A 72,089-nucleotide genomic window follows, 5' to 3' on the forward strand; every position below is an offset into this window, starting at 1 on the left:
TATACTCTCCCAGCTCTTCCTCTTCAGAGTCATGCCAAAAAAAAAAACTGTGCAAATGTACTTCTTGATCTTCAAGTCGAACTGGGTTATACATTATATTGACATCTCCCAGGGCAGCAAAGACACCACTCCAGAACTTGAGAAGCACAGCACGGATTGAGTTGAGGACATCTGGACCTTTCAGCAGGAGGTCATTTTCTCTGAACTTCTAACTGCTGTTCCAGGCAAGTCTTACTGTAGTCGTGACAGAATATGGATTTGGAGCAATGAGATGTCTGATGTACCAAACGGGTCCAGACCAAGTAAGTAGAGCTTCTTCGGACAACTTTACTGTGGCCTGGCAACTGGCTATGTCATGAACTTGAACAGGTCTGGCGGCTTTCCATTCCAGTTCTTTTGCAAGCCATCTCTCGGTCCTCAGGAACCTGATATTGTTGTTAGGCAATGTGGCTGGATCTTCTGTCCAGGGATATCTGGCATGCCAGTGGGGCCTCTCACTGTGGTCATCAGCAGCTACATATGTAAGGCCACTCCTCACCAACTCCACCTTGCTTTCTTCAGCATGGGTTCAGCATCTCTTTGCCACCTGGCTGGCAGTTTCCACAATGGCAGCCTCCACATCTTGTGTCACAGGCGGCACCTATGCTATCCCATCTCCACTACGCGAGGAAGTCGGGGTAGTAGCTGGAGAATTAAACTGCTGATGTTTTGTGGTTAATGAGGCTTGCTGACTTAGTGAAGAATGAATAGGGGCCGCACAAGTGAGTTCTTCAAACCACTCGGGATGAGTGCCAGTGACTGTTCATCCCACAGCATGAGGTCTCCAACAGTGCAGACTTTCTGGTGAGCCAGCTGACCTTCCTTGTGACTTATTAGAAGGTGGATATCTCTTATTCTCACCAGTTCACTGATATAAATGTCTGGGAAGTACTTTTGCAATTGTTTGCAAAAATGCTGTCACATACCTCTGGACATCTGCAATGCTGTCCAGACTTTGGAGGTGCCACTTGGAGTGCAGACTCAGATCTTCAGCAGATAACGCTTTGTTTTGACAAGGACTTTTATGCCTCCAACACAATGGACCACGAACATGATGTCTTCACTTTTAAGGTTGAGTCGATCAACTGATGTAATTGGTGTCTGAAGCTAGGTCAATCAGGGTACCAATCTTCTTTCCAGTGTGGGCTGTAATATCCAGGAGCATCATAATGAAAGGCCACTTCGCTTAGCCTTTTTTCGCCAGAAGTTCTGATTGACTTTTTGTGGCATGGGAGGTCCTGGAAACTCTGTTGCAGAAAACATCTTGACATTATTGGGCTAGTTCAGGTAAGAGTTTTCTATGGAGTTCTTCTTGGGCCTCTATATAGTTCCTTCTATCTTCACCTCCCACTATACTGACTTTGCTCCTTCTCTGAACTGTATTGCCTGTGGATGCTTTGGCACTGGGTTACAGGTAATGGTGGTCTGTGGCCTGCTGGTCCTTACACTCTTGCAGTGGTCATCATTATCATGGACTTCCAGACATGTCATGCAGGCTCCAAGTCTTCTTATGCCACCCTTCTTCTCAGTGGACAAGAGCATATGGAACTTTTTGCAAAAGTACAGCTTTTTCTTATGCACTAGTGGGTTCTTTATAGCACTGATCTCACCAAGGTCACTCAGGTATTTCTCAACAGCTTGGATGAGCTGAATTATCTTTTTTGGCTGGCCTGATGGCCTTTAACAACTGGAAGCCTCTGGAGCTCCTCTACTATCTCAATGGCGATGGCAGTTTGGCTTCAAAAGCGGTTCTTCAAAACACAGAAGATATTGTCTGCTGTGTTATATGACATCAAATGAAGATCTCTTTATTTTGTCATCCAGGCTGTTAAGTAGCCTTTTAACCAGACCAGCCCACATCACCCCCTCTGCCCCCTGGCTCTCTGATGCTCTCTGTGAGCATCAGTCTAAACTCAGGACTGCAGAGAGGAAGTGGCGCAAATCTAAAGATCCTACTGATCTTAGCTTATATCAGTCATTCCTTTCTTCTTTCTCTACTAATGTCTCCAATGCTAAAACCTCATACTATCACATTAAAATTAACAATTCAACTGATTCCCGCACACTTTTCAAAACCTTCTCTTCTCTTCTTTGCCCTTCTCCCCTCCCTCCCACATCAGGTCTTACAGCTGATGACTTTGCCACATTCTTCACACATAAAATAACAACCATCAGTGGCCAATTCTCCACACCACACACTGACAATAACATCTTAACGGAAACCACAGAAATTCTCCCCTCCTTCTCCATGCTCTCTGAGGCAGATGTTTCAAAACTCATCCTTTCCAATCACCCTACTACTTGTCCGCTAGACCCTATCCCCACTCATCTTCTTCAGGCCATCTCCTCCTCAATTCTACCTGCACTCACTCACAATATCAATTCTTCCCTTCACACAGCTCCTTCCCACAGCTTTTAAGCAGGCTAGGATTACCCCACTGCTTAAAAAACCCACTCTGAATCCAGCACTTTTAGAAAACTACAGACCAGTATCCCTTCCTCCTTTCATTGCTAAGACACTTGAGAGAGTTGTATTCAACCAACTGTCTACTTATCTCACACAGAACAACCTCCTGACAACCACCAGTCTGGTTTCAAGAGTGGCCACTCTTGAAACCAGGTGTCCAAGTCACATCATCTTGCTACTGGGTTTCCTCAGGGCACTGTGCTTGGACCACTTCTCTTCTCCATCTACATGTCATCACTAGGATTTGTCATTCAGGATCATGGTTTCTCCTATCACTGTTATGCTGAAGACACACCACTCTACCTCTCATTCCATCCAGATGATCCGACGGTTGCTGGTCACATCGCAGCCTGCCTGACAGCCATTTCTGCCTGGATGAAGGACCACCACCTTCAACTCAACCTTGCAAAAACGGAACTGCTTGTGGTCAGTGCCAACCCAACACTTCATTATAACCTTTCAATTCAACTTGGGTCGTCAACCATTAATCCTTCCAGGAAAGCCAGGAACCTTGGAGTGGTGATGGATGATTATTTAAGCTTCACAGATCATGTTGCGTCAACGGCCCGGTCCTGCAGATTTGCCTTGTACAACATCAGGAAGATTAGTCCCTTCCTATCGGAGCATCCCACACAAATTCTTGTCCAAGCTCTTGTTCTTTCCAGACTGGACTATTGTAATGCTCTCTTGGCTGGCCTTCCAGCATGCACTGTCAAGCCTCTACAACTGATCCAGAATGCTGTAACAAGACTGGTCTTCAACGAACCAAAGAGAGTGTACGTCACTCCTTTCTTCATCAGTCTGCATTGGCTGCCAGTAGCTACTTGCATCCAATTCAAGGCTCTGATGTTTGCCTACAGAACAACCGCTGGCTCTGCACCACTATACCTTAACTCACTACTTCAGACTTATGAGCCCTCCAGAAACTTGCATTCTGCAAGTGAACGGTGCCTTGTGGTGCCATCACAAAGGGGCACAAAATCACTTTCATTCTCCGGGTCTGTTCCTGGCTGGTGGAATGACCTGCCACGTTCTATCCGAGCAGCTAAGTCTCTAGCCATTTTCAAAAAAAACACGCATCTCTTTCGTCAGCTCTTGACCCAGTAATAGTAGCACTTACCCTGATTTCTATTCTTCTTCCATCTATTTGTGTATTTATATATATATATATATATATATATATATATATATATATATATAAAAACAATTAAATAATAAAAAATCCTTGCTACGAGCACTTTACTGACATAACTGTGACTTCACACAGCACTTACACACTGTTGTTCTCATGTTGATTTGATTGATTGTAATATTATAATTTGTAAGTCGCTTCTGCTAAATGACTAAATGTAAATGTAAGTAGCTGAAACTTTTTGACTTTTTTTGACCCAGTTGGCTCCCCTTGTTTCTGAAGGGCTTCCCAATCTCTTCTCCAGCTATAAAAGTCAAGCCTGATGCCTGTAAACTTAGGAAGGGAGGTTGGCTTCAGTTTAATGGCTGACGTTGGGTAGCTAAAAGAAGCTGTTGTCAAAGGCTCTTTATTTCCACTGGGTTCAATAGATGAGACACACCAGCTCCAATTCTGCAAAACTGGTCCAAAGTGTCTTTAGGAAGAGTCTTTCCATTGTTCTATTGGCTTTAAGTGACTTTGAATCAGCCATCCTCTATTCCAGCAAGATACAGGTAAAGTGAGTGATGGGTCACACTTCTTTATTCAGTGTCTTGCCAGGTTTCTGACCAGTTGCTGTTCTGGTTTCTCTCCTCCATTCTCCACAGTGCTGCTTTTTCACTGTCAGTTGAATCCTCACTATTTTGCAAGGTTTTTAGTGTGCAGAACTCTCTCACTTGAAAAAGATGGCCCACTACAAGAAGAATTCAACTGAACTTTTTCATCACCCACACTTTTGCTCTCCTTTTCTATTTTTATTTTTGAAAGTTCAAAGCAGTGTTCATTCAGTCAGGTGAAAAACCTTTAAACACAAATACAAACACCACTTTAAAGACGATTTCAGACTGCATGATTTTCATTCAGTCAGGTGAAAAACCTTTAAACACAAATACAAACACCACTTTAAAGACGATTTCAGACTGCATGATTTTCAAAGTAGTCTGATCACTGTTCTTTTCACACTGCATGACTATATTGGCCAGAATTCAGTCACTTCTGTGTTCACACTGCACAATGGATTGGCAGCAGAAGGTTTCACACTGCATGACTTTGCAATAGGAAGAATTGCCGACAACTCTGTCTGGCATGCAAACTATGTTTCACAACCAAACACACGCGGGATGTGATAAGGCAACAACATGATATCACGCGTGCAAGACTGGAGTTCTCACATGAGACTGGGGTTATTATTAAAAATGGTAGCCCGCAAGAAGCTTGCAATATAAAATGCCTGTGCACTGTTTTGCAGCGAAAACAAGAAAAAGAAAAGAAGAACATGGAGGAGGAAATGGTTGGAGAGATGCAAGGAACAAGGATTTTGTGGTCTGCAATGAGAGTGGTCCATAACTCCTCCCCGAACTCCCTGCTGCTCTGTATCTTGCTCTCTTATTGGCTGTCGGTCATTGCCGATGTAATTTTCAGTCAGAGCACTTTTCACACAGCAGGATTTTGAATCGCCGAGAGGTCCAGATATTTAGCATGCCAAATATCTCACGGGTGTAGGCGACTCGTCAGCGTTTCTCTCAGATCACGTCTTTGCTCATTCACACTGCGTGATTGTCACTCGCGTGTACGAGCATCGATTTGCCTGTGATTTTGGGCATTTGTCTGCAATTTCTCCAAACCTGTCAGCGAGCCAAAATCGGGGCTAAAATCGTGCAGTCTGACCTCAACTTAAGAGCTCAAGTAGATGCAGTCAAATACAAAACAGGATTTAGTGCAGACAGGATTTAATGCTTGATTTTGCCACAAAGAAGACCATGTAGGCAGCAGATATTCAAACATTTATACAGTAATTATACTTTTTTTAAAATTGATAATTTAATGGTTTTAAACATTTACCTTAAAAAACTTTTAATCTGAATATATTTTGTATAAAACTTGACCTTCAACTGCAACTCAATAATGTCTAAATATACCCTTAGAATGATATAATGTGCAATCCAATTTCATACAAGAAAAATAAAGTATGAAAGCTCACTGGCTACTTCTTCAATGATTGTATTAAACTTAATTCTTCACAGAAGAGTTTTCCTTCATTGTAAATAATGGCAAGTTTGCAGTGATCACTTTCCAGTCCTGGGGTGCATTTCCCGTACAACGACAACTCGCTGCTTAACTACCATAGTACGATACATTGTTTAACAAATCAACTAGCTAGTCACGACTGTTTCCCGAAACCATATTGTCGTAAACCTGACGTTCATCCATGTTGGTGAATGATGTTATGGATGTGGAGGAGTAATAACTTCTTTAACCTGTTAGCCAGTACCCCCACTTTTGGAAAATCCCAAGAAATGACATACCCAAACTAAAACAGATACAGTTCATGAACCATTTGCACTAAAACTTACAAGTGTAGTGTTTTAAATAACCTTCTGTGATGTGATGTGGCTTTGGATCAAAAATCAGACAGAAAATATATAATTTTATGCTATTCTGAACAATGATAAAAAGCTATCTCAATTAGCATTGCATTATAAATATAATCTATTATTATGAATACCCGACATGGTGTAAGGAACACAGATAAACCACATATCGTCACAATTGTGTATTTATTACTTTCAAAAGTGTCGATCTGCATGTTAGATCGGTGAGTGAGGTTTCAGCGAACTCTGGATGCCTCTGTTAGTTCCTGGACACATGGTATTTTTCTTCATTGTGTCATAATTGTAGATTAAATGTGCACAGAGCACCCTCCGGCTGCAGGTATGAGTTGAAAACACTAGATCAGTGTATTCATTGCTCATATGATGACAACAGTGCATTTTGGGTAAAAATTGAATAAATATTACTCCTCTGTATAGAAAATTGTCATAAATGTATGAGAATCCATCAATAATTCTCAAAAAGTGCATGCTTTTAAGCTAAAAACCCTGAGGGATGTTATTTTTTTTTTTCTCAATGGCTGAGGCTAACGCTCATATTTCAATGAAAAGGTAACAACTCCGTTTTTCATATTCATAACTCCCGATGCATATTAACAAATAATGATCACTATATGTATCATGCACACTCTTCAAAAATGGTGCTTAAATCTCTTGACAAACTAAAATATGTAAATGACATTTGTATATATTTAAAATAAAATATATACATTGTACTTAATGTCAGCTTGCTTATTTTGCTCAAGAAAATGATTTATTAAGTCATAAAAACAAGAAAATATGCTTCCAACCACAGCTCGAGAGTTGTACTTCCAACCAGTTTTGGGCACGTTACTTAAAAAATTATTTAAAAAAAAAGTCAAATAAATTGAATGCCCCCAATATTAAATATAAGTTTAAAAATAAATTATTCTTGAACCGACTTGTGACTCATCATCCGCTCTTTCTTATGAAATTTGTCTGTACTGTACAATAGCCTACGTGTTTGTAACCATTAAAGAAAATGTAGTTTCATATTTATGTTTAAATAGTCCTATGTTATTGTTACGAATGGGAGACTCAGGCAGGGGATCCAAGTGCAGCGTTTTATTTACAGTGAGAATGGTCGTACAGGCAGAGTCAATCAGGAACAAACAGGAACAGCAAGGGACAGGCAGAATCGTAGTGAGGGTACAGGCAGTAGATCAAAGCAGGCAGATATCATTCACAGAACAGCAGACAAGGCAAGGGTCAGGACAGGCAGCAATGGGTCGATAACGGGTAGCAGGCAGGAACAGTAACAACAGACAGACAGGGTATAAATGCTCGGAATTGCTACAACAGTAAATAAGACTTCGCGATTAGATGGTGTGAGTGAGAGTCCTTTTATAGTCCAGGTAACAAGCTGCAGCTGGGTGTGGTGATTAGTGAGTAGTGTGAGCATGGCTGTATGTGGCGACAGGTGATTGGTGTGGAGTGAACATGTGACTGACAGGGAGAATTGTGGGAAGTGTAGTCCAGGGAGTGACAGGAACAGACGGTGATCGTTACATAATGCCCCCCCCTCCCGGAAGGCGCGTCCTCGCGGCGTAGATGACACCAATAGGGGGGTGGGGGGGGGGGAGGGTGCATTGGAGCTCTAGTAGCGGACAGGAACGGAGTCTCCAATGCAGGTTCCAGGGCCACCATGGTGGGTCAGGTGCTACGGGCAGCCATGGTGAGTCCGGAGTGTCAGAAGGCCTCGGGGGATCAGGTGGCCTGGGTAACCTTGGCAGGTCAGGTGACTTGAGCAACCACAGCAGGTCAGGCAGGTCAGGTGGATTGGGCAGCCACAGCAGGTCAGGTGGTTTGGGTAACCACGGCAGGTCAGGTGGTTTAGGTAACCACAGTAGGTCAGGTGGTTCGGGTAACCACGGCAGGTTAGGGTCCATAAACGGCCAATGACGGCAGTGGCCAGGCAGGGTGCCCACCCACAAGCTCCCCACCTGCAAACTCCCCACCCTCAGGTATACTGCCCCCCCCCCCCCCAAAAAAAAAAGTTCTTGGGGATTTCAACGGGGTCTGTTGGGCCCTCGTGGGCAAAGAGTTCGGGTGGTTCCGGCAGGGCCAGGCATTCGGGTGGTGCCGACAGGGCAAGACGCCTGGGTGGCGCTGGCAGAGCAAAGAGTTTGGGCGGCGCTGGCAGGGCCAGGAGCTTGGGTGGTGCTGGCAGGGCTAGGAGCTCAGGTGGCGCTGGCAAGGCAAGGAATTCAGGTGACGCCGGCAGGGCAAGAAGCGCAGGTGGCGCCGGCAGGGCAAGAAGCGTGGGTGGTGTAGGAGACACCTCTGGAGTGGTCTCCAGACCCCTAGCGGTCTCTTGAAAGGCTTCTGAGCCTAGCTGAGTGGAAGAAGCCTTCTTCCTCCTCCTCCTCCTCTTCCGAGGGTGAGGCGACGATTCACCGGTTGGAGCGGGTTCAGGAGCAGACTCACTGGCTGAAGCGGGTTCTGGAGCAGACTCAATGGCTGGATCACCCCTTACATCCTTAAGCAACGAAGGGGCGGCCATCTTGCCCGTTGGGCACTGGCAAAGTAGCCATCTTGTCCGTCGCATCCAGGGTGCTTGAGTGTATTGCAACCGGCAAATTTGAGTGCGTAGCATCTGGCAGGCTTGAGAGCAAAGCGGCAGGCTGGCTTGAGAGCAAAGCGGCCACCGGGCTTGAGGGCGAAGCGGCCACCGGGCTTGAGGGCGAAGCGGCCACCGGGCTTGAGGGCGAAGCGGCCGACTGGTTTGAGAGCGAAGTGGCTGGCGAGGACGTGGGGATGCCAGCTGCTCGGACTGTAGTCAGTGGAGGATCAGTCACACTGGAACGTAGTCCTCTGCGCCCTTGGACAGATCCAGAAACGTGACGTGGCTCTGGGCGATCAGCGGAGACAGGACGTGGCTCTGGGCGATCAGCGGAGACAGGACGTGGCTCTGGGCGATCAACGGAGACAGGACGTGGCTCTGGGCGATCAGTGAAGACGTGATGTGATGTTGTAGTGGCTGCCATTTTGTGAGTGCTCTCCTGAGCGGCAGCCATTACGTGATTCTCCGTGGTGTCAGAATCCTCCGCGACACCCACAGTAAAACGTGAACCACCGTTTAACAGGGCAAAGTCCAGAAGTTCAACGAATGATCTTCGGGGACCGTTGGTGATTAAATAGCCCTTCAGTGGTTCGTTTAACCCATAACAAAAAAAAGTCAATGAGGGCACAGTCCGGCAGATCAGATAAGTTAGCTATATCCAAAAAGTTCTGAATATGATCCTCGAGGTTAGAGTTACCTTGGCGAAGGCTGATGAGACACATTGCAGGGTCCATGTTGAAGCTGGTAATGCTCGGAGAAGCTGCTGGATCTTTGTGTGGCGAAGTCTTCTGTTACGAATGGGAGACTCAGGCAGGGGATCCAAGTGCAGCGTTTTATTTACAGTGAGAATGGTCGTACAGGCAGAGTCAATCAGGAACAAACAGGAACAGCAAGGGACAGGCAGAATCGTAGTGAGGGTACAGGCTGTAGATCAAGGCAGGCAGATATCATTCACAGAACGGCAGACAAGGCAAGGGTCAGGACAGGCAGCAATGGGTCGATAACGGGTAGCAGGCAGGAACAGTAACAACAGACAGACAGGGTATAAATGCTCGGAATTGCTACAACAGTAAACAAGACTTCGCGATTAGATGGTGTGAGTGAGAGTCCTTTTATAGTCCAGGTAACAAGCTGCAGCTGGGTGTGGTGATTAGTGAGTAGTGTGAGCATGGCTGTATGTGGCGACAGGTGATTGGTGTGGAGTGAACATGTGACTGACAGGGAGAATTGTGGGAAGTGTAGTCCGGGGAGTGACAGGAACAGACGGTGATCGTTACAGTTATGTTTTAAATTAATTTACTTGATTATGAGAAGTGAACAGCATGAGTAAGATGCATCATAAGATGCGCAATATATTGGGAGACGTGGAGTGGGTCAGTTTTGTTTTGTAGAAAGCCTTTCTTTAAAGTGAATTTCGTTTTGTAAAAATTGTATCTTAATTTTAATCAATGTTTCATTAACCAATTGCCTGGATTTAATAAATAAGAAGCAAATATAGCAGACAATATAATCATTGCAGGCGCGGGCGCGATCACTGGCGCCTGAACTGGAGCACCTCTTACAGGCTAGAGAACCGAAACTCAGCATATAGGCTGCTTGCCTCGCAGACAAGAGAAATATATCTATAGAAAGCTAGAAACATCTAAAAACAAAAAGAAATATGCTACTCTGATTATGTAGCCAACATTCTCTCTCTAGGCGCGTCCAGTAGGCCTATATGCGGAGATGTTGAGAGTCAGCAATGTCAACTTCATCTTCGCAGCCGACACTGATTAAGAAAACATTACTTTATTAATAAACAATTAAAATCTCCTTGCTGTTTTGGTCACATTCATAATTATTACTTTTGCTGGTTCTTTATGGCAAATGTTATGCGTGCGCTTGAGTGCTATATAGCCTATATTACATAAACGCTCATTATTATGGTTTATTCTCTCCAGTATTTAAGAAATTAAATTAATATAAATGTGATTAGTCAACTAATGGCTTAAATGAATAACTACTAGTCGACTAGAAAAAATAATTTCACATATTTTCGATCCAGCATATCACAAAGGGTATTCGGCTTTGAGCTCGCGCTCAGCTCACATGCTCACAGACACACACAGAGCACCGTTCATTATTATCAGTTTAAAATTAGCCTATATTTGTGTAGGCTATGACTAACCGCAGTACACACCAGAGAAAAATCTTTGCAGGTCCTATATGGCTGAGAGAGAGGGCTACTCAGATGAAAACTGCATCAGTGAGCTCAATTATGGTAACGCGGCATTTTTTTGCCAGTAACGGTAACAGAGTTGTAACGGGAGAAAAAGTAATTCGTTTGATTACTCGTTACTGAAAAAAGTAACGCCGTTTATTTATAACGCCATTATTCCCATCACTGCTTCCAACCACACAAGTTTGCGATGCAGTTTGCGAATGTTCGTTTGAATGACTGTTTTGGTAAACTATGTTATTGATGACGGAACTTGCAATGTTGGCTAATGATGCTTTTGGGAAACACACCCCTGCTTTCTGCTGCTGCTCTGCTCTGAGTCTGTGACTGCATCCGAAAACTGGAAAATGCTGCCTTCTAAGGACACATTTCAAGGTAGGAAGGAAGAAAGGTATCAAGGCACATTCCAATCCAATGTTAGCTTCACTTCCTGTCTACTGAGATACCTTCATCTGATCCATTTTTGAAGGAAGCATAGATGTATCCTTAGCTGCCTTTGATATCCCACAATCATGTGCTTTCCTTTCTGTGACATTTGAGCTAGAAAAAAATAAAGATGGTGTCCAAATGTTGCGTTTGCTGCTCAGTTTGTGTATAAATGTACGATTTTGACCAACATTTCATTTTTGATATCTTTTCTATTGAGAAATTACTACTGTAGTGATTAAACATTTGTTTAGTTCTGACCAAAGCTCATGCTATATTGCTGTAGCTCATTAAACTGTTACGCTGCCTGAGAAGTCTGTCTGAAATCAGTTTTGTGAGGTGCCTACATATCAAGTCAAGTCAATTCACCTTTATTCATATAGAACTTTTTACAATGTAGATTGTGTCAAAGCAGCTATACATTGATAACTGGTACATTATTTTGGCTGCACATCAGCTCTTAAAGAATAGCGTCAATGCAGGCAGATCAAAGCACTGTTGAATATCAAATGTGAAGTCAAATGTCAAGTGTCCCCAACTAAGCAAGCCAAAGGCGACAGCGGCAAGGAACCCAAACTCCAACAGGTCACATCAGGTGGCAAACAAGTGACAAATAGGTGTTAAAATAGAGAAAAAAAAACCTTGGGAGAAGACAGGCTTAGTCGGGGGGCCAGTTCTCCTCTGGCGAACAGTTACTTTGTTAAGTCCGATAGGATTGCAACATTCAAAGTATTTATTTCAGCTCCATCCAGTTAAGGATCGTATTCATCATGCCGGTATGGACGGTTATTGAGGAGCTGCGGTTGTCGTGTTGATGAGGCCTTCACAGTGGATGATCTAGTTGACTCCATCTCTGCTGATACTTCAGGGCTGCGTTGTGGTAGTGTCAAGGCGCAGGTCCTTGGTCTCACCTGGATACGGCCTGGATCCGGTTGACTACGGTAAACCCTGGGATAAGCGGAAAGACTAATATTAGCGTAGATGCCATTCTTCTTCCGATGTAACGAGTACATCTGGTGTTATAGGAAGTGTTCCCAGTTCCGGTTGACCTAATCTATGCAGCCTAATAATCCTTTAACGGATTTGAAAATATAAATTGATAATGTGTTATGTGTATGCCAGGTTAAAGAGATGTGTTTTTAGTCTAGATTTAAACTTACAGAGTGTGTCTGCTTCCTGAACAATGCTAGGAAGATTATTCCAGAGTTTAGGTGCCAAATAGGAGAAGGATCTATCACCTGCGGTTGATTTTGATATTCTAGGTATTCATGCACAAACACTGCCGTACAAGTCATTCTCATATAAGGCAGCGAGGCAGCAAGATAGCTACCTAGGTTTTCAGACGCAGCCTGTGTCTACCCTGCTAATAAGCAGATTAACTTCACCTGGCGCACACCGGTTGGTGCATTCTGTTTGCCACAACAATAACAAAAAAAAAAAAAAAAAAAAAAAAAAAAAAAGAATGTTAATCTTAATTTGAAATCATACATTATTCTTAAAGTTAAACACTTTTCAGAGTACATACATTTTCTGTCCAAGCATGACATATATACTCTAAATCAACCATGACAATTTAATTATTATGTCTTATTTAATGACTCTTTTGTTCCATAAGCAAGCATATTACCTCGTTTGAGTTTTCGTTAACTCAATTACCACAACGGCATACAATTTACAATTTAATGGCGGACACCAGCAAACTCCACGTGTGTAACTCACGTTACACTTAAATGATCTGTTTAACCCTCAAAGTACAAACAATTACAGTATCAAACCAGTGTGCCAGAGGTGAATATATGCAGGTTATAAAGCATTATAGGCTTCTTCTGAGAAAATAAGAATTTTTACAAACTCTTAATAATCGATCTCTCAGCCCTGCACAGTTTTCACTGAACTCGCTGAATTCCACTCGCCCAGGATAAAACCATGGGTCCAGCCACATATACTGAATTTCTGGGCTTTAACTTGAATACAGTTAATTTACATGCCTCACTTCACAAGTAAATCAATAGGATATTTCTGGTTGCCTCCACCTTCCTAGACAGTCCAAACAGGAACTTCTATCTTTGCTCAGCTACTTAAACATCACAATGCTCATAATCCTACAGAATAGAATTAAGCTAGGCCAGTTCATCACTGTAAAACAGTTTTAGAGACTGTTTGGTCTCATGGAAGCAGCATCGTTATACATTTTGGCTTCCTGTACATGAGACCCTTACACTGGTGGCTCAGAACCAAAGGATTTTCCCCAAGGGGCAACCCGTTCCATGCAGATGCCTTCGTTCCTTGGTCACATGGAAGAAACCTTGGTTTCTGTCCCAGGGCCCTGTGTTAGGAGCATCATGTCATCGCAAGATAGTGTCAACAGATGCGTCCCACACAGGGTGGAGTACAGTTATGGACGGCCGCACAACCCGGGGTCTGTTGAGCGAACATCATCTCTCCTAGCACACATAATCAACCTAGATATTTTAGCTGTACTGCTAACCCTGAGGCACTTTCTCCCAGACCTTAAGAGGCCATCATGTCCTAATTCGGACAGACAATACATCAGTGGTCTCATACATAACCATCAGGGATGTCTGAATTTAGGCCCTCTATGCAGACTGGCACACCAGATTCTCCTATGGTCCCAGGGGAAACTGCTCTTGCTTAGAGCAATGTATATCCCTGGGCACCTCAATTTGGGAGCAGATGTCCTGTCAAGGCAGAGGCTGAGACCCGGGGAATGGAGGCTGCACCCAGAGGCGGTGCAACTATTTTGGAGAAAATTCGGTCAGGCGGACGTGGATCTCTTTGCAACACGAGAGAACTCGCATTGTCCCCTTTGGTTCTTCCTTTCTCATCCAGCTCCTCTGGGACTGGATGCCGTGGTTGAGGCTTCGGCTGTATGCATTTCCCCTGATTGCTCTGCTCCCAGGACTTCTAGAGAGAGTTTGCCAGGAGAGGGCCCATCTGCTTTTGGTAGCCAAGCTCTGGTCAGCCTGAGTTTGGTTTTTGGACCTGGTGGCCCTTCTCAACAGCCCTCCATGGGAAATTCTCATCAGGAGGGATCTCCTAACACAGACAGAGGGCTTGATATTTCACCCTCAGCCAGAGATGTGGAAACTGTGGGTCTGGGCCCTGAGGGGGATCAGTTCCTAAATGCAGGACTCTCTACCAAGGTAGTAGAGACCATATTGAACTCTAGAGCTCCATCCACGAGGAAACTTTATGCTCTTAAATGGAGAGTTTTCACTGTATGGTGTAGGGGGCATCAGTCTTCAGTGCAGGAGTTCCTCCAAGACCACTTTTCTGCTGGTCTTACACCTTCCACATTAAAGGTGTGTGGCGGCCATATTTGCCTTCCATGCACCTTTAGATGGTGCCTCTTTGGGGCGACACTATCTTGTTACTTGTGTCCTCTGTGGAACCTAGAGGATGAGGAATCAAGTCAGGATTCCAACTTGGGATTCTGCGGGATGGTCCTCCCCACACACAGTTATCAGGTTTTACAATCTAGACTTGCCAGCTATGCTGGGGTCACAAGTGTTTATGTCTTGAGCTGTGCCTTAATGGCTTCACACTAGGATAGGCATTCCATCAGTATGGCAACGTAGGCATATCGTTCCCCAAAGCATTGCCATGGTGACGCAGCATGAGTTCCCTCGAAAGGGAGCGTCTCAGGTTACGCATGTAATCATTGTTCCCTGAGAGGGTGTTACATGTAACATGTGTGTGTAATTATTTAATTATTTGCCTGCCCTTTAAGATAGTAATCTAGGTGATTACTTTTGTTTTGTGTTCGATTGAGCAGATTCCTTATAGCTGTGGATCATTGTTGTATGTTTAACACTCTGGAGTCTGAGATATCGCTGGCGATACCACCTCAGTTTTTTTCTTACCAGTGTGAGACTCAAAATACTCTGTCAGTGTTGCACATACAATTAAGAGTTATACACCATTTTAATCTGTGAAATATCTTCTTTTATTTGTGTACATGATGCATGATCTGTTGTTGTCATGATCACCAGTTGGAGTGCCCTATTTAGCCGCCAGAGGGCACTCCACCTTGGACCATTGCCTCACCACTTCAGACTTCATTTCCCATTACCCACATCCCGGACTCATTATCCTGTCATTGCACTCAGCTGTTTTGTGTTTGATCATTAGTGTCTGTTTATTTATACCTGGTTTGTTTCTACTTTTGTTATCGAGGTTTCATTTATGGTCACTGGCTTCTGTTTTGTTTTCCAGCCCGTGAGTCCGCTCCAGAGCCCGCTCCAGCCTGTGAGTCCGCTCCAGAGCCCGCTCCAGCCTGCGAGTCCACTCCAGAGCCCGCTCCAGCCCATGAGTCCGCTCCAGAGCCCGCTCCAGCTCATGAGTCCGATCCAGTCCGTGAGTCTGCTCCAGAGCCCGCTCCAGCCTGTGAGTCCGCTCCAGAGCCCACAGAGAAGGGCACTGAGTCACCGCCTCACCCATGTAAAAGGAGGAAGAGGAGGAGGAGGCTTCCTTCATCCTTCTAGGCCCGGAGGCCTCCCCAGAGCCCGTTATAGGCCCGGAGACCACCCCAGAGGCCGTTCTTGTGCTTCCCAAGCGCCTTGCCCTGCCGGCGACACCCAAGCGCCTTGCCCTGCCAGCGCCGCCCAAGCACCTTGTCCTGCCGTTGCCACCCAGGCCATCTGCCCTGCCGCCGCTACCCAGGCCGTCAAACCTGCTGAAGCCCACCTGATCAGTTCCTGCAGCACCGCCCTGGCATTCAGCCAGGACTCCAGACCTGCTGGAATCTGCCTGGTCAGTTCCTCCAGCGCCGCCCTGGCAATCAGCCAGGACTCCAGACCTGCTGGAACCCACCTGGTCAGTTCCTCCAGCACCGCCCTGGCATTCAGCCAAGACTCCAGACCTGCTGGAATCCACCTGGTCAGTTCCTCCAGTGCCGTCCTGGCAATCAGCCAGGACTCCAGACCTGCTGGAACCCGCCTGGTCAGTTCCTCCAGCACCGTTCTGGCACTCAGTTAGGACTCTAGCCCTATTGGAGCCTCCATGGTCTGTTCCTCCAGCTCCTCCCTGGTCTTCAGCCAGGGACTCTTGACCTGGCCCACCATCCCTTCCCCTGGTCCTCCTCCTGTCCACCTCCCTCCTGAGAGTTTTTTCTTTGTTTGTTTTTTGGTTTTTGCTGTGTGGAGTGTCTGGTATCCACTCCGTAGAGAGGGGGTACTGTCATGATCACCAGTTGGAGTGCCCTATTTAGCCGTCAGAGGGCACTCAACCCCGGACCATTGCCTCACCACTTTGGGCTTAATTTCCCATTTCCCACTTCCCGGACTCATTATCCCATCATTGCACTCAGCTGTTTTGTGTTTAATCATTAGTGTCTGTCTATTTATATCTGGTTTGTTTCTGCTTTTGTTATCAAGGTTTCATTTATGGTCACTGGCTTCTGTTTTGTTTTTCTTTGTTTTGTATGGACTGTTCTGTGGATTTTGACCCTTGCCTGTCTGGATTACGACTTTGGATTGCCCTATCAAAGCTGCATTTGGATCTTACCTTCTTGTCTCTGTGCCATCCATGACAGTTGTCTCCCTCTGAACGAAGTCCAATCTGATAGTTCTCAGAAAATGAACTGTAACTTAGTGAATACTAATCACAAAAAAAAATAGACTAATGTCTAAAGAAATGCTGAAATGTCACGTTTTAAATCGTGCAAGTCACATTGAAAACTAAAATTCTGTGTTTATGTAATCTGTATGAAAAGAAAGCCATGTCAGAAGTCCGTGATTCAGCTCATTATCCGCTAATGCGGCCGCACCAACGGAGGGAGCGCTATTCAGACGCAAATTCTGAGGCAATACATGTAAACATCGTCTCAATCGTGTATTTATTGTCGTCAAAAGTGATTTGCATAGCCATAGTTAGCGATCTCTGGAAACCTCTGTTAGTTCGGTTAGTTCCTGGATTGTCACATGGCCTATTCTTCTTTAGGAGGCATTTGTGGACTAAAGGTGTACAGAGTGCCCTCCGGCTGCAAGTATGAATTGAAAACACAGTATCCAGTGTTTATACTGATGACAATATAGAATAACTATTACTCCTCTGTATAGAAAATTGAAATAAACATATGAGAATCCATCAATATTACTCCAAATGTGCATGCTTTTAAGCTAAAAGCCTATATGAAATGCCATAGAGGTAACATGAATGTTCAGACGCTTTGCATCACAGACATACATTATATTTTAAAGAATATAATATAATACCAGTATTGTAATAATATTTCACAGTATTGATGTTTTTTTTCTGTATGTTTGATATACACCATGATGAGCTTGAGACATGATCACAGAGGGTTTTTTCACCACCTACATGACTGAAAGAGCTCATTATTTATGGAGGTCATTAGAGGTTCTTTTGTCTTCTCAGGTGTAAATGACCCATTATTCATGATGATCCACGCCTCCACACATACTGTGTTTCTTGACAAAAAGTGTCTTACAAAAACTAAATCAATATATTGTTATAAATGAACGAGTAGGCAGGATAATTTTTACATAATTTTGAAGCAAAAAATCTAGTCTACAATCTCCAATACCCAGAAGTCTTGTGAGCACATATATAATATTATTTTTTGGCTTTATATCAGTGACTTAAGTTTTCTGTTTTTTCAATAACCACGCATAAACATTATTCCTTCAAAAATACAAACATGTACATGCATGTTTCTCACATATTATGGTAGTCTAGTTAGTGCTGAATACAGTGTAATGACACTTTTTCCATTAATATGTTTATGAACATCTGAAAAAAGCACAAATGTCAGGGCATGTCAAAATTTTTCCAGGCCCCAAATCAGCCTCAGACTCCAGAGGGTTAAAAGAAGCCAAGTTGCCACATTTCAGTGGCGGAACCTGAGTGGCCGTCCAGACATGAAGTTACACTCTCTTTTTATTTCCCTGTCTAATTTCTCCCTCACTTTGTTTATATTTTGTGTTATTGCAATAAATTCCCCTATTTAACTGAGCCTTGTATTATCCCTTTTTTGTGTTATGGCAGTGGCTGTAACATAGTTGGTGGCTTGTCTAAAAAAAATGTTTTATTTTCAGCTGTTTAGTGTGGGAGAAAAGATGTGTATGGCTGTGTCTTTGTTGTGATTGTTTGCATAATTTTTTGGTTGTAAGTAACTACTGCCATCCCAAGTGAGTATTTGCACTATTTATTTTGTAGGTTTGAACCTGCCACTTTGTTATTTTGCCTTTTTTTTTATTTTTAGTGGTTATTCGGAGTGGAGGTATGTTTCAGTTCACCTGCAGCCAGGGGCGTAGTTTGCGGGGGGGATGGGGGGAGGTAACCCCCCCCCCCAATATTCAAATCCATCAGTTACAACCCCCCCCAATATTTCAACATGAAAATCACAGTAGATCTATACTAAAATATGTATAATTAATTTATTTTGTAACAATAATTTCAGTTTCTAATCAAATATGAGCTTGTCAATAAATTAGTCCATTGAACCGATTGGTAACGCCCAACCAATGCGCGTCACACTTTCACCAAAACAGCACGAGTGGAGCTCTACTGTTTGAATGAGCACGGGTAGCACCAAAAATGAAGAGAACCGTTGCCCAGTCGACTATATTAAACTTCTGTTCAAAGAGGGATGTTAAAAAGAATAAAGCATATACTGAGAAGGAGATATGAAAACATTGTAATAGCTAGGTACACTCCACATATATTTTAGCTAGCTAATCCATTGCAATTTAGCCATAACTAACAGTGTAACTGTAACCAGTTACTAAAACAGCCGTCTGTTTTGTTAGTTCATTTTCCAGTAGTGTCTTATCAATGACAAAAGTATTCACATCAGTGTTTGTTTTCTTCCTAAACTAATCTGACTTTTGAACGAATTGGCTTGAATGAACGATTTAAGTAGCTCATCCATTAAAACGTTGAATCGCTGCCACCTACTGGCGGTTTCAATATTTAACATAATTTCTTTCTTATTAGAATCGCTCCGTTATGTTAGAATTTGATGAATGATTATACATAAATTTCATAAAGTTATGATTGATAGATAGATAGATAGATAGATAGATAGATAGATAGATAGATAGATAGATAGATAGATAGATAGATAGATAGATAGATAGATAGATAGATAGATAGAGACGGAATAAATTATCCAATAACGCTAAACATAAAACTTTTTTAATTAAAAAAATAATAACAGGCAGCATACCAACGCTCAACCCCCCCAATGTTGAAAGCAAATCTACACCCTTGCGTGCTGCTGATCTTGTCAATGCAATCAGTGTGCAGGTGTTCATGATTTCAGTGTTTAAAGTTTCCTCAAGCCCCTAATGCCACTGAAGACTAGGGAATTAACTTCATGTTTAAATGGTCATGTCTGGTCATTGCTCTTGCAATGCATGATTACTGGTAAGGTGCAAGAGGTATATGCTTTGTTGTCTATTGAAGAATCTGCTGATTAAAACATACAAGTTAAAGCTGTTATAATAAAAGCATACAAGTTAGTCCTGGAGGCATATAGACAGTGTTTTAGACACTGCACAAATCTTCCAAATCAGACTTATGTTGAGTTTGCATGCATCTCAAAAAGCCAAGAGTACAGAGCTAGTTAGACAATTACTTATACTTCGTACTTATGGAAGAATTTAAAAGTTGTGTACCTTTTGCTCTTTCTACGTACATAAAAGAGTAAAAAGCAGACATGCTCCACAAGGCTGCTACTTTGGCTGATGACTTCACTTTAATGCTCTGGGGTCTGAGGATTTTTGGGGCCCTGGAGAAGTTTTGACATGCCCTGACATTTGTGCTTTTTCAGTTGTTCATAAACATATTAATGGAAAAAGTGTCATTACACTGTATTCAGCACAAACTAGGCTACAATATGTGAGGAACATGTATGTACATGTTTGTGTTTTTGAAGGAATAACGTTTATGCATGGTTATTGAAAAAACAAAAAACTTAAGTCACTGAAATAAAGCCAAAAAATATATATTAAATCTGTTCACAAGACTTCTGGGTATTGGAGGTTGTAGACTAGAGTTTTTGCTTCAAACTTTGTTGTGAAAATTATGCTGGCTTCTCGTTCATTTATAACAATATATTGATTTAGTTTTTGTAAGACACTTTTTGTCAAGAAACACAGTATGCGTGGAGGCATGAATCATTATGAATAATGGGTCATTTACACCTGAGAAGACAAAAGATTTGCATAATGACCTGAAATGACATAATAATAATAATAATAATGAGGCCTTTCAGTCAGGTAGGCTGTGAAAAAACACTCTGTGATCATGTCAAGCTCATCATGGTGTATATCAAACATACAGAAAAAACACCAATACTGTGAAATATTATTACAATTTAAAATAATGGTATTCTATTATATACTTTAAAATATAATGTATTTCTGTGATGCAAAGTGTTACCTAAATTATGTTACCTCTATGGCATTTCATATAGGCCTTTAGCTTAAAAGCAAATGTTGATGGATTCTCATATGTTTATGTCAATTTTCTATACAGAGGAGTAATACTTATTCAATATTTATTGTCATCACTATGAACGCTAGATACTGTGTTTTCAATTCATACCTGCAGCCAGAGGGCGCTCTGTACACATTTAGTCCACAAATGCCTCCTAAAAGAAGAACAACCGTGTCTCTCCAGGAACTAACCGAACTAAAAGAGGCTTCCAGAGATCGCTATAATATGCAGATAAACAATTTTCAAGACAATAAATACAGGATTGAGACAATGTATACATGTATTGCCTCAGAATTTGTGTCTGAATAGCGCTGGCTCCGTGGGCGTGACCGCATTAGCGGATAATGAGCTGTTTTCGATTTGATTTACACAATTTAAAACCTGACATTTCAACATTTCTTTAAACATAAGTCTAATTTTTCTGTGATTAGTATTCACTAAGTTACAGTTAATTTTCTGTTTTTTTTTTCTGGACTTTGTTCAGAGGGAGACGAGAGATCACGCATCATGTTTTGTTTATTTTGCAAAAAGCACAATATTTTGTTTTTACTCTGAGTGTACACAAATAAAAGAAAATATTCCACAGATTAAAATGGTGTATAACTCTTAATTGTATGTGCAACATTGACTGAGTACTTTGAGTCTCTTTCACACTGGTAAGAAAAAAAACGAGGTGGTATCGCCGGCGTGACCTCCGACCCGAGGGAGTTAACGCATAAAGTCACGTTCAAAGAGAAACCACGAGACAAAACACCCGTTGAACAACCTGTTGTGTCGCAAGACCTGTGTTCATTTCCAGTTTGAATAAGCCTGTGGCCATTCGTATTCTTCAGGATACGGATGCCAGTCTTTCATTTATCTTAGAGAGGGTATTGCCATTGTCTGAGGAGACTGCCACAGGTAGTGCTGCTCTAGTCCGAGGTATTGACATGGGAGTTATGGAGGTTCCCTTACATAAAATTCATTTGCAGTCTGAATTGGTGACTGGTGATGTGGTAGTGGGTGTTCGTTCATCTCTTCCAGTTCCTGATGTAACATTCATTTTAGGAAATGATTTAGCTGGAAGTAGTGTGTGGAGTTGCGCTAGTGTATCACCTGAAGTTGTCTCTGTATTACTCATTGCTAGCTTTGATTATTGTGCACTTCAGTATCCTGATGTTTTCACTGCATGCGCAGTTACTCGTTCTATGGCCAAGTCTGCTGATTGTTTCATTTTAGATGAAGTGGATTTATGTGACACGTTTATTACAAATCCTGAACTGCTTTCCGTTTCTTCACAGAAAAAAGCAGATCCAATTCCTGTGAGTGCTGAAAAGGATGTGTGTAAATATCGTGTTGATTTGTCTTTGTGTCCCGATAAATTAATTGCTGCTCAAAGGTCAGATTTAACTCTTGCCCCATTGTCTGAATTGGTTTGACCAGAGAAGGAGAGTATGAGTGTGCCCCAGGCATGTTTTCTCAAAAAATAGATCTTGATGAGAAAATGGGTGTCCCCTAAATCTCCTGATGACTGGAATCAGTCAGCCAAATTGTAGTTCCAGAAGGTTATCGAGATACAATTTTACACGTTGCACATAATGGTCGGGCTGGTTATTTAGGTGTCAGATTTTGCGAAACTTTTACTGGTCCAGTTTAAAAAGATGTTTCACGTTTTTATCAGTCTTGTCACGTTTGCCAAGTGGTGGGAAAGCCCAATCAAATTATTCAACCTGCACTGCTTTATCATAACCTGCTTACCTTTGTAAACTCGATGCACAATTTTAATCAGCGTTTCATGTGTTGGAGTTTATATTTGGAGCAATACGACCTCAACATTAAACATTTCAGAGGTCGAGACAACGTGGTAGCTGGTGCACTGTCCTGGATGGGATAGGCGTGTGGGTAAGGTGTACCCTTTTTTGGAAAAGGTGTCTTTTAATAGATGCACTGTTTCTTATGGTGACAGTTCACTTTTAGGGGATGAAGGTGTTACATGAATGTGTATTTATTTAATTATTTGCCTGCCCTCTAGGGGCAGGAAAAGGCAATTACTTTTGTTTTGTGTTCAGTTGAGCAGATTCCTTACAACTGTGGACCACAATCGTGTGCTTAAAAGAAGCCAAGTTGCCACATTTCAGAGGGGAACAAAACTGCATCTCCTTGCCATATTTCCTGAATGCCTGGGAGCAGCTTGCCTTAGATCAGTAAGTTAAAACAACTGTGTTACCAGCTTCCGCATTCCGCCGGCATACGTCACGGGATGAAGTTGCATAAATCAGAACCCCAAAGCATTGCCTTGGCGACACAGAGTCTCATTCCCCTCTCAGGGAACCATGGTTACATGCATAACCTGAGACATTTCTCTGGCTAATTTTCTCCACTGCCGCAGCAGTGATTTCACCTCAGCTCTTGCAGGAGCTCAGTTTCTCAGGTTAATTTTCTCCACTGATGCAGCAGTGATGTCCTTGTCCAATGTTGTGAGAACCCTCCTGGTCCTCCAAACTACCCCATCCAAAAGGAACATTATCAGCCCTGTGCTCTGCAATTTTTGTGGGGTCATCATAATGTTCCTGGCTGCTGTCCCGCATTGGTTTGCAATTTTTAGGATATACTCTGGGTTATGGCCAAAATACAGAGCTCTGAGTCCTCTCTCTTCGGACAGTACACCAAATATGCATACTACTTTACTCTGATTATGTGTAAGTGTGTAAGTGTGAACTTGTGAAATTATGTTTTATTAACAATGTTTGGGAGGAACACATTCAAACAATCTATCTAATCAATGTCCTTTCTAAAAGTGCTTTGTGCCCTTTCTAAAATCCATGTTTATGGAAAGGGCACTGTAACACAGTTCAGTTCGTAGTTGGGGAAGGAAGAGGACAGGTTCGGCGAACAACTGCTGACTGAGACTTTATTAACTTTCAAAAGGGTTCAACAGAAAGACTGTGCAGCACACAACAACAAAAATAAACAATCCACAAAGGGCTTCACTCCAGGTTCGGTATACACCATCCACAAGGGCTTCTCTCCAAGTTTGGTATACACAATCCACAAGGGCTTCACTCCAGAACCTCGACACGACTCAGTCAGCAGTTCCCCTCTCTCTCACACACTCCTGCTTCTCACGGCGTTTTATCCTGTCTCCGCGCCAATCACTGGAATGAGAAACAGGTGTCCGTGATTTGTATTCAACCCACTCACTTACCAAACGTCTCCCGCTATTCTCTCCGGTTGCAGACCTCGCTGAACCACGCCCCCCTTACCACATACACATGCTGAGTGCTTTGTGTCCTTTCTAAAATCCAAGCTTAGCATCACTACTCATACTCCCCCTAGAGGATCTTGGCGAAGCTCACAGCTGAATCTTTCAAAGGGTAAAATAAATCTGAGGACTGCTATTATCTCTAAGTAGGTTTCGGCAAAGAAGCCCTGACATCTGTGGTGTCAGGCTTCTAAAGGAGGAGAGAAATAAATTATCCGGAAGTAGGAAATGCATATATAAGGAGGAGTTGTAAGAGAAAGAAAAAGAAAGGGGGAGAAGCTGGTTACTTGTGACAACCACCTAGTTGGTGAGATGGAATACATCACTGTTTTGCATGGGCCAGAACAGATCGCTAAAGTGGACGTGAGTTTCTGTGAGTTTCTGGGGCCATCGAGTGGAGTCGATGGAGTGTGGCTTGTTGCACCCTTGGATGCTGGCTGCAGAGCGAAGTAGTCTTTTTGGCTGACAAGTGTGAGTGAGCTGTCCAGGTTTCTGTTTTACTATAACCCTTAATTAAACAACTTCATCCGATAAAAATGACCTCCCTGTCATTTTCAGCCAGAGCTCAGTGCTCATCTCCCATATGCACACACAAACACACACACCATTTCGCCTCACACAAACGCAAACATAATCAAAGATTCAAGCACACAAATTCACAAGACATTTTCTGATCATGTTTTGTTTGATTTAGTGAAGTTCACAACGTAATTTCGGGAGGAGTGAACCCATCTAATCTTTCAATTAGTGAAACTCAAACATAATCTCAAGCGGAGGGAACCCTAATCTTTCAATTACATCCAGAGCCACTGAATATATAATCATAATATAAAAGCATAATAATGCAAGTAGGCCTACACACTTTCAAATAGCAATGAACTTAAATCTTAAGAATACTTAGATACTGGAATTGAAGCGTCAAAAAAATAATAATGTTGAATAAGTAATAAATAAACCTTTGCTAACAAAAACTGCAAAAAAGTAGAAAAAAAAAAAAAACACTTACAAATGCACAAAAGGCACTTATATGGAGATTTTCCATCTACAGGTTTTTCCCTGACCTTATTTTCTCAGTATAGTTAGGGTGCACGCTTTTGTCAGATGTCCTATGAACAAAGACACAGATTTAGCAGTCAGATAAGACCTCCAGTTTTTCTAGAGGCGTGTTTGAAAAACTTATTTTAACTTGAGTGCTGCGTCATGCACGAGATACTGCGAAAGACATGAGTGCAACAGTCAAACAAACATGGAAAACCGGCGCAGTGGAATGCAAAAACGCATTCTCTATCAACACGAACTAGACACTCGCGATTGCCGCGTCCTGTGTGAAGCTAGCTGTCATATTTGCACCAGCGGATTGTGGAACCTGAGTGCATTTACACTTACTTTCTAAACTGTAGATGTCAGGAAAACACTATGAGGACCTGAATGGCGCATTTTTCCGCCTGTCGATGTCAGCTTTGTATGAAGGAGTTGCCTAAGCCCCACTGCTATGCACGCTGCGTGTGCGTCATGTTTATGTATGTGTGGTAGTCTTGTCTTGTGTGTGTTCCAGATCCCATTGGTCCATCAGCCTGTCACTCTGATGACGTCCCCGGTTCACGCTACCAATCATCTTCCAGCACCCCGGTTAAAAACCCTGTATCTCCTCCGCATTTCCAGCTGTTTTTGGCTCAATTCACTTTGCATTTATCTTGTTTTGCTTGTGGTTGATTGCGCTGTTTTTTTTTTTTTTTTGTTCTGATATTGTTCGTTGTATATTGTACATGTGTCTATTACCCGTTTGAAGAGTCCTTTGTTGAGCTTGTTTTGTACAGTGTATAGTTGCGTTTTACTGTCAGTCTGTCTTTTCAGTCATCACATTGTGTGAGGCTGGGAAGGTGTGGGCAGGTAAGTAAGTCGCGCGACATACATTGTGCACACGTAGGACATTTTGTTTCCTGTATTAGACACACTAGTTTAGGAGAGAGTGCCACCCGCTGTATGTTTTGGCTGCCTTTTTGGGTTAGATAGAATAGGTTAGATAGGGCGTTCCTACGCCGAAGACCTTTTTCTTTCTACATTTTTCTTTTGATAGTCAGCTTAGTTTGGTAAAAAATAGTTAGCTGTGTTTTGTTTTATTTATTTCTTTGTTTTGACACCTCTCGAGCTCCCCTTCCCACCTCTGTTTTTTTCTGTTAACTGTTATTTGTTTCCTACATTGTAAATACTGTAAATATTGATTCCACTTCCACTTGAGCACTGTGCACAATAAAACACCTTATACAGTTTCTTTGTCTCTCGGCCTTCTTACCACTCTTGTACACACACACACAAATTTTCAAAAGTATTACTTCTTAAATTTACCCCTAGTCAAACAAACAGAAAATAAAAAAATTAAAAGGACGTAACACCCACTTTTGCCTCGGAGAGCAGATGAGATGACAGAGGCAGCACGAACTGCAAAATGTTGGTGACATTTATTTTTGGGTAAACATAATGGGCAATATATCGCGTCAACAAAAATGATCAAGGTCCTGTATACCATATATCGTGCGATAAATCGATATATTGACTATCGCGACAGGCCTATTGCTAGTGGCCCCATTCAGCTGATTATGATTTTCCGCAGGGTTATCCCCCTCCCCAAGGGGAGACACCCTCTTATTACTTGTTTCCTTCGAGGGACTTTGAGACTTAGACCTGCAGTCCGGGTGCCGGCCTGGGATCTGGCTATTGTTTAGCAAAGCCTCTCTGTGGCTCCTTTTGGGCCAATTATAGAAGTTTTTCTTTTCACTTGCTATTTCGTCTCTCAGGAGAATTGGAGACATTCAAGCCCTCTCGGTATCTCCCTTGTGCCTGGAATTTGCACCTGGTACCTATCTTACTGCAGGCCTTCTGTCCTCCTTCCCTTCCAGATGTCAGACCAGGAGAAACTGAATATGCTCTGCCCTGAGAGGGCTTTAGACGTGTATGTCCACAGAGCTGCCCTGTGGAGAAAATCAGAACAACTGTTCATTTGTTTCGGATCACCTAGGAAAAGTTACCTTGCATCTAAGCAGAGGATGAGCAAGTGGGTGGTTGAGGCCATTTCACTTGCTTATGAGTTGTCTGGTCAGCCTTTACCTTTGGCTGTAGGAGCAGCTCGAAGCAGCTCCAGTTCCCATAAAAGGGATCTCGAAGCAGCTGGAGTTCCCATGAAAGGGCACATCTCAGCAAAAAAAACAAGAAAAATATACAAACATTCAATACCGGGAAAAACAGTGGTCTAATATATGATCAGCTCCAAGTTAAGTCTACTAAAACACAATTACACATTTAAATACACTTACTTTAATACACTATATAAATACAATTTAGATTTAGACCATACCTTTCAATTAATTATACTCTTATAAAATATTAAAACACAATATTCAATTACCTCCACAATGTTTTCTATTTTAGACACATCATATCACAAGTTAAATGACGGTGCTGCCCAATTTGTTACTACAACGAAACAAAACATACGCTTAAGAACAAACAACGCACTGTTTATGGCACATAATAAATCAATCAACCAGGTATTATCAGCCACATGAACAGGGAAAGAGTCACAATAAGAGATGTACAGCTCCAAATCATTGACCGTGATGCCAGGTTTGTTGCTACAACAAAAACAAAGCATATGCGGTCCATAACAAACAACACTCGACTTTTTGTACATAATAATTAAATTACCTACCCGGGTATCATCAGCAACACAAAGAGGGTAAAAGCATGATAAGAGACTTACAGCTCAAATCAGTGACCGTGATGGCAGGTTTGTTACTACAACAGATCAAAACGCATGCTCAAAAAACAAACAATATTTTGTTTATTGCACATAGTAAAGCATTGTATACAAATATAATGCAAAATGAATATTGTATAACACATTCACTCTAACAAATGCTTTGGGTTTTTAATTTTGTCTCTCTTGTTAACTTATTTATTCAAATTGAAATGCCATAACCCCAGCAAAACATTAATGTGGTCGGATGATTTTTTTTCCCCCAGTCCAGCTCTGATGATTCCCAAGCAAGAAGACTTTCTAATGATAAAACTATATTAAAAGTTGTATGCTTAAAAGTTGTTACTCTTTCCGGAAACCTTTATCTGTTGTAGCCTGGGATATTTATAATCGGAGCTGGATCATAGTTTCTGTAAAAAGCGGATGAAGAGTTTATTAACTTATTCTATATCTTTAGGACATGTTTAGTTGCAAAACTTAAATGAAAGAAACTTATCCAAGATGATGATTTAAACCAATTTGTTCTATCATTATAGGTGGGAGAGAAAATGCTGAATTTCTTTATTCAATTCTAACAGTGCCTGTTGCAGAGGGCTTAAGAAAGCATTCCATAATTTAAAGGGGAGGCTCATGTGTCAATTTGTAACAAACAAATACGTAGCTGGATTCATCTTTGTGCTCATTTCTTGTTTCCTTCTAGAATGCAGGGAGACACACTAACCTTAGCAAATATAGGGGACAGTCAGTTACACAATATTGGATGTAAAGTGGATATAATAATGAGCTACATGGTTAAAGTATACACAAACACACACACAGGTTTGGTTTTCATGTTTTATGGGGACATTCCATAGACAAAACTATTTTATATTGTACAAACTGTATATTCTACCTCCTAGTGCTAACCCTACCCCTAATCCTACCCCTCACAGAAAATGTAAGAGCATAACACAAAGCAGTCTTTATTAAATCCACAATGGATAAACACAGGGAAATTGTAGGAGAACTCAGAATACTACCACAATGAGTCAATGAGACAGAACAACAAGGAAACGCAGGGCTTATAAATGCAGGGGCTGTGTCCAAAAACCTAGGTAGCTGTCTTGCTGCCTCGCTGTCTTATAAGAGAATGACTTGTACGGCAGCGTTTTTGCATGAAGGCACCTCACAAAATTGATTTCGACAGACTTGAGGCAGCGTAACAGTTTCATGATCTACAGCAATATAGCGCACGCTTTAGTGAGAACTAAACAAATATTTCATTACTGCAGTAGTAATTTCTTGATAGAAATTATATCAAAATTGAAATATGTTGGTCAAAATCAAACATTTATACACAAACTGAGCACCAAACGCAACTTTCGGATGCCATCTTTATTTTTCTAGCTCAACTGTCACAGAATGGAAAGCACAGGATTGTGGGATATCAAAGGCAGCAAAGGATACATCTATGCTTCCTTCAAAAATCGATCTGAGGAAGGTATCTCAGGAAACAGGAACTGAAACTAACATTAGATTCGGACGTGCCTTGATGCCTTCCTACCTTGAAATGTGTCCTCAGAAGGCAGCATTTTCCAGTTTTTGGACGCAGCCAGGGAGTTATCATTAACACAAAACACCTGCTTGGTGATCTAGGAGACAAACTGGAACTCAGGCAGACACAAAGGGAAAAACAGAACATACTTGTGACACTACCTGAAGGGGTTTATAAGACAAATAATTTTTTTGCGAATATCAGGCAGGTTTAAAGCATAAACAAGGGGGTTCAGGATGGGTGGGATAATAAGAAACTCCAGTGAAAGGAAAACTGACAGCCCTGTAGGAAGATCTAAATTCACAATTCGACTCAAAGTGACCTCAGAAATAATAGCAATTGAGAAATTCAAAAGGACCACTATGTGTGGAATACAAGTTTGAAACGCTTTGCTCTTGAACTGTGCTGAGCTTCTTTGACAAATGACAATAATTCTTACATAAGAATATAATATTAAACTTAAAGGTATTACAGTAGTTGTGATTAATATAACCAAGCCAAAAACATTATTAATTATTGTTTTTTCACAAGAAAGCTTGACTACTTCATAGTTGTGGCAGTACACCTTAAATAATTTGTTACCACAAATTTTCAGTTTTGTACTTAAAAAACCATTAATAGTAAGTAAAATCATTGGATAAGCCAGGTTTATAACTACTGAAACAGTCAAAAACCTTGGTGTAATTATGTTGTGGTATCGTAAGGGTTTACAGATTGCAACAAATCTATCAAATGCCATTATCATTAATATCATATATTCATTTGTGACATACATGAAAATGACAATACACTGTAAGACACATGCTTCAAGAGAGATTGAGTGTGTATCAGATAGCAGGTCTGTCAGTACTCTTGGGAAAAAGCCAGCTGTTCCAAACATAGCATTGACAGACAAACACAAAATAAGAATATACATGGGCTGGTGTAAAGTCCTTTCCAGAAATATTGCAAGCATTATAAGGACATTAAATAATATGATAGCACAGTACAGCATAACTCCTAAACTGAAGAAACCATATCTTATGTACCCAAGATTTTCAAATAACATGAAGTAAAAATATGTCCCATTTTCCATTTTGCATTAGGCAGAGCTCCTTTATTGACCTGAAGAAGAAAGTACACAACGTTTCTATGATTTTTAAACATATTTACCACTTTGCATTATTAACTTGAGATATAGGAGTTATAACAATGAATATTAATTTCTGAATATTCTAATACATTTCTACATCAAGTAGCATTAGTTGATGGATTGTCAATTAACTTAGATTAATATTTGCTGTATATATATATATATATATATATATATATATATATATATATATATATATATATATATATATATAAGAATTGTATATGCATAATCTTCAGGTTTATTCGGTTTAACAAAATACTTGAGATATCACATCAGGCACATATTTCTATACCTTAAAACACACATTACATAATGGAAATACCTTCTGTGATGCACCATGAAATGACCATTGTTGCTCATTTAATGTGCGAAAGAAATCACTATATGTGTTTTAGAAGAACTGTGGGTCATCATTATGATAGTGTTCTTATAGCATCCAACATGTCTCAGGAGGCCTCTGCTTTTTTGCATATAGAGCACAAACCCCTCCTAACCCTTTATCTGTACTTTCTTTTTCTCTTTTTTTTTTTTTTTCTTTTTTGTCATTTTGCCTGTGCCAATTCCAAATGCATACATTTTGGCAGAAGTATGTATTTTTATTGGAATTTTAATATTTCACCATCATTTCTTTCATAAATCCATTTTACACTAGGTAGGCAAAAAATTTCCTCAATAAAACCCAATAAAACTGCTATTATACTGCCATTTCTACCTGCACATGACATACAGTTGCAAGACAAAGTATGTGAACCACTTGCAGAATCTGTGAAAATGTTAAGAATAACAAAACAAAATAAGGGAGATAATAAAAAATGCATGTTATGTTTTATTTAGTACTGTCCTGAGTAAGATATTTTACATAAAATATGTTTACATATAGTCCACAAGAGAAAAAAAATAAAATAAAATAACCCCATTCATAAGTATGTGAACCACTGATTCTTAATACTGTGTGTGATTACCTGGATGATCTTTTTTTTTTTTTTTTCATGGTTGTTCATGAGTCACTGAGTTTCTCCTGAGCAGTTAAACTGACCTCTGTTCTTCAGAACAAATCTCCAGGTCCCGCAGATTCTTCAGTTTTCCAGCATTTTTTTGCATATGTGAACCCTTTACAGCAGTGACTGAATGATTTTGAGATCTGTCTTTTCAACTGAGGACAACTGAGGGACTCAAACATAACTTTTAAAAAAGGTTCAAGCATTCACTGATGCTCCAGAAAAAAAGCATGATGTATTAATAGATGGGGGGTGAAAACATTTGGAATTTGAAGATCAAGGCAAATTGTATTTAATTTGTCTTCCGGGAAACATACACGTATCTTCTGTTGCTTCCGAAGGGCAGTACTAAATGAAAAAAAAAAAAAAAGAATTTCAAGCGAAATAGTAAATATTTGGACCTCTTCATCCTGTTCAAAAGTTTTCACCCCCTGACTCTTAATGCATCGTGTTTCCTTCTGGAGCATCAGTGAATGTTTGATTTTTTTTTTTTTTTTTATAGTTGTGCTTGAGTCACTCAGTTGTCCTCCATGTGAAAAGATGGATCTCAAAATCATTCAGTCACTGTTGTAAAGGGTTCAAATATGCAAAAGATGGTGGAAAACTGCATGTTTGCTATCTACTGTATGTGTGCCTGGAAGTGCTTTTTTTGAAATGGCTTAAAGCAAATGGACTATGCTATGTGGGCCTGGGCCTGCTTTGCCAAATGGCTTAAAGGGTTAATTCACCCAAAAATGAAAATAATGTAATTTATTACTCTCCCTCATATCGTTCTACACCAGTAAGACCTTCAGAACACAAATTAAGATATTTTTGATGAAATCTCATGGCTCAGTGAGGCCTCTATTGCCAGCAAGTTAATTTACACTTTGTGGCAGAACGAATCTGTTTATTTTATATTATGCTGATGACCAATTAGAAGAAGTGGATACTTTGTGATGAACTATTTAAGGAGGGGTATTTTCATGTAAACAGAAGTGGAAGTGAATAGAAGCACCTGAAGAAACGTGAACGGAAGTGACTGGTGATGTGTGCACTGTGTGAAGTCTCAAAGCTATGGAAATGTGTGCTGACTGAATGATGTGAAAAGTTGTGCGCTTCGGTATGAGAAATGAGTTCACTGGGGAGGAAAAAGTGAGGGGAAAGAAGTGAGCAGTGACCAGACTGTGTGGCTTATGCTTTCCTGGGGCTGGATGCCGTGATGGTGTGATCGAGAGTGCAGCTGGGACGCGAAGGCGCAAACTCTCTATTTCGGCTGGAGGCAAGGGCGCATGCCATGGATTATGCCTCACTGAATGTTCTCCTGGTCTGTGCTGTGAACGTAGCTCTAGTTACTTACCTGATACTTCATCAGAAGAAGACCAGCGGCACAGGGTACAAACTTGACACACACACATTACATGCACACACCACACACGTCAAACAAACAGACATGCCACCCCCACACATACACATTTTGGGGGGGATTTGCTTGGCTTTAATGTGGAGGGGGGAAAAAAAACTAAAAGCAGAACTGACTTGTAAATTCCATAAGTGAATGGGTTTTTCTTTGACGAAGTTCAATTGTATTCATTCATGTTTTGAGTGATTGTGTTCAATCATGACTGAGACTAAGCACATACCAATGTATGTGAAATCAACAGTGAGCAAATGCCATTTCTGCCTTCAGTCGAGTTGTGGTTTTGCACTTTTTAGAGTTTTTGTCTTTGTTGCTTAGGGCTATTTGTTTTTTGTTTTGTTTTGTTTTTCCCTTTGACCTGTTCTCTGTAAAGGTTTGTTTACGTAAACTGTAAGACTGTCTTAACCGTGATAATTGAAGCTGAGTGTTAAATGTTTTGCTGTGTTTGGGAATGTGATTCTTGATGGGTTTTCTAAAATAAATTTGCAAATGAATTTGTTTCCTTATGAGTTTGATTCTTCTCCCCTTCAAGTCCTTCATATGAACTGGTGGTTTTTAATGAGCTATCCGGAGTTAACTTATTGCCAGGATTAAAGGACTGTCTGGCGCTCGAACAAACAAATAAAAAATATAAAAATAAAAGATTTTTTTTTTTTTTTTAAGTTGAGGGGCTACCACCGTTACATCTTTCAGTGCCCAGAAAGGTACTAAAAACATATTTAAAACAGTTCATGTAAGTACAGTGGATCAACCTTAATGTTATGAAGCGAGGAAAATACTTTTTGTGCTGCAAAAAAAAAAAAAAAAAAAAACGACGACTTTTCAACAATATCTACTGATGGACGATTTCAAAACACTGCTTAGAAGCTTTACGAATCTTTTGTTTCAAATCAGTGGTTCAGATCATGTGTCAAACTGCCAAACTGCTGAAATCACGTGACTTTGGCGCTCCTAACTACTGATTCGAATTTCAAAACAAAAGATTCGTAAAAAGCAGTGTTTTGAAATCGCCCATCACTAGATCTTGTTGAAAAGATTTTTTTTTTTTGGTGCACAAAATGTATTCTTGTCACTTTATAATATTAAGGTAGAACCTCTGTACTCACATGAACAGTTTTAAATAGGTTTTTAGTACCTTTCTGGGCACTGAACATGTAAATTAACTTATTGGCAATAGAGGCCTCAGTGAGCCATCAGATTTCATCAAAAATTTGTGTTCTGAAGATGAACGAAGGTCTTAGGGGTGTAGAACGACATGAGGGTGAGTAATAAATGACATAATTTTGATTTTTGGGTGAACTAACCCTTTAACATCTAATGGCTTGACTGATGTGTATCTGGGCTAGCAAAGTCCATTAGTGACTTCAGAAATGTGAACCTGCTATGTGCTAAAACCAATATGGCTCAAACGTATCTAATCAGAACTATATGTAATTTTAACAAATGATATAGCATAGCTATGCTTGCCTCACAGCAAGGTTGTCTTCCTGCTGCTGTTGTTATTTTTGACCAGGGACACATGCTGACGTCAACAGTTTCTGCATTTAAGCATGAGAAAAAGCACATTCAATCCAATCACTGCGCTGTAGTATGCATAAGATTATAATTGCGATATTATGCATGAGGAAGTATCACTTCTCTTGCCTCTGTCTCTGTTATCATTCAGAGACATATCGTTGTTGTTCGTTTCCTCAGTGCTTCAACACAAAAATGTGTGAGCCATGTGGATTGGTTTGTTGTAATCTACCAGCACAAATGAAAAATATGTTCGCATGAGATTGCATTACAGAATTCAAATGTCACAAAAGTGCGGCTCATTCAACCTCTGCATTCGGTCACACGAGCCATGTGTTTCCCTCAGCACAGTAGCACATGAGTGTTGTTTTGTATTTTGCCCACGGTGCGATCAGAACTGAAGTTTGAATATGAACACATGAAAAATACGATTGTTATGATATACAAACGGAGCTTGCATATGATCGGGCACCGATATGCACCGAGCTCCGCGATGAGTTTAACAACACTATCCACGTGGATAATAGCTAGAATAAAGTATCCGTGTTTACAGTTTTTATAGATGTATTTCACACATTCTCCTTCACCAAACATGAACCAGCACGGTTGTAAATATATGTGCAAACTGGACTCTGATATATAAACATGATTTTGAACAAGTGTAAGTTTGTTTCATTGATAAATGCAGACCATTATACACAGGCAGTACATTTTAATCTTGGGATGCACTGAGCATATCACTTTAACTGTTCAATCTCCAGCAATACAACACAGAGACCAATACTAAAAACATAAAATTGAGGGCAATCTCATTCCTGAGACTTTCCCCACTAAATCCACCCTGTCTAAGCTTTTACCACTATGTCAGATAAATAAATCAACCAAACTCAGCAATGCCAACATTTTGGAAAATGGACATACACTCTGATCTCAACGTTTTATTGTTATTGTAAATGATATTGTAAAAATAATTCTCAATTATCCTTTTTAGCGTGCCCACACTGTTTGGCTTACCTCTCTTGAGAAGCATGTCTCATTCATCACATACTAAATTCTTGGTTCATGGACTATATAGATTTTTAGTCAGACTATCAGGCCATGTAAACTGAACCTATTGAAAAGTAATAAAAAAAAAAAATGTTTTTGTGAATGCAAATAACACATGCTTTAATTTTTTTCAAAACAATTCCAAATCATTATTAGAGTCATTTTTAAATTCATTATCATGTATGAAAGTCAGGCTAAATTCATCTAGTTAAATACATATCGAAGGAACACAAAAATAAGTGTAAACCTGCATCATTTAATGTTTTCATACAAAATAAATAAATAAATGGCAAATTCTTGTAATATGGCTGAAAAGGTCAAAACCTACTAGCTATTACAATTTGGACATTGTTTTCAATTAAATAAAACAATTTTCATAATACAAGTTGTTTCAATAAGTCTAGGGTTAAAATATTTAGCATAATAGAAATCTTTGTTTGTGACATATTCAATCAGATATTTCCACTTCTTTTTTGAAAAACACTCTTATGACTTGCTTCCGTAGTCTTGTTAGATTTAGTCCATAAATGAGGGGGTTTAAAATAGGTGGTATGAGTAAAAATTCTAGAGCCATGAAATTACGCAAATCTTGCGGCAAATTCTTTGAACCATAACGAGTGTACAGCACGTCAAACAGCAATGCAACAGTCACATTGAGCAGTGCAAGAAGATGTGGTACACATGTTTGTATGAATTTATGCTTGCCCTCTTTTGACTTTCTGCATTTTCCAATTAAGTGAATGTATGAGCAAAATATCAATACTGCATGACCAAAATATATAATAATGATTACATACCCAATCACATTATTTACTATTGTAGAAACACAGGAAAGTTTAACAACTGACCAATTCTCACAATATAGCTTTTCAATACTAGAGCCACATATTTTTAGTCTTGATGTTAACACAATTAAAACAGACATGCAAAAAAATGGAGAAAGCCAGCAGAAAAGAATACATTCAAAAACCCTCTGATTGGTCATTACTGAATGATACTCCAGTGGTCTACATATTGCCACATATCTGTCATATGCCATCACTGTTAATGTTGAAAAGTCACACAGAACAGATGAATAAATGACAAATATCTGAATCAGACATCCAGCATAAGAAATCACATGATACTGGGATAATAAATCATACATGAATTTAGGGTAGAATCCAGCAGTGCCAAAAAGTCCATTTATACACAAATTACATATGAAGACATACATTGGCTCATGAAGCCTCTTATGCGAGATTACAGTGTAAATTATGGTTACATTGCACAACACAATTAATGGATAATACAATGCAGTCAAAGAAAAAAACACAAATCTGTTTCCCATCATTTCATTCAGTCCAGAAAGTGTAAATACCAAGACAATGGATTCATTCTCTAGTGGTGGCTGCATCTGGAATGATATGCAAAGTCTTGTCATAGTGATATCTTTATGCATTTAATGTAATAAAATTGGATAATTTGAAATTATCAGATAGTCAGCTATCCACTCCCGTTATCTAAATTAAATTCATTTAGTGCTCTAAAGGTAGTATACGCTGGTTCTTCAAAGACAAAACTAATGAAATAATTAAAATCTTACCACAATCTCTTTTTGTATGTTTGACAGAGTGTTGTATGAAAGGTTGATTTGGTGTGATATATATGGAGACTGGTCTCATGCTAATTGCCTTGTTTGTGAACACTTGCCAGACTTTTTTTTTTTTTAAGATATGTCAGTCTATTCTAAACATGCCATTAAAGTAATATGCAAATAAGCAATTGACTATATAAAATGTGATCAGGTATCCCAGATCATAAAACCAGATCTTTCAGTAAAGCACTAATTGCTTGTGATGTGTATATAAGTCTAGCTGTGTTGTAATAATCCCATTATATATTTCACATTGTATTTATTTAATTATTTTCCCTGCAAGATGCATTGTCTTTGTAAATTACATGTTAGAAAATATTTTAATTCCAGGATTTTCAGAATCACATGCAAGGCATTAATCCTAAGGAGCCAACATTATACACAATCCTGTGAAAAAGAAAGCACACCCTTTTGAATTCTATGGTTTTATATATCAGGACAATTAAAAAAAATCATCTGGTCCTTGGCAGGTCTAAAATTTAGGTAAATACAACCTCAGATGAACAACAACACATGACATATTACACAGTGTCATGGTTTATTTAACAAAAACTAGGCCAAAATGTAGAAGCCATATGTGACAAACTTTGTACACCCTTGCTGCTTCCATTAGAATTAAGAGGGTAAGTAGCAGCCAGGTGCTGTTAATCAAATGCCCTTGATTATTTGATAATCAGCAAGAATGACTAACCAGTTTGCTGGTCTAGAGCATTCAGGTCTGTGTTAACATGATGCCAAGGAGGAAAGGTCTTAGAGAAGCAATTGTTGCTGCCCATCAATCTGGGAAGGGTTACAAGGCCATTTCCAAACTATTTGAAGTCCACCATCCTACAGTGAGGACGATTATTCACAAGTGGAAAACATTCCAGACAGTTGCCAATCTTCCTAGGAGTGGATGTCCCAGCAAATTCACCCCGAGGTCAGACCATGCAATGCTCAGAGAAACTGCAAAAAAACCAAGAACTACACCTCAGACTCTACAAGCTTCAGTTAGCATGTTAAATGTTTAAGTTCATGACAGAACAATTAGAAAAAGACAGGACAAGTATGGCTTGTTTAGAAAGGTTGCCAGGAGAAATTCTCTTCTATCTAAAAAGAATATGGCAGCATGGCTTAGGTTTGCAAAGTTGCATCTGAACAAACCACAAGACTTCTAGAGCGGGCTCGGTGACAGGAGCGGAGTCTGGATGGGGCTCGGCGACTGGAGCAGAGTCTAGAGCGGGCTCGGCGACTGGTGCGGAGTCAGGAGCGGGCTTGGCGACTGGAGTGGAGTCTGGAGCGGGCTTGGCAACTGGAGCGGAGTCTGGAGCGGGCTTGGCGACTGGAGAGGAGTCTGGAGCGGGCTCAGGCACTGGAGCGGAGTCTGTGACTGGAGAAACTGGTTCTGACCAGAAGTCTATAAGCCACTGGTCCTCTTTTGGTGAGGGTCCTGCATTGCGGTGGCCATTGTGAGCGAGGGCTCAGGCGTGGTAGCGGCCATTTTCCTATGAGGCTCTGAAGAGACAGCAGCCATCTTGTGATGTTGCTCAGGCGTGGCGGCAGCCATCTTGCACCGAGGCTTTGAAGTGGCGGCAGCCCCTTTGTGATTTGGCCCAGGCGTGGCGGCAGCCATCTTGCACTGAGGCTTTGAAGTGGCGGCAGCCCCTTTGCGATGTGGCCCAGGCGTGGCGGCAGCCATCTTGCACCGAGGCTCCGAGGTGGTGGTGGCCATTTTGTGATCTCTGGTATATTCAGTAGGAGTAGACAGAGACGTTGAAGGGGTATGTGGAAGGAACTGACGGAAGGTGAGCTGTCCAGGCCAAATATGTTTCTGATGGGGCTGGACAGGGAGGATACTTTTTCACTAGAATTTCTACTTCAAAATTAGAACCATTCAAACAGAGAATCAGATTAATAGACTCGACTAGAGAGAAATAACAGGAAGGGTCACTATAGCAAATACTATCCTTGTCCAGCCCCATCAGAAAGCATGCATTAAGAGGAGCATCTGGCCAGCCAACCAAACAAGAGAGCTCGGAAAAGTCCTCCACATACATCTCCAGCGGACGACCATCCTGCCGGAGACTCCACAAGCGGTCCACTGCTGAGATGGTGATGTTGGGTCAGCTGGAGAGATTGGGAGGAGGAAGAGACCCATGATGCTGTCATCCTTACGGTGTTGATCCGTTCTTCTGTTACGGACAGAGGAGATCGGAGACAACGCGATTCAGGTAGCTGGTGTTTATTGGACCTACAGCATAAACAGTGAAGCAGGTGAGGGAATAAGCAAATAGGTCGACTGATACTGTCCGTTTATGCTTATAAACACAAAAATATCGCCTTGAACGTACTTCCCGTTTCCACATTCTTCAAAACGCTTACGCTGTATGTCCTATGCCTTCCCTATTCAACTTACGGAAAAAACTAAACTGGTGCCACGTTCGTTCCGTAAGTAGAATAGGCTTACAACCTGGGTTAGGTTAGGTGCTTCCACAACAGTGTTATTCAATTATCATTTCCCTTTGATAGAGATGGGTAGGGTTACAGTAGGTTTAGGGGTTGGGAAAAGGTTAGGACTAAATTTTCGTATAGAAATGTTGTTCCAGGATCAACAAAATATGTTGATCCAGGAACATGTCTTACTTGGCAAAATCACGGTGACCGTGGGCCTCCTCTGATTTTCCACACAATCAAAAGACAGATAACGTAGGTGATTTGGACACTGTAAAATTGGCTGTAGGTTTGTGTGTGTGTGTGTGTGTGTGTTCTTGTATACATGGTTTATGAGGACACATATGTGACCAGTCACGGAAAGTAGGGACACAAGTCGGTTCTGGGGCATTTTGAGTTATTCACAGATTCTGAAAGTGTAGTCTCCAAGCTTTCCAACGATGTGTGACACATGGAAATCTGATAATGTTTGGAGAAGTTGTGGCATTTGAAGGTAGGCATTCAAGAAAGCTCTATAGGGAGAAAAACGCCTCTAAAGTTGCAGTTCTCACCTGTTCTCACCTGCTGGGAGTGACAATAGGGCTCATTTACATCTCATTTAGATAAGCCATACCCCCTGTAAAGCTGCATGGACAGCATACTATTAATAATAAAGGTTAACGTGCATTATAAATGTCAGTAATTTATCTTTTTTGACTTAATATAAAAATGATTTAGAGGCTGAAATATGTGACTTTTTTTGTCAAAACTCTATTTGAACTTGTGCATTGTAGATTGTTGTAAGACACTCCTTTAAAATCTGCCCATCATTTTTAATGTTATTATTTTAATGTTTATGTAAAGAAAAAGTACATATTGATGCTAACTTTATTTGTTATTTGCTGGTTTTCCACATGAAACTTGGTGAATTTACTTTTTGAACAGGATTCTGTGATAACCGTGATCATTTTGGTCACTATAATCATGAAATGAAATTTTCTCAGCTGAGAAGCCTGTTAAAGAAGAATAGGCAATCCAGGAACTAACTGGACTAACAGAGGCCAGAGATCGCTAACTATGGCTATTCAAAACACTTTTCAAGACAATAAATACATGATTGAGACAATGAATGCATGTATTGACAGAATTTGCGTCTGAATAGCACTCCCTCCGTGGGCGTGGCCGCATTAGCGGATAATGAGCTGAATCACAGACTTCTGACATGGCTCTCTTTTCATACAGATTACATAAACACAGAATGTTTGTTTTAAACCATTTCAACGTTTTTTCAGACACAAGTAAAAAAAATTATGATTAGTATTCACTAAGTTACAGTTCATTTTCTGAGAACTATCAGATTGGACTTCGTTCAGAGGGAGATGAGAGATCACGCATCATGTTAGTTTTCTTTATTTTACAAAAAGCACAACATTTTGTTTTTACTCTGAGTGTACACAAATAAAAGAAGACATTCTATAGTTTCAATTGATATATTACTTATGTCTCTATGACAAAAAATGATGGAGTATTTTAAGTCTGTTTTGCTGCAATGTGAAAAAAATCCTGCAAAATGCGCCGGCGTGTTACCCGACTCCAGAGAGGTAATGTCTTATTATGCCGCTTTCATCGTCGCTCAGATCGCTGTGGAGTGCTGCCGACTTGTGTCCCTGGTTTTTTTGAAATTCAAATAATGCAAACAGTTTTCTGTGATGGGTAGATTTAGGGGTAGGGGTAGTGTAGACGGATAGAAAATAGTTTCTATAGTATAAAAACCATTACATCTATGGAGAGTCCCTGTAAACAACATATAAAAGTGTGTTGTGTTGTGTGCGTGCGTGCGTGTGCATATGTAGTGATATGAACTCAAGTAGTCATGTATGTATTGTTTATCATTAATATTATTAGTTGTCATTTGTTGAATACAGTTCTTGCGTTAAATGTATATGAAAATATATGTGACCTGATCCAGCAAAATAAGTCACAGTGACCCAAATTTCAAAATTGAAATGATATCCTTTTTTTAAAATGATATCCTAGTCAAAGTCATACCTTGAATGGTTTTAAAGATATACCCATTTTAATTATGGTCGTCTGCCCTCTTTTTCCAATTGAAAACCTGAGAAAATCACTTTTAAAGTTTTTTGCCCGTTTTTTTGTTGATATCTTTCAAAATCCATTGCATTTAAAGGGATAAACTATTTATTTTACAGCTTAATTTGACCAAAGACATTTATATATATATATATATATATATATATATATATATATATATATATATATATATATATATATATATATAAATGCTATTAAACCAGGCTGAAGCACAAATTATTTTAAAGTATTTATTTGAATTAACCCTTTAAGACCTGAAGGCTTTTTTAGAGTTCTTCTTTTTTTTTTTTTTTTCTGAGCGACACACACAAAAGTAAAGACTCATAACTCCAAAACTTTAGCAAGGAGAGTCAAAAGGTAGGTATCATTTGATAGAAAACATTTTAAAATTTAAGAAAATATAAATTACATTACATTTGGACATTATCTTGTGGAGAAACAGCTGAAAAAAGACAAAAAATATATATAATTTTTTAAAAATATTTTTTCTTTTTTTATTTGACATGGAATAACTCAGGAACACAATAAGATCGCTAAAAAAATATTTTTTGGTGATGCTCTCCTGTATGTGATATTATAAAGAATAGTTTGAAAAATTGTTGTTCATTTTTTCCGCAGCCAGGTGGCGCCAACGGGCGGTAAAATCTGGTTTAGAGGTGCTTCTCAGCACTCGTTAGGAGTTTTTCAAAATGGTTAGATGCATTAAAAAGATGAGATTCTAAGCTTTAAAATGATATCTATTATGTGTTATTCCATGTTGGAAAACGAACATTGGTCCGGGAACATTGGATACACACTGCATCCCGGAGAGATGAGAGACATGTTTTTTAGCCAAGTATGTTAAATCATTTCGTGAGTAATATCTTGTGATCAACGCAATATATTATATTGATTTTGGATTCATTTTAATCTTGAGAATCTGCTTTAAATATTGATATGTCATTTTTATGATCTGTGCATTTTTCAGTTAGCGGCTGTGCTATTTTTGTTGTAAACGCATATTACTCAGACTCATTAGAGGGTGAAAACAACACAACAGAAGCATGTTGGAGGCTTGATATGAAAGTTTAAAGTCTTTGGTTTTGTATGCAAAAATAATTTTTGTGCTACCTATATGGATTCATTTTATAAGGCGCGCTAGTCTGACAGGAGGATGGCTGGACCGATCGCGTGCCTGTCAGTCGAAACGGGGCTTCCCATTGTTAAAAATCAGCCTTTAGGTCAGTGTGTTTACATTTCTAAGCTTTTTGATTATACAACTTGTAACACCATATTTGTAGAGCAGAGATAATGACGTTTCAGGGGATACCGGGAAATGCTCATAAGTGACGAGAGGAGTTGAGAAGTGCATTTCCAGCGAATTTAGTAAAACCATGTCAAATTGAATAGCCATTTAAATACCTTTACTCAATTATCTGGACTACAAAACTTTGGGAGATTATTTTTGAAAGTCTGTTCTTTGAAATTACCTTAAAAAAAAAAAAAATCAATTTTTTCATTGTTTTTCCACATTATCGGCCCATATCTTAAAATAGAACGTTGCGACTTCCGACTCATTTCGCCAGATCGGGTCACATATTTGTATGTAGTACTGTGCAAGGATGCCAACTTGAACATCACTTAGACCTGTAAACGATGGCAGGTAACGCTAGAGGGTGATCGTGAGCCGCAGGATATAGAGCTTAATTTATATATGAAGAAGCCACTCTGGCAGTCACTAATACACAGTTGAAGATAACTAATTCTTATCTCTGTTTATGTGTGTTTACAGGTAAGATGAGTGATGTGGTGATTTGTTTATTGTTATGTTTGTGTTCTATAAATCTGTCATTGGTTAGGGAGAACTAAATTGCTGATAGAGATTGTTTACAACAGAGCACATAGAGAGAAATATAGTCTACTAAAAAGGAAACAAAGTGCTTATACACCATTTGTGTATGTTTATTGAGTATTGTCTGTTTGATGTAATGTTAATGTGTTACAGACAGTATACAGCAATGTATTCTCATTTTCTTTTGATGTATTGTCATAAGATTGTGCAAAGTGTGTTTATTGAGAGAAAGCTTCATATATTATTTTTATATATGAAGAAGCCACTCTGGCAGTCACTAATACACAGTTGAAGATAACTAATTCTTATCTCTGTTTATGTGTGTTTACAGCGTGTTTAAGTAATAAAACAATATATGTGCCACCAGAAGTCCCCGCCTCTTCTGTGTGTGCAACATCATGGCGAGCCAGCCAGGAGAGGACTGCTGATTGGATGTGAGAGAGACTGTTCCTCCCTGAGATGAACCTAGAAATAACAGAAGATTCATCAATAAAGTACATTATAGAGACTTAATTCAAACAAACCAAAAAAAAAAAAAAAAAAAAAATGGAAAAACTTCAAGACTGCGTTAGTTCCAAGTTTAAATGCTAGAGAAGCATGATCTGATAAAAGTCTGCCTCCATCTGAAGTGCAGCGAGCCATCGGGTGATGGTTTTCCAGGTCAAACGAGGCGAGCGCTGATAAAGCTGGCAGAGGGAACGTTGGATGAAATTGAGGAAAGTTTAGAAGAGGAACAATATGCAGAGACCCTTAATGAACTTCTGTGCTTCATCGAGTCCCTTAAGAAACCAGCCGAGCTCAAAGTGTCACCAGTAACCCAGTCTGAGATAGAGAAGCTAAGAATAGAGTATGCAGAACTACAACAGACTCCTGCAAATGCACGTCGTGCATTAGAGGAACAGATTGGGCTACTTGAAGAAAAACAACAGAGAGGGAAAGATAAAATGAGTGTGAAAGGGCAAGCCACCAGACACGAACCGATTCCTGAAGTTACTCTGAGGAGGGAATTCCGAGTCTTCGGACAGATTGGAGAGACTGGCCAAAAGGAAAAAATATCATACACTAGCCCCAACAACCAGTTCGAAACAGGAGTGAGAAAACTTGAAATCAAGCGAGACCTCACACTTTCCACTTTAAAGACCATCCTCAGAGGACATTATAAAATAGACTCTTCATCAGATCTACTGCACAGGCTCATGAACATCTCTCAGGAACCCAAGGAGTCTGCTCAAAGTTTTCTGTTCCGAGCCATTGAACTGAGGGAGAAACTACTGTGGACATCTGGAGATGAGCAGGATGGAGAACAGTTTAGCCCTGAGCTCATGCAATGGAAGATTCTTTGCTCTGTGGAGACAGGCCTTCTAAACAATGCAGTTAAGTTCCAAGTCAAACCATACCTCAGTGATCCTAAAGTAACAGATGAAGTGTTGATTGAGAAAATTGGTGAAGCTGCTAATCTGGAATTGGAGAGACAAACAAAGTTAAAGAAAGCAGTGACTCCAAAGCCTCTTAGATTAAGTGAAGTTCAAGCGGTAGAACATGTCTGTAACACTGAGCAAAATTCGAACAGTGAGATGGAGACTCAAGGACCGAGGAAAGAGACATTAATGAAAGACATTATCACTGGCAAAGACAAGAAGAAACAGATACAAAGCAAAGAGACTTACAATGACACTGCTAAAGCAATTGAAGACCTCAGAGCAAATGTTATGGAAATGACCAAAATGTTCAGAGAGACAATGGAAGCGACCAGATCACAGTTTCACCCACCCATGACTCCACTCCAAACTGAGAGGAGGCCCAAAGGCTGCCGTTCATGCCAGGAGGCCCAAAGAGGTGAAGAATGCAGGCACTGTTATTGTTGCGGACAAGAAGGACATCTGTCACGGGGCTGTCGACAACGGAGGCCCGCATCGGGAAACGGGGGGGACTGCTGAGCTGGACCCCCCAGTAGTCCATTCTACCATCGGGTCCCAGACGAGTTCAGAAATGTAACAGACATTCAGACCTGTAAAAAGCAAGCAAAATAGTAAAGAAAATAATATTCAACCTGGTACTCATTCAGATGCGACCACTTCTGCTGATAAGTCACTGTCCCTCGCCACGCCTGGACTTTTGAACATCATTGGGAAAAGGTGCTTGGTCCACTGCCAGCTCAATGATGTCTCAGTTGATGCCTTATGGGACACAGGAGCCCAAGCCAGTATTATCAATGCAGACTGGAGAGAACGACACTTACCACATACTATCGTCAGACCGATTGAGGAGCTCCTGGGGCCAGGAACACTGACTGGATTGGCTGCCAATCACACAGAGATCCCTTTTGATGGCTGGGTGGAAGTGAGCTTCAGTCTGAGTGATGATCCAGGTATAGAAGCAACCATGCAAGTTCCCATGCTCGTGGCAAGTGATATTAGCGTGGCTGAAAACCCTATCATCGGTTACAATATCATTGAAGAGATAATTACCAGGTGGGAGAAACAGAGACCACGGTCCAGTACTGTCTGTAGGGTAAGCAAAGCTTTCTCTATTTCAATGAATAAGGCTAGATCTATGCTTAAACTGTTGAAGACTGTAAATTCAAAATGTGACAGTTGGAACGGGTAAACAAAAGATCCAGCTCAACGCAGGGCAAATAACCACTGTCTATGCACAAGCACACATTGGAAGGCAATTTCAAGAACAAAGCCTGTTTGTCACGGATCCCTTGTTCCCCTGGACTCCATTTCCCATCATCCTCCTGTTCTCCACACCTGCACTCACTTCCCTCGTCTACTCCTCATCATCACAGATCACCTGCACCTGGACTCTATTGTTAGCACTCCCTTTATATTGCACTCACTCCCTTCACTCCTGGTCCGTCTTAATGTTATACTACGTGTATGTTTGGCTCTGTTTACCCGTGTTCATTAAAGTATCGTCTTTGATTGTGGAAATCCGCATCTGCCTCATCTCTCTACCAGCATACCGTAACAGAAAGACGGACCTTAAAACTGACGGGATTTCCACAGAAAGATGGAGACTTTCCCCAGCTACCGGGCTCCAGCTTCTCCAATGCCTCTCTCTCCTTGGACTGCTGGCGAACGCCTCATTGGGCTTCTTCAGGTGGGTCGTTCGCTGGAGAGGTATGTGGAGGAGTTCGTTGAGCTTGCTTTTTTGTCTGACTGGCCTGAAGCATGTTTGATCTCCTTGTTTCTGGATGGACTAGACGACGACACCATCCGTTTTGATGAACCTGATTATCGCTTCTCCTTAAGCAAAACCATAAATTCCATTTTGTGGTTAAATGATTCCAAATTTGTCGTCGATTGGGTTCAGGATGGTTGTCTGTCTCTAGTCCATCCAGAAACACGGTTGGCCGGGCCAGTCAGTCAACCTCCGTCTTCCTCCGCATGCCCCTCCAGCGAACTCCCTGCCTGCCCCACACGGAACCCACACTCCTCAACTGGGTCCCGAAGGCGGAGGAGGAGGAAACAGTCCGCTCCAGTGTCTCCAGAACCCGCTCCAGTATCTCCAGAGCCCGCTCCAGTATCTCCAGAGCCCGCTCCAGTATCTCCAGAGCCAGCTCCAGTCCCCACAGTGCCAGCTCCAGTGCCTGTGGGGATTTTAATTGTATTTGAGGGGATGAAATGGCCCTCAACCCCAGTCTCCGCCGAGCCAAGTTCTCCAGTCTCCGCCGAGCCAAGTTCTCCAGTCTCCGCCGAGCAAAGTTCTCCAGTCTCCGCCGCCTACGAGCCCTCAGCTCCAGCCGCCGCCTACGAGCCCTCAGCTCCAGCCGCCGCCTACGAGCCCTCAGCTCCAGCCGCCGCCTCCGAGCCTGCCGCTCCAGCCGCCGCCGCCGAGCCTGCCGCTCCAGCCGCCACCGCCGCCGCCGCCGAGCCAGCCGCTCTTATTATGAACTGGGCTATTGAACTATCCAACCCAACAACTGTTTTCCCTCCCTGTCTCCCTCTCCCGCCTCCTCTCACTAATGTCCACACTGCACCTCCACCTCAAGCCACCTCACCCAGGACTCCACCTCGGTCCGTTGGTCCAGATGCTCCCCTTTGGCTCCAACCTCCCTCATCTCCACCGTGGCTCATCAGTCCACCAGTTCCGCCAGGCTCCATCCTCCCCCGGTTCCGCATCAGTCGTTCGTCGGCCTTCCCTCACATCAGGACTGCACTCCTCGGTTTTCACCTCGTCCCTTCGTCCCTCACGCTCCGTTGGCTTCCTCACTCCCTCCTGCGTCCCTTTGGTCGGCTGTCGCTCTGGCTCCTCTGCGGCCTTCTGGAGCCCCGCCTGCGCCTTGGTCGGTCGAGCCTGCGGCATCGCCCTGTCCTGACCTGACCCTGCATGGCAGTCCGCTGCACCTGACCCGGCATGGCCGCCTTCGGCTCCTGACCCGGCATGGCCGCCTTCGGCTCCTGACCCGCCATGGCCGCCTTCGGCTCCTGACCCTCCATGGCAGCCCGCTGTACCTGACCCGCCATGGCCGCCTTCGGCCCCTGACCCGCCATGGCTGCCCACGGCCCCTGACCCGCCATGGCTTTTGAACCTGCCCTGGAGACCTCCACTCCAGTCCATTCCTCCCCCTGCTCCGGCCTGAGGTCTCCAGGGCGCCCACCCCCCTCCCGGTTGTTACATCTACGGCGCGAGGATGCGCCTACCGGGAGGGGGAGGTACTGTCACGGATCCCTTGTTCCCCTGGACTCCATTTCCCATCATCCTCCTGTTCTCCACACCTGCACTCACTTCCCTCGTCTACTCCTCATCATCACAGATCAACTGCACCTGGACTCTATTGTTAGCACTCCCTTTATATTGCACTCACTCCCTTCACTCCTGGTCCGTCTTAATGTTATACTACGTGTATGTTTGGCTCTGTTTACCCGTGTTCATTAAAGTATCGTCTTTGATTGTGGAAATCCGCATGTGCCTCATCTCTCTACCAGCATACCGTAACACTGTTATTCGCTCCAAGTGATAATTAATAATTAATAATGCAGGAAGGTGTGGTCAAAGTTGGTAATGGGCAGACAGCGAAAGTACTAATTGTCATCACTAATACAGCTAGTCACCCAGTCATACTTGCACTAAGACTCATCCTTGGCCACCTGGAAGTGGTAAAGACAACTTACCCATTAACAACAGACTCTCTCCAGAGAAATGAGATTCAGATGGAGCAGGTGATAGAACAGCCAACATCCACGGTGCAGACATGTGGGGTGAGTGTTACACCACATCAATCAAAGAGACCCAGTCAGTGGGATCCACCAATAAAACTTGAACACTTAACAGAGTCACAGCAGCAGATTGTACGACAACTGTTAAAGGAAGAGTGCAATGCATTTGCTTTTGATGATAATGATGTTGGTTGCATCCCCTCACTCAACATGCATATTACACTCCATGACCAATCACCTGTGCAAAAGACTTATATTTCTGTGCCCAAGCCACTTTTACAGGAGGTGAAGGAGTACCTTCAAGATCTGCTGAACCGAGGGTGGATAAGCAAATCAAGATCTCATTACTCCTCGCCAGTCGTATGTGTGAGGAAAAAGGACGGGAGTCTTAGACTGTAACAGCCTTTATAACTCCCTGGGGACTATTTCAGTGGAACAGGATTCCATTTGGCTCAGCTCCAGCCGAGTTCCAGAGAAACATGGAAGCTTGTCTAGAGGATCTGAGAGATGTTATCTGTCAGCCTTACCTGGATGATAACCTTGTTTATAGTACCTCTTTCAATGATCATGTTGCTCATGTTCGCACAGTCTCCAAAGATACCAGAAACATGGAGTCAAACTCAGCCCACACAAATGCGAACTGTTCCGAAGGAAAGGGCGGTTCTGGGGCCGTATTGTGTCTGAGGATGGATATTCCATGGATCCAGCGGAAATAGCCCCGGTACAGGCCCTGAAGCTCCGAAAACCAGCTACAGTCTGAGAAAAATGATGGGATTCCTCTCCTATTATAGAACTTAACCAATTTCTCTCGCCTGGCAAGACCTCTCTATCAGCTGATAGTGGCACCACTTCAAAGCACATTACCTGCTGAGCCAAAGGGAAAGAAAAGAACTAAAGTCAGTACTAATTCAAAAGAGCAGGCATCCCCCAACACACCCATAACTTGGACACAGACTCATCAAGATGCGTTGAACACACTGATTGACTAATTAATAGAGCCACCAATTCTTGCTTATCCTGACCTGACTCTACCGTTTGTCCTTCATTGTGATGCGTCACAGGATGGTTTGGGGGCAGTCCTGTATCAAAAACAAAATGGGAAGATGTCAGTGATTGCATATGGGTCAAGGACTCTCACACCACCAGAGAAAAACTACCACATGCATTCAGGAAAACTAGAATTCCTCGCTCTTAAGTGGGCCATTTGTGAACGCTTTAGGGATTACTTGTTCCATGCTCCCCATTTCGAAATGTACACAGACAATAATCCCTTAACATACATTTTGACAACAGCCAAACTCAATGCAACAGGGCACCGTTGGGTCGCAGAGCTGGCTGATTTTAATTTCAGCATCAAATACCGGCCAGGGAGATGTAATGCAGATGCGGATGGCTTGTCGAGGATGCCGCTGGGCATTGACCAGTACATGAAACTGTGCACAGAGGAGATAAACCAAGATGTGATAAGTGCTGTAGTACAGGGTGTGGTTTTAACTTTCAAGGATGCTCCTCTGTGGACAAGTGGAATTCACTTACAAGCTGTACATCTGGTGGAAGACAACATCTCACTGCCCACTAATCTGTGTCTGTCGCAGGAGGAGATCAAACAATCCCAAGAGAAAGACCCAGTTATCAGCCGTGTCCTGGAGTACAAAAAAAATAACAGTCGTCCATTTGGCCGCACTCTCAAAAAAGAATCTCAGGATGCCAGATTCCTGTTGAAACAGTGGACATGACTACACTTGAGCGATGACGAAGTCCTGTACAGAAAAGCAGGAAAGAGAAACCAGCTGATTCTACCAAAAGAACATCATCAAACGGTTTACAGAGAGTTGCATCAGGAGATGGGGCATCTTGGAACAGAGAGGACTGTAAGTCTAATTCGTGAAAGATTCTAATGGCCCCATATGCAAAAAGAGACAGGCATGTGAGTGCCTGAAAAGAAAAAAAAACTCATAAGACTATAAGCCCCATTGGTTACAATTCAAACCACCTACCCTTTCCAGCTTGTGTCCATTGACATTCTTCACCTTGAGAAGTGCAAAAATGGTTATGAGTACATACTTGTAGTGATGGACCATTTCACACGTTTTGCCCAGGCTTACGCCACAAGAAATAAGTCGGCAAAAACTGTGGTACAGCATGTCGTTGGTGATTTTGCTCTCAAGTTTGGTTTCCCTTTGTGATTTGAGAATCACTTGATGGATCAGTTACAAGAGGTTTGCGGTGTGCTTGGGTCTCACACAACCCCGTATCACCCAATGGGCAAAGGGCAAGTTGAAAGGTTCAACAGGACGCTCTTGTCCATGCTTAGGACACTGAGTGATACTAAGAAGGCTGACAGGAAGAGCTCACTGTCCAAAGTGGTCCATGCATACAACTGCACCTGCTCTGAAGCAACTGGCTTCTCTCCATATTACCTGCTATTCGGACGTTCACCCCGGCTCCCCATCGATCTCAGGTTCAACCTGCAGGCGAATGAGAAACAGCAGAGTTATGCAGAGTATGTTGCAAACTGGCAAACACGGATACAGGAAGCCTATGATATCGCATCAAAGACTGCAAGAAAAGAGGCCTTGAGAGGAAAGAAATATTATGACAAGAAAATCCATGGTATTGAGCTTTTGCCTGGCAACAGAGTCCTACTCAGAAATCTAAGCGAAAGAGGAGGACCAGGTAAACTGCGCTCACACTGGGAAGATTGTGTGTATACAGTGATAAGTCGGAAAAGCCCTGATGGTCCAGTGTACAAGATCAGACCAGAGAAAGGAGGACAGAGTCGGGTGGTACACAGAAACCTCCTGTTGCCCTGTGACAGTTTACCTGTAGAAAAGCCAAGAACAACAACATGACCTAGACTCAGGCAGTGATGATGATGAAAGATATGAACTATGCTGTAAATTTCCATCCCGTTCTGAACACAGTGCAAAGCTAACCACACTGAATCCTGAAGCTGAATCATTTGAACTGGCTATGATGGATGAGTACTTACCTGAATACCAACCTGATGCTGTAGAAGGAGAAAATGCAAAAGTCACAGGAACGGAAGAGGAGAATGTTCCACAGGAGGACAGCGATTCTGAAGAAGGGGATCAAGATTCTGTGAGTGAACTGGAGGTGCCACAGTCATGCACTTACCCACAAAGACAGAGACATCAGCCAAAGATGTTGACTTATAATGAACTTGGAGAACCGACAGTGATACGGAGAAATGTAGTTCTAAAGGATATCAACTTCCAGCCTGCCTGTGGTCAGAATCTGTGGAGGCCGTGGACTTTAATAAACAACAGAATGGTAAACTAAAGACCATAAAATATCACAGAAGAGAAAAAAAGAGGATAGAAAGAGGTAATAGAAAGAATACATGCCTGTGACTTGAGACCCATTACCTGTGACCTCTAAAGTAAACAGAAAAAAAAGGTAACAAGATTAAGTGAATAAGTGGCTGAATATTATGGAGTCTGTTTACATGGTAAGACTCCTCTAATTAAGATGTAACTGTTTACATATATGTTAACATTGCTGGTAGGAATAGTCAGATAAATTGTACAGTGCAATAATTAGTAAATGTAGCACAATAGTGACTGAACCCCCCTTTTCTAGAAAATAAGCCATGGCAAGGAGGGAATAACTGATTTCATGCACAGAGTTTAAACAAACTGAAAACCTACCTTTTGTTTTGCAGCAATGAACAGGTCAGCCTGGAAACAACTTGTAAAGTTGTGGTAAAATGTCGAAGAACATTTTTTTTTTTTTTTTGTGGGGGAGGGTGTAGAAATATGAACTCAAGTAGTCATGTATGTATTGTTATCATTAATATTATTAGTTGTTATTTGTTAAATATAGTTCTTGTGTTAAATGTATATGAAAATATATTTGTATGTAGTACTGTGCAAGGATGCCAACTTGAACATCACTTAGACCTGTAAACGCGGGCGGGTGACGCTAGAGGGTGATCGTGAGCCGCAGGATATAGAGCTTAATTTATATATGAAGAAGCCACTCTGGCAGTCACTAATACACAGTTGAAGATAACTAATTCTTATCTCTGTTTATGTGTGTTTACAGATAAGATGAGTGATGTGGCATCACAGTTTGTGTTGATAAAATGTTCAGTTATATGTGTTAGTTTGATGAATTTGTATATTAAAGCGATTGATTTAGCGGTTGATATGCGGCCGGCACCGCCCGCGCGATGGATTGCGCAATCGCGGCTGGGAGGTGGCCGACCCCGCTGCACTGGTGGAGGCCGCGCGCGACATCACGACATAATAATACTGTTTAATGTCGTTAGACAATATAATTGCAATCACTCGTTGTTATAAAAGAGTTGATATTTGTTTATTGTTATGTTTGTGTTCTATAAATCTGTCATTGGTTAGGGACAACTAAATTGCTGATAGAGATCGTTTACAACAGAGCACATAGAGAAATATAGTCCACCAAATGTCCCCACACGAGATAGCCCTGGGATAAGGTTAGCTAGTAATTCATATGTTATAAGCAATGTCAGAAATGTTAACAATAGGCTAATAATCTCAGTCAACTTTAAATTATGTTGAAAGAAATCTATAGAAAGGTTTTAAAAAGTTCAAGAAGAGACATTTGGAAAGGAAATGTATGATTTTTAGCTCATAGCTAACAACTGAAATCATCATGCAATGGACCAAATGATGTAATTCATATGGTTCCCCATATGGCCTAATTTGACTTTAATAAACATGGTTATTACAGGTCATTATACTCTCATATTGCCTTAGTCCTTATACCCAGAAGGCCTCTCTGTCCAGAACTGCTCTCAGTGGGATAACTGAACAGATAATTATCTTGTAATGACAACACTTTAATTAAACCCCACTGACCATACAATTAGACTTAGATCCCTTCAGGCTGATCAAAGCTTTTACTGGCCTCTAAAAACATTCAACCAAATAGATCAATGGAAATGGTTTATTTTCAAAACAAAACCTATTCTATTTTAAACCATATTATCTGAACTCTAATTCATACACTTCTTTCAGATAGCTCGCAAAGCTATGAAACACAAGCAATATAGCCTTAACATATTAGGCAAGGCAAGTTTATTTATACTTCATACAAAATGGTAATCAAAAGTGCTTTACATAAAATGAAACAAATACATTAGAATAAAAATGGAATGCATAAGAAATAAAAATAACAATAAAAGCAGAGAATACCCCTATCTGGATGGAAGAGTCAGGGAGTTTCAGTCACAATATTTGCAGGTAGCTGTGTGTTTAAACAGTACTGTTGCAGACAAATCTTCCTGGAACCACCAGGGCTAACTCAACTTTGTTGTCCATCAGAGCGGATTTAAACAGATCTATCCATCAGAGCGGATCTAAACGGATCTCCCTTGCACCGGAGGCATTAAAAATATGGTAACACTTTACAATAAAGTTGTATTAGTTAACATTAGTTAATGCATTAGTTAACATTAAATAACCATGAACATTCAACGAACTTGCATTCAATGAAGAATTTATTAATGGAATTTGTTAACCTTATTGTAAAGTGTACACTATTTAATCATTAACTGATGTGTTACTAACATTTGTAGACCCTTTATTAACATGACTTACCATTAATAAAGCATTTAAATGAAAAAAAAAAAAAAAAGTCTAATTCTTTACCCATTTTGTAATATTTAGTTTGTTTGCTGTGAGGCGTTTTCTCCTAAGACACACCAAAGCACAACATAAATTCACAAATCACATCAACTTTATTTGTTCGCTGTACTCCAAATATTTATAATCCATAAGGAACATATCCAAATTCTGCACTTTTTCCGGCGATCTTCATCTTCATTCTCAGCAGCGACCTTCATAGTCAAAGACCGCGTTCGCTATGATTCAAATTTGAAAGTCGCGCCCATGAGAACCGGTACGGCATGGTTTACGGCACAGATATCAAACGCTCATTGGTTCTCACCTGCTTCATCACAGATTGTGACATGCCGTGTTTCAGTGGATTGACATTTGAGTGCGCGCCTTTGTGGAGAGAAGCCGGATTCATCATATTTTCATGGATTAATATCTTAAATTCTGCTCTGTACCCTATAAAAACTATTACCGCCAGAGAGGACTGTGACTGCAACTCATCATCATTTGAAGTAACGTACTTTTGGTACCACTTTTGACATTTTCGCAAAAAAAAAAAAAAAAAAAAAAATTATTGTGATTACGCTTGTCTCTTACTGTTTTGTTTATAACTGTACTAAGTTTTAAAAAAAATGGTTATGGGTAGGTTTAGGAGTAGGTGTGGATTAGTGGCAAAAAATATTGTTTAATTCCTTTAATGAATGCTTTGTTAATGGTAAGTCATGTTAATAAAGGGTCTACAAATGTAAGTAACACATCAGTTAATGTTGAAATAGTGTACACTTTACAATAATGTTCACAAATTCCATTAATAAATGCTTTGTTGAATGTAAGTAATGATAGTAAAATAAACATGAACAACATATCTGTTAATGTTCAGATGGTTTGCACTTGAGAATTATATTTACAGCCCAAACCAATACCTTATTAATAAATAATGCTGATAAGATACACAATGGTAGCTTTACCTTAATTTAGTGTAAGTGATGGGAGAGTTAGAAATGTGTCAACTGCTACATAAACTAATGTAAGTACAGTAAGTTGACCTTAAAACATTAAATAAGAGCCATTGTTCATGATTAGTTCATGTTATCTAATGCATTAACTAATGTTAACTACTTGCGCTGTTAACATGAATAGATTCATTAATATATGCATGAGTTAACGTTAACAATGATTAACTAATGCATTAACTAATGTTAACTAATTGCGCTGTTCACAGGAACAGATATGCATGAGTTAACGTTAACAATGATTAACTAATGCATTAACTAATGTTAACTAATTGCGCTGTTCACAGGAACAGATATGCATGAGTTAACGTTAATAAAGTTTAACTAATGCTGAACAGAGGTGTTGTTCATGGTTAGTTAATGTTAACTAATGCATTAACAAATGTTAATACAACCTTATTGTTACATTTTACCAAAAAATTCACACCTAAACAGATGTTTTGAGTCTGGATATGAATGTGGCTACTGTTGGAGCAGGTTTTTTTTTTTTTTTTTTTTTTTTTTTTTTTTTTTAAGACTTAAGATGTTTAGCAATTTAGCAACTTGTTTAGCAAATATAGGTATGTAAAACTCAATTGAAAGCTAACCCAAATTAGCTTTTCATTCCATTTATTAGCCTATGCTGGCAAATAAAAAAATTAGGTAAAACTAAATTTTACATTGTCTGTTGCACATTAAATATACTTACTAAAGTAATAACAGGAAATTATACATAATTACAAGCAACTAACCCAAAGCCAATCCCTACTCCTAACCCTAACCATAGTAAGTACATGCTGTTAATTAATATTATTAGTACTTAATTATATAATTACACAGTAACATGGGCACCTTCAAATAAAAATAAAACCAAATTTTATTCATTAGTACGGAACCCCAGACATCACAAGCAGGAAAAAAATAGTAAGGCAAGGCAAGGCAATTTTATTTGTATAGCACATTTCATACACAATGGTAATTCAAAGTGCTTTACATAAAAAATAATAATAAAAATAGAACATAAGGAATAGAAATAACAGTAAAAACAGAGAATTTTGCTATCTGGATGGAAGAGCTAGGAAGTCTCAGGGAGTTTGTTGTTGTTGTTGTTGTCGTCCATCAGAGTTGGATCTAAACCGATCCATTCATCAGAGCAGATCAGAATGGATCTTCCTCATCCAACAGGACTGCTACCTGTTAAGGCACTTCAAACTGATAAACATAGTTTCAATCTCCCCTTTTGCCAAGACACCTCAAACTGCACCACACAGCCCTAATCCCCCTTCCGGAGATAACTTACCTATGGAACGCAGTTCAAATTTCCCCTTTGGAAATTTCCCCCTTTGGAAAGTGTCCTGACTGTAATCCAGAGATATCTTAACCATGCACTACAGCTTAAATTTCCCCATGGTTTGTCAAATTTACCAAATTTTAACCTAATCAATTTCTTCCTAATTCTCCCAGCTCTTTCAGCCAGACAGCAATAATGCATTAAAAGTCAGAATAACAAGATGATACATAAAACATATAAAATACATTAAAAATGAAATAAAAACAGGAAAAGGAATTAAAAGAATAAAAAGATAATATGTATAAAATAAAGTGCAAACAGTTCGGACATAGCACAGTGCTCAATCAGCAAATGCATAGGTAAAAAGATGTGTTTTGAGTCTGGATTTGAATGTGGCTACTGTTGGCGCACACCTGATCTCTTCTGGAAGCTGGTTCCAGCTGCGGCTGGCGTAACAGCTAAAAGCAGACTCTCCTTGCTTTGAGTGAACCCTGGGTATTTCTAAATGATTTGATCCTGATGATCTGAGTGATCTGTTAGGTTTATATTCTATGAGCATATCTGCAATGTATTGAGGTCCTAGGCCATTGAGTGATTTATAAACAAGTAACAGTACTTTAAAAACAATTCTAAATGCAACTGGAAGCCAGTGCAAGGACCTGAGGACTGGTGTGATGTGTTCATGTTTTCGGGTTCTGCTCAGAATCCTGGCAGCAGCGTTCTGTACGAGCTGCAGCTGTCTTATGGTCTTTTTGGGAAGACCAGTGAGGAGCCCATTACAATAATCCACCCGGCTGGTGATGAAAGCATGAACAAGTTTTTGACTGGAGACAAAGCATCTAATTCTTGCAATATTTTTGAGATGATAATACGCTGATTTAGTTATTGTCTTTACATGGCTACTGAAACTCAGGTCTGACTCCAAAATCACACCAAGATTCCTGACTTGATTTTTAGTTGTTTGACCCCTAGAGTGAAGGTACATGTTCACTTTGAAAACTTCATCTGTGTTTCCAAACGCAATGACTTCAGTTTTGTCTTTGTTTAACTGAAGGAAGTTTAGACACATCCAATTTTTAATTTCACCAATGCAATGGCACAGGGAGTCAATGGGGCTGTAGTCGTTGATAGGGTCGGCGATAGGGCTAGGTAAATCTGGGTGTCATCTGCATAGCTGTGATATGCAATTTGGTTCTTTCTCATTATTTGGCTCAGTGGCAGCATATATAGGTTGAACAGGAGGGGTGTGAGTATTGAACCTTGAGGGACTCCGCATATCATGGATGTCCACTCAGACTTATGGTCACCGATACTCATATAATAACCTCTCCCTTCTAAGTATGACCTGAACCATTTTAGGACCATCCCAGAAAGCCCAACCCAGTTTTCCAGCCTGTCAAGAAGAATGTTGTGATCGACAATGTCAAACGCAGCACTGAGGTCAAGTAGAACCAGCACTGTTAATTTACCTGTATCTGTGTTAAGGCGAATATCATTTATTATCTTTATGAGTGCTGTCTCTGTGCTGTGATGCGGTCGGAAACCAGATTGAAAGTTATCAAAGTATCCATTCAAGCTTAAGAACTTGTTCAGCTGATTGAAAACAACTTTTTCAATGATCTTGCCTATGAAAGGAAGAACTGCAGTTTTCAGGGATTTTGGAAAAGTCCCAGAGAGAAGTGAGGCATTTACCACTTCTAGGAGATCTGCTTCTAAACAGTTTTAAGGTGCTGTACTGTTTCTTCCAAAATTTTACCATCAATTGCTTCGAAATCAGACATAATAGCTACTTTCTGAGGTTGTGATCTGATCTGTTTTACCCTAGTGCAGCTCAAGGATGTGCTGATCGCCTTTCTGATATTATTAATTTTCTCAGAGAAGAAGGAAGCAAACTCGCTACATTTGCTGTCTGAGAGCATTTCACTGGGAATCTGACTTGGGGGGTTTGTTAGTCTCTCTACAGTAGCAAAAAGAGTGCGGGTGTTGTTTAAGTTTCTGTTTATAATATTTGAGAAGAAGGTCTGTCTAGCTTTGCCTAATTCCACATTGAAAGCATGAAGAATATCTTTATAGATGTTATACTGGATTTCAAGTTTTGTCTTTCGCCACATGCGCTCAGCTTTTCTGCATTGTCTTTTCATATTTTGCACTGCTGTTGAGTTTCTCCATGGTGCTTTTTGTCTGCCACTTTTCTTCCTGACTTTCACAGGAGCAATGTTATCAATAACATTCTGTACTTTTGAGTTAAAAGAATCAAGGAGAAAATCAACAGAGTCTGCAGATATGCTTGGTGTTAACGATATAGCCTTCATAAACAGTGCACTAGTGTTCTCATTTAAGCATCGCTTTTTGACCGAGACAGATCTAGCTTCAACAGTCGGACAGATCAATATTTCAAAGAAAATACAGAAATGATCAGATAGCGCTACATCCTTAATGACAATGGATGAAATGTTTAGACCCTTACTGATAATTAAATCTAGAGTGTGTCCACGATTGTGTGTAGGTCCATGTACATGTTGAGTCAGATCAAAAGTATTCAAAACAGTTATGATTTCTTTTGCCATATTGGATTCTGCATTTTCTATGTGGATGTTAAAGTCCCCAGTAATAGCAAAACAGTCAAACTCTGAGGAAATTGCTGATAACAGTTCTGTAAAGTCCTCCACAAAGACTGGAGAGTATTTTGGAGGCCTGTAGATAACTATAAGTAGAATGCGAGGAGCACCTTTTAATACAATACCCAAGTATTCGAAAGACAAGTAATCACCAAATGACACTTGCTTGCATTGATAGACATCTTTAAATAGAGCAGCAACATCTCCACCTGTCCTAACAGCTCTGCAGACACTCATAAAAGTAAAGTTAGGAGGGGCTGTTTCATTCAGGATTGTTGCACTGCAACTGTCTTCAAGCCATGTTTCATTTAGAAGCATAAAATCTAGGTTGTTTGTGGTTATTAAGTCATTGACTAGAAGTGATTTATTTTTAAGTGAGCGAATGTTTAGAAGTGCTAACTTAACAGTCTTACTTTCTGCCTCTACAGTAATCTTAGTTTGACGTGTAATAGGTAGCAGATTAAATGGGTTTGCCAAATGGTTTGAAAAGGCCTTAGGCTTTCTATAACGTAATAAAACAGAAATAGAGAAAGCTGCAGGCACACTGGGTTCCCGCTTGTTCTGTAAACATTTGATAAAGTCACTGTTATCATAGCGGGGACCCGACACACATCACTGAGAGCTGTTATCGGTTGTTTTTAATTCACCTAGAACAGTTGAAGGAGGGTGAGGGCGCTGGCGTTGTGGAGCTCTCGCAGGAGGAGGGGGAGGGCGAGCTGGGCCCACAGGCTTTGGTGGTTTCGGGGCTTGACGCTTTTTTGTTGATATCTGGGGGCTCGCAGCAAAAGAGTGGGAGAGTTTGGTTCCAGCGTACACCAGTTCCTCCATTTTCTCTGAGAAGCACAGAAGAGGGGATGCTTGAGAGAGGGATAACGTGTCCGGTGAGAGGGGCTGTTGCTCTGGTGTTACCGGAGGTTGTAATATGCTGTCCTGGCTTCCCTGGCTGTTTTCACAAAAGTCGTCCTTGGGTGCTGAATTTTGGAGCAGTTCTAATACGCCACTGTCTCTCGGTGAGCTCTGTGGGCAGGGCTCAGTCAGGATTGTGTGCGTGAGTAGTGGTTGTTGTGGCTGCATGGTGTTATCATTGTCCTTGTGGGATGTGTCAACTGCATGTCCATTCAGGTGCTGAAATGAAGTCCTGTGGTCAGTTGTACTTTGTCCAGGTGTGTTTGTGCCATTCAGGTTAAATGGATTTGCACACACTGCTGAAGGATGATGGAGGCAGAAGTAGATATTGTCCTTTAGCACTCTTGAGCCCAGTTTGTTTGGGTGCAGGCCATCATGAGTGAACAGTTGTCTCTGACTCCAGAACAGATTGAAGTTGTCGATGAAATTCAGTCCTTTTAAGTTGCAGTTTTTTTGCCGCCATGTGTTAAGTCCAAGCAACCGTGTAAATCTATTTGTTCCTCTTGCTGGGAGTGGTCCACTGATGAACGATTGAACTTTTAGTCTTTTAAGCATTTCAAAAAGTTCATTGAAATCCCTCTTAAGGAGTTCTGACTGCTCCTTCCGAATATCATTCTTCCCCACATGAATGATTAGTCGATTTGCAGTTTTATATTTCATCAGAATGCTCATAAGTTCCCTGTTTACATCAGAAACTGTTGCTTGTGGAAGGCAGCATGTAGTTGTATCCCTGCTGCTAATGTTTCTGATAATAGAGTCACCCACTATCAGAGTCCTGGGCTCGGCTGCTCTCTGAGCTGAGTGCCGCTGACTGTTCAACCAGTTAGCATCGGTGTTAGCTGCTGGCTGATTTGATCTGTGTCCGATCATGTTTGGGGATTCCTCACCCACATTAGATTCCTCACCCACATTCATTAACACTTCAAATCTGTTCTCCAGATGTATTGGCGGTGGTAGGGAGCTAGTGTTTGGGGTAGAGGATGCTACTGCATTAATATGTGATACTCGTGACAATCTGATGTCTCGAGTGCCTTTGGGTCTCGCTCCCTGTGTGTGCCATCGATTAATATGCTGATCAGTTCCGGCACTGAGTACGGTCTGTTTAGGGGCATTAGATTCATTGGACTCACCGACTGTGGGCTGAGGACGTCCATGACGAAGCTCTGTTGTGTGTTCCTTCTGGTTTGGTAGTCCCGCAAGTAACTTTGTTTCAAGAACTGCAATCCTTTGTAGAAGTCTGTGGCAGTTTGTGCAGCAGGTAGATTCTTCAACCAGAGGACGCATATTATTTCTAATCCTTTTGGATGTAGGCAGCTGTGTTTTCCCTTCTCCGGAATGTAAGCTGATGGCTGCCGTCAGTGGGAGGCTGGTTGGATAAAAATTCCCCTTTTTTGTAGCAATACTTCCAGTTAAAACGATTGTTGTTTCCAAGATTTGTCGTTTGAGCACTGTGTTGATTTGCTGAAGTTAAAATTAGGAGATAAAATATAAAAGCAATAGAGCATAGCACGGAGCTGTAAGCAAGAGCGTCCGAACAGTAGCGAAGCAGGAAGTGTCCTGTAAAGACTAGCCTACTAAAGACTAGTAGGCTAAATCATGTGCACGATTTACTATTTCATTCCCTTGATTTATAAATCATGGGCATGATTTATAAATCGAGGGAACAAATTAGTTAATCATGCGCATGTTTTAGTAAATCAAGGGAATAAATTAGTAAATCGTGTGCATGATTTTTATTTTATTTTTTTCTTGCATTTCATGTGCAGGGCTCAGTACATTAGTCTTATTAATACTACATTTCAGCACTTTTTTTTTTTTAATTTCATGTTTTGTAAATTTGCTCATCTTCAGTTTCAAATAGCATTCAGTGGTATGGTAGCAAATACCAATCTTTTTAGTGCATCACCAAATGATGTAACTCAAAACATGTAATTAACAAGTCATTAACTTGTTTTCACTCCTAATATGGTCCCTTGACTATTCCAGGAAAGCATCTTGACCACCACATTCTCCCAGTAGGCTAATATAAATGGACCTTCAGGTTTAATTAGACATTACAAAAACAAATGAATCCCTTTGGTCAAAAGGTCAAAAGGCCAGTCCCAGTGAAGCTTGACTGATGTTTTTAGATGAAGAATATTGCGTCATTATAATGGATGATTACACAGAGATAATGCATACTTTTGAGATTTATTTATCAGCTGTTTTCTCTGAGAACAATGAAATATATTCATATAACAAAATAAAATAAGATAAACACTGCTTTATGACTTTGAAATAAGACCACCATGCAGGGGCTAGGATGGGGGTTAAACAGAAAATTGATGTAAACCAAGCAACATATTCTTACATTCATATTGCATTTTCTGTCCAAGACACACATATAGCACATATAAATATTTGTTTACACTTTATTTTAATGTGTCCTTACTGTCAATTATACAATTTACTTAACTGTCATATTAATTAACAAAATGTACTTATTACTTATGTACTATGGTAGTTGGGATTAGTGTTTGCTTTAGGTTTACATATAATTAGGCATAATTTACTGTAACCCATTTCACATATTTATTATAGCAATAACAAAAAATTATGCCTAATTATATGCTATGAAATAAAGTGTTACCAAATATTTCAGTTAAATCCTAGTAGAGTGTTAATTTACAGAATGGCGATGAATGACATTCAAGTGCAAGTTTCAGAAGTACTTGGGAAAGGGGCTAACATCTGTAGATAGAATGAAGAGAAGGCCATAGCAAAGAACACGTAAATGTAAAACACTTTAAACACGTAGTTTCAAAGAGTGCCAATGGAGAGAGGCCTGGATAGGTGAAATATGTTCCTTCTTTTTTGTCCCAGTCAGGAAATGAGCTGCACTTTTGGACAATTTGTAATCGTGAGAGTGATAACTGACTGATTCCAGGGTCATTCCACGAAATCAGCGCCTTTTCAACTTCGAAAAATTAAAAAATAAAATAAGTTTAATTTTTAAAAAAAATATATCTATGAAATGAAGACAACTTAAAATTACAAGAAATTGTATTGGGCCATCTCAGGCTATATAATTTTTTATTTTATTACTACTTTTCTTCCTCATGTTTTGATATTTTTGTCAACCCTGTTACAGACATAATCATCACTATATACTAAAGTTTTAATTAGAACTATGTAATAGTTTTTACATTGTTGTTTCAAATTTGGTATTTTTTAAACAAATCTTATATTTGTCATTCAGATGACCAAAAACATCCTCATTTTGAAGGCTGATCACCTGTCAATTAAGAAAAATATATATATTTATAAGAGAGATATTAAAAGAAGGGCTTTGTCCAAAACAAAATAATGTGATTGTTACAACTGAAAAACTTGGAAGGCCATTTCAAATATTATTTTTACATTATTTATGAAATTAATGACAGTAACAGGATTGACATAATGGTAACAGGACTGACCAGAGTAACAGGGATGACGGGACACATTCTTCAGCATATAATCTACATATTTTTTTACATAATACTATAAAGTATCTTACTTTTTAATTTACATTATTTTGTTTTGCATTCACTTTGCATGGCTGTATTATTGAAACATTCAGGCTACGTACACACGTGGGTGGCTTTTTTCATAAACGGACATTTCAACCTCTCCGGTTTCAAAAATAACATCGTGCACACGTCAGTTTTCAGAAAAGTGTTCAATTACACATACCCATGTATATATGACGTCAAGAGTGTAACGAGCAGCTCAAGCCCACTTAAGCCAATCAGAATCCCGAAAAAGAATCCTGAATTACTCTTGAAGTGATTCGAAGTTGTTGCAAAATTGCTGATCTCCGAGCACTCATTCGTCTCTGCTCATCGACATAAGCAGCTGTATTTGCAAATGCAAACACACAAGACGAGTTTGCACCAACATAAATGCGACTGCTACTCTAAACGCTTCCATGATCACATAGGTCGCACTTTTGACATAGGTGTGAGCTCTGGCACATACTGTGTCGTTGGCTGCCTAAACACCCGTTTGTCTCAGTTTACATGCAAACGTGCAAATGAAGATTTTCAAAATCTCCACTGTGGCCAGAGTTTTTAGAAAGACTCGTTTTCAGAGGCGAATTCTCCGTTTGCGTGTAAACGAAGGGCGCAAACGAAGGAAAATGTCTCCTTTTTTCAAAATAACCATGTACGTGTAAACGGGGCCTCAATTTCTAAAAGATCAAGAGCTTTATTTATAAAATGTTGCACAGAAACCGTCCTAAATTTGATCTTACGATCATTTCTCAGATGTGTGAGATTCTTAGAATGAACGTACACACAGAAAACAAGCGTATGTCTCTCTTTCAGATGTGAAATATATAGCCTAAATCGCAAATAATCTTGAACTTGTGCACAGCTGAATGGTTTTAGTTCTCGGTGTTGTAAACAACTCATTCCCCACACTCGCGCTCAATCTTCCATTTCGCTCGCGCTAACACTTTTTTGTCAGTCGTGGGGCGGGACTTTACTTATTTCAGTGTAACCTCAAATGTCATTGGTCAATTCAGTTTTTCGGAAGTCTGTTGTGATTGGATGCCTGTTGTAAAACGAGGGCTTGATCTGCGCGCAGAGGAGATGTCATGCGCGCACGGGTTTAAAATGAGCTTGCGGTCTCCCGTTTCCTCGCGTGCAGATCTGTTATCCTCTCGCGGAAGTAATTTACTGCGTGCAAGCATCAATTGTGCGCTCGGTCATTAATGGCATTAAAATGCCGCCATAAACAACACCTACAGTGCTTCCCACACATACTTTACTTGGGCGGGCCGCCCACGTATAATAATGGCCGCCCAAGTATATTTGGAGACACATTTTTGCTTTTATTATTTTCATCCTCTTATACTTTTATATCCGCGCAAGATAAGTAAACCATCCGCGATCGAATACCTAGTCGTTTCGTACCTGCTAGTTATGTGTGCGTCAGAACTGTTTACTCCCGCTGACATTCCCATGGGCGCTGCATTTTGCAAAGTCACAAGGCGGCGCGTTCTACAAGCTCGCGCAACAGCGCTTCAGACTCTATGTTCAGACTGCTTCAAAGTGATTCTCAATCAGTGAAAAGCGCAGAATTATGCCAAGCGATTGCTAATGAACTCAAGTTGATGAATTATTACAATGTCTACTTCATGATTAGCCTGCAATAGTACAGACATTTCAAAATAAGAGTCCCGGTGTATTTCGGGGTTGTTTATAATTAAAAGTCAAGTAGTCAAAAGTCAAAGTAAACACAAGTTTTTTTTCTTTTTCTTTTGGGTATTATTGGTAGTTTTATTACTCTATAAATTGTATTTAATTTGATTTCCATTTAATTCATAGTAAATATTGTAGTCTCCCCCACAGGAAAAAAAGACTAAGAACATTATTTGACATATATTATTAATTTTATAAATTTTACTAGTAAAATCTGTGTCCCATTCACTGAGAGAGACACTATATGACAGCAAGGAGAACATAGGAAAAGGAGAACCATTTAAATGCTGCAATTTTGCATAATTTACAATGCATAATAATGCACATTATTTGTTTGTCACATGTAGTAGACCATTTTTGTGCCGTGGGTAATAGGAGGATTTTTCGCCCGGCTACCACCGCAAGTATATTTCAAACCTGTGGGAAGCACTGCACCTAATTAATGTCATTTACATATAAAAGCCCAGCAAACAAGGGACGTCCCCCGGACGTTGTGAACGTCCGTTAAGGTCCGCGTTTGGTCCGCTTTGTAACGTTCGCTGACGGACGTTCGGAGGACATTCAAGTCCTTGCCAGTTTGCGAAAGTCCTGACGAAAAAGTCCACTTTTGGTATGACAAAATGTCTTAAAATGTATTTATTTTTCTAACGTTTAAACTTAGACCACATTATTATATTACACATTGACTTTATGAATACAAATGACAGCTTTATGATTTATTATTATTATTATTATTATTTTGTGCATTTAAAGACAGCATGTGCCATTTTTTTGTCACTGGTGTTACCATACTTCTCTGGCATTTTACATTTTTATGAAATTATATTTCTCAATTTTTTTCAGCACATGCAGTCAGAGTTACAGAAAAAAAGATAATGAAAAAAATAAGGAGATTATGTGTTTTTTTTTTTTTTTTTTTCAATCAGGTTAGTTAAAAGTGATTGAATTATGCTAATTTAATTATGCATGTATTTGCTATAACAATGGAAATATTTGAAAAACAGTTATAAACAAGTAATGCAATCCTTTACATCTTAATTCTTGAGTTTAGCAGAATTCAATGAATGTAAAAGTATTATCATGTCACATATGACACATTTTATTTAATGAGACAGACAAAAAACAGTAACAACAGTGACACAATGAATCACCAGTGACAGATACGACCAAAGATAGCCTACTTATTCTTCAACTAATCAAGGAGAGGAGACTAAATTTTTTACATTTTTTATACAATCAAAGACTTTTCATTGACACTTAGTGAAAGCAGTCAGTAAAAGATCATAAACAACATTTTAAAAATGTCTGTAAAATACGCTGTCCATAAAGTCGCTGCTTCTCAGCTTCTCAGTTTAGCCAAATACCCTCAATTTAGCCATATCTGACCAAAGGAGGATTAACAATAAAAAAAGTTAGAATCACATTATTTAGTGCTATTTTATGCAAAATAACTAAATAAATAGCTTTGAATAAAGTTTTTTTTTTTTCTATAAGTGACAGTAACACCAGTGACATTTTTCATGAAAAATGCATTTTATGGCTGCTGCAAGGTATCAATCCACATGTTGTCAATCATGATATATTCACTAAATTAAGTAGTTTAATCCATTTGTATTCTAGTTTTTTAAAATTCCCTAATAATAAAGTAGGTCACACCAGTGACTTCAACTAAAAGCTTCATATGAAATTATGATTTTCTAATTAAAATGTCTGATAACTGAAAAGAGATTGTGGACTTTCCATGTGTCTTTCTTCATGGATCTTCAGGAAATAGGAAGAAGGTAGTCAATTGATGTCAACAGTGTGATTTTTATTTAAAAATAAGAGATTTTTGTTAAAGGTAACACCAGTGACACAACACCAGTTTTTTTTTATTTATATTTTATAATATTTATTCAGCATTTGTTTTTTTGTTTTTTTATGTCATTTACATAATATATTTGACAGTTATGCATATTATTGTATTTAAACCCTGTTTCTGAGCTCAAAATAAAGCACGTTCCCACATGACTGTGGGGACGAGCACTTCTGTGCTGTTTGGAATTTTTATAATTAAAAAACAAATACTGCCACATTGATGCGCAATAAGGTTTAATTGTTCAAATATTGTTTTATATTAAAATATTTTAAAAAATGTTTTCAATATAAAAAAAAGTGTTTTCAAGTGTAATATTTCTGTAAAGGGACAGAAAAGTTGACTTTTCTGTAGATTGACCCATTCATTGTAAAATGAAGCAGTAACTTCAACCTACTACTAACTAATTAAAGATGTCATCAGATCATGTGTGCTTTCAGCAGTTATCATTTTAAACATTAAAATCATGATGCCCCCCAATAGTAGGCTACTGAATATAAGATGTGGGATAATATAAGAATGGGACATAAAATAATGTTAATGACTTCAACTGATGAATGCAGCCAAACAAAAGATGAAGAATGGAAAAGCACTTTGCTGGCAAAGAAATTGGAAAATAACACAGGTAAGACAATTCCTATGCCCATAAATACCTGTCAAACATGGTTTTATTAAAGAAAAGTTATTTAAAAAAAAAAAAAAATTTACACATAAGAAAGGTATAGCATGTGGCAAAAAGTGTAATATAGCCACACTGTGAGATACAAGCAAGTGACGATCGAGTGACGTCATTCTTTAGGTTACGCGCATGTAGCCATGGCAATGCTCGGCTGCGTCGACAGTTAACGGTCCTGCCGGTGATTTTCTCAGATGAGGCCTTGAGTTTTCTCTTTCGTCGGTCGAAAAGGTATTTTAAATTTTAGTTTAGCAGACATTAGCTACCATAACCACTGTTTATCTTGTAAAGTTTAAATTATATGACAAGATTACATTTACAAACGTTTGCTGAAGTTGTTGTCCGTCGCGGCTGACCGTTACGGCCTATCTTCAAATGTACGCTAATCTTGGTCTCACGATCCAAATTGTCAGTAACAAATGTTTCTTAATAGACAAACGATACCTGAAACATTATTGAATGTGTTCATTTTGTCGTTTTAGGTTAGAAGCCATCGAAAAAACTGCCATCGGACTACCACAGCTGACGAGAGACGCGCGTGCACAACTGCATAACACACACTCGGAAAGAGCACAACAATTATGAAACTGCTCATTTATAATAAATAAATAAATAAATGTATTTTTCTCCTTACAACATGTTTGTGTTCTTTTGTTAACCTAGAAGTAAAATAAAAAACAATAAGAGGACTTAATCGAAAGTCCCCTAAACGTCCCGAATGGCCGCTGAACGTCCTGTGAACGTCCCTGTGAACGTCCGGAGGGCGTCTTTGCGGACGTCCCCGGGACAGCCAGAGGACCCTACACATGGACGTTCGGGGGACGTTCGCAGAGGCCATTCAGGGGACGTTCTGGGGACCTTTTTTTGTTAGCTGGGAGATCACCAGTCATCGTCCAAATCATATAATTTAGAATGGCAAGCTGTAAGAATAACTTAGATTTCCAAAAAAACCTGCAGTAATCTGACATGGAAAAGTGTGTACTGTATGTCTGTTCAGACTCTGATGTGGCGCTAAGCACTTTTCCATGTTTTTATAAATATGAGCATTGGCGTGGATCAAATCTGTGCATATGATCAAATCTGTGCATATGCACACTTTAAATGTTTTAAGGCTACTGTAATTAAACCCATGCGTCCATACGTTTTGTCTGTGTCAGTGTGTCTCCTCACAGAGCTTAAAATATTCACTGCCCGCCGTGCCTGGCCAAAAAAAAAAAGGTTGTTTGGATTTTAACAGGTAAAAACATTATTACAGTGATTATTATGTTTCTAGCATGTTATATGTTTGGCAATGGTTCTTTTAACCCTAAGAGATGTAGTGTGTAGCTTTTCTTAAACGAATGTGTTGAAAGATGTATCGCCATACATATGGCCACATTCCAGTATGACAATGCAAATATTCTTCAACAGGGTTAAAACGGTTAAAGAATGATTCAGAGAGCACAAAGAATCATTTTCACACATGAATGGGCACTTCTGAGTCCTGACTTTAACCTCAGTGTAAGTCTGGGATGTGCTGGTAATGCTATATAGTAATACTACCAATACTACAAATACTAACTAAAAATGTAACTGATGCTCATATGCCACCCACACTGAATGATATAGACCAGTGGTTCTCAACCTTTTTCCCAGTGGGCCGCACAATGGTCCAAGTGCAAGTCTCACGGGACGCATACAATTTACATATGACGTCACCAATGCAAACCAATCAGATTTAATGTTATGGTATTAGCAGATAATACTATTATTATACGTAGATGTTGCACACAATAAAAACAAATAAAAACTTACTGACATTAGCTTTACAATAATTATCAGTAATGCTCAATGAACACACAAACTGTATAAAAACACTTTTAGTTGCTATTTAATTCTGTATGACTTAATGACTCTCTTCAACAGCATCGCAATAGTCACCAAACAATCACATAAACGCCTAAGCAAATGTGACTCAGCTCTTTTTTACAAACAACACTAAGTGCACTGTATGCTAATTACAATCTCTGACAATATCAAGCTTTCTTTCCCTCGCGCAGCATCGGATCAGCGAGCGCGCGAAGAGTTGTGCTAATTCCAGATGCGGTTATTTTTACCGATTTAAAATAGACCAAACAAACACATCGAATTCACAGTTCAGTCTTTTGAAATTGTAGGTTTTGCTTGTCAAGTACTTTACTACAGAGCAAACAGGAAGGCTGCCCATCTCGCTCATTAACAACTGATTCTTCCATTCTTCTTACCTTTACTGCTGATGCTGCGGCTCTTCTTGTTTGCACGTGTTCCTTCATTTTATGTTCCACATTTAGTTTTTCTCCTTTAATAACAAATTTGACCATTTTGAGGCTTAAATGTACAAAATTAATGGCTACTGTTTGAATTCTTCCTAAGCGCGCACTTGTGTTTGTTTCGTTAACTGAGTGATTGCGTCATTAGCCTACATTGCCTGATGTCTGAAAATAATAAATACTCACCAAAATTATTTTATATGACAAATAAAGCATTATAGCTCATTTATATTCATTTAATTCACTTTAATTTAAATTTTAAAACAAAAATAAAGTGTTTGCTATTATTTTTTTTATTTATTTACTTTTTTTTAAATTGTGGTCTGCATATCGCTCCGCATTTACATTCGTGATGGGCCACACGTTGAGAACCACTGCTACACACCACCAGTGAAGTGTTGCGTTGTGCGATTCACTGGATGTCATGGCAACTGAATCACGGAGGAAAACGTCTCGGGTTACGTCTGTAACCCTGGTTCCCTGAATAAGGGAACGAGACGCTGCTTAGTCTCTTTGGGAACGCCTCTGCGTGATTACGTCTTGAAGCACTCGTGAAATCAAACCAATAGTGTAGTGGGACGTCAGAGCGGGTGACATCACGGACCAGGAAACTATAAAGCACCCCTGAGAACAAAGAACGCCAGCTTCTGATATGGATGAAGCAGACGCTCACAGGCGTGCAGGAAGTATGGCTAAGCTACGCAGCATCTCGTTCCCATATTCAGGGAACCAGGGTTACAGACGTAACCCGAGACGTTCCCTTTCATGGGAACATCGACGCTGCGTAGTCGCTTTGGGAACGCTATCCCAACTAGGCCATAAGACCAAATGCCTGTTGTGTTATTATTTCAGGATGACAGGACTGAGGACCCTGGAGTGGAGCCCAAATCGAGGTTATAAAACCTGACAAAGGTATGCTGGGAAGACCACCCAGCAGCATCACATATGTCTTGGAGGGGAACCCCCGACATCAAAGCCTTTGAGGCAGCCATGCCCCTTGTAGAATGCGCCCGGACAGCTAAAGGAGAGGGCTGTCCGGCCGATTTGTAAGCAAGAGATGGCCTTGACCACCCACTTACTCATTCTCTGCTTAGACGCAGGACCTCCCTTATTAGGAGAACCGTAACACACAAACAGTTGTTCAGTCTTTCGCCACAGGGCAGCTCTGTGGACATACGCGTCTAAAGCCCTCACCGGGCAGAGCAGATTCAGTTTCTCCTGATCCGGATTTGTAAAAGGTGGAGGAAAGAAGGCCTGCAGCACAATAGGCCCTGGGACATTAGTAGGGACCTTAGGAACATATCCAGGTCTAGGATGTAGAAAGGCTTTGACCATACCAGGTGCAAAGTCCAAACGTGAAGGTGCAACCGATAGTGCTTGTAAGTCCCTGATTCTTTTGAGGGATGTTATGGCCAGAAGAAATAAGGTTTTGAGGGTAAGGATCTTCTCAGATGCTTCCTCAAAGGGAGGTTCAAAGGGAGCCGCAGCTAACCCTTCCAACACAATGGCTAAGTCCCAGGAAGGCATTTTTGTGCATACAATAGGCCTCAGCCTCTGGGCCCCATGGAGAAAACGCACAACTAAAGGGTTTTTACCAACAGAAAGACCTTCTATTTTAGAGTGATAAGCGGAAATAGCGGCAATATAAACCTTCAATGTAGAAGGAGTTAAACTCTCCGAGAACTTCTCTTGGAGAAATTGCAGTACTTCACTGATAGAAGAGTGGACCGGATCCACCTGAGAGTGGCTACACCAAGTAGCAAACAGTTTCCACTTATACGCGTACAGTTTTCTTGTGGTTGGAGCTCTGGAGTGGAGAATGGTCCCTACAACCTCAGTTGAGAGACCAGATTCTACGAGCTCTGCCACCTCAGGGGCCAGGCCCACAGTTTCCATATTTCTGGGTGCGGGTGAACTATTGCGCCACCCAACTGAGACAAGAGGTGTTGTCTGACAGGAATCTCCATTAGGGAGTCTTCTAAGAGGGATACTAGATCCGTGAACCATACTCAGGCCGGCCAGAACGGGGCTACCAATATTAGACAGACCCCGTCCCGGCGAACCCT

The 72,089-nt window shown here is 40.5% G+C and overlaps 2 protein-coding genes across 2 annotated transcripts; both read right to left on the bottom strand.

Annotated features, from left to right (window-relative positions):
- Positions 1–29,464: 29,464 nt before the first annotated feature.
- On the bottom strand, positions 29,465–30,382 carry LOC137005282 (olfactory receptor 51I2-like). Its single transcript, XM_067366116.1, has one exon. It carries the CDS (start codon positions 30,380–30,382, stop codon positions 29,465–29,467), a length of 918 nt encoding a protein of 305 aa, XP_067222217.1.
- A 5,467-nt stretch (positions 30,383–35,849) lies between these two features.
- Positions 35,850–36,797, bottom strand: LOC137004977 (olfactory receptor 6N1-like). Its single transcript, XM_067365714.1, has one exon. The coding sequence runs from the start codon at positions 36,795–36,797 to the stop codon at positions 35,850–35,852; it is 948 nt and encodes a 315-aa protein (XP_067221815.1).
- Between the last annotated feature and the right edge of the window lie 35,292 nt (positions 36,798–72,089).

Source organism: Chanodichthys erythropterus, chromosome 17, assembly GCF_024489055.1.
Source record: "Chanodichthys erythropterus isolate Z2021 chromosome 17, ASM2448905v1, whole genome shotgun sequence".
Taxonomy (NCBI): Eukaryota; Metazoa; Chordata; class Actinopteri; order Cypriniformes; family Xenocyprididae; genus Chanodichthys; species Chanodichthys erythropterus.

Coding starts and splice junctions, on each gene's coding strand:
- LOC137005282 (XM_067366116.1), bottom strand. CDS start 30,382: ATGGAAAATGGGACATATTTTTACTTCATGTTATTTGAAAATCTTGGG.
- LOC137004977 (XM_067365714.1), bottom strand. CDS start 36,797: ATGCAGCCACCACTAGAGAATGAATCCATTGTCTTGGTATTTACACTT.